This window comes from Hydractinia symbiolongicarpus, chromosome 3 (assembly GCF_029227915.1).
Source record: "Hydractinia symbiolongicarpus strain clone_291-10 chromosome 3, HSymV2.1, whole genome shotgun sequence".
NCBI lineage: Eukaryota > Metazoa > Cnidaria > Hydrozoa > Anthoathecata > Hydractiniidae > Hydractinia > Hydractinia symbiolongicarpus.
The window spans coordinates 30,894,924-30,950,283 of NC_079877.1; the positions used below are offsets into that span (position 1 = coordinate 30,894,924).

At 35.3% G+C, this 55,360-nt stretch overlaps 2 protein-coding genes across 2 annotated transcripts; one reads left to right on the top strand and one right to left on the bottom strand.

The window, feature by feature from the left end:
• Positions 1–6,443: 6,443 nt before the first annotated feature.
• LOC130636766 (collagen alpha-2(IV) chain-like) lies at positions 6,444–29,056 on the bottom strand. Its single transcript, XM_057446609.1, has 47 exons — positions 28,783–29,056; positions 23,280–23,849; positions 22,703–22,849; positions 21,801–22,361; positions 21,579–21,731; positions 21,168–21,493; positions 20,819–21,062; positions 20,654–20,700; positions 20,537–20,584; positions 20,408–20,452; positions 20,243–20,332; positions 20,116–20,160; positions 19,971–20,033; positions 19,751–19,831; positions 19,613–19,663; positions 19,454–19,489; positions 19,318–19,353; positions 19,016–19,078; positions 18,709–18,747; positions 18,424–18,570; positions 17,828–17,890; positions 17,645–17,743; positions 17,506–17,565; positions 17,240–17,426; positions 16,805–16,981; positions 16,415–16,719; positions 15,886–16,092; positions 15,523–15,718; positions 15,200–15,385; positions 14,840–15,007; positions 13,896–14,708; positions 13,619–13,768; positions 13,117–13,454; positions 12,730–12,973; positions 12,105–12,311; positions 11,465–11,814; positions 11,043–11,286; positions 10,751–10,939; positions 10,465–10,581; positions 10,221–10,376; positions 9,978–10,142; positions 9,654–9,893; positions 9,334–9,558; positions 8,391–8,561; positions 7,820–8,162; positions 7,370–7,625; positions 6,444–7,281 (listed from the first exon to the last, which is right to left on the bottom strand). Exons 1-47 carry the CDS (start codon positions 28,856–28,858, stop codon positions 6,934–6,936), a joined length of 9,072 nt encoding a protein of 3,023 aa, XP_057302592.1. The 5' UTR covers positions 28,859–29,056; the 3' UTR covers positions 6,444–6,933.
• An 855-nt stretch (positions 29,057–29,911) lies between these two features.
• LOC130636768 (collagen alpha-1(I) chain-like) lies at positions 29,912–42,640 on the top strand. Its single transcript, XM_057446611.1, has 24 exons — positions 29,912–30,141; positions 30,399–30,471; positions 33,889–33,945; positions 34,022–34,066; positions 34,284–34,373; positions 34,469–34,513; positions 34,641–34,703; positions 34,814–34,867; positions 34,991–35,089; positions 35,244–35,306; positions 35,384–35,683; positions 35,779–36,603; positions 36,690–36,890; positions 37,092–37,482; positions 37,559–37,795; positions 37,918–38,286; positions 38,374–38,922; positions 39,008–39,193; positions 39,715–40,272; positions 40,359–40,511; positions 40,729–40,877; positions 41,191–41,456; positions 41,548–41,662; positions 41,857–42,640. Exons 1-24 carry the CDS (start codon positions 30,137–30,139, stop codon positions 42,133–42,135), a joined length of 5,172 nt encoding a protein of 1,723 aa, XP_057302594.1. The 5' UTR covers positions 29,912–30,136; the 3' UTR covers positions 42,136–42,640.
• Positions 42,641–55,360: the final 12,720 nt, after the last annotated feature.

Consider the following 55,360-nt stretch of genomic DNA (forward strand, 5'->3'; position numbering starts at 1 on the left):
ATACATAAACCTGAAGAACTACATCAGTGGCAGATCACGTTAAGAAAGTATGAAACTGTGTGTAAAAATTTGCGGGATAGAACAAAGTTTTAATATTTGCAGAAACATGAAGAAACGACAACAATTACAATTATTGCCAGTAATTAAAACTGCTTCTTTATACATTGACACTTTAAAAAGTCAACATATAAAGAGCTATAACTCAGGGACAGCTATAATTTTTGTAATTTCAATTAACCATTGAACACTGGGTGATAGCGCGTAAGACGACAAAAAGGGCACAGAGAAATAAAGCAAATTTTTGACGATAGAATGTATTATCATGCAGGAAAGGGGACGATGGAGAATATTACCAAGACACTTCTAGAATTTCATAAATTTTTTACACTTGAAATCATTTCATCGTTTTGCTTTTGGTCTGAATCGAAACAAGTAGTCACAAGAAAGCTTTTGACCAAATGTCGTTTGATTAAACAAACTTTGAAGACTATCGTGTTCTAATCGGGTGAATGCGGGAAAGATGTCTCACATGTTGTTGCAGTAACACCCGAGATTTTTATTCTCAAGAAGTTGTGTCTCAGCTTCCGTATGCATAATATAATTGAAGTGCTTAGAATCAACAAATGCTTTATATTAAAAACGTTAGTAGGGTGGAAAAGAAGAATTGCAGTATGCCAACCTACTCGCTAAATCACTATTCCCAATTTGAATCAAATAAATTTTCAATGCTTCTTCAGTTTGCAAAGCAAAGGCTGGCACATGATACAGTGTACACACAAAGGTATTCAACAAGATAACAACTGTGAAAAATCTCCAATGTCTGCTCCAAATATTTGGAATTGACATGCCAAAGAAACTTTTTAGGTATAAAATCACCATCGTGTTTAATATAAACTCCAACAAGATGGAAAAAGACACTTTTTTCGCAAAGTCCATTACATGATCCACGAATTGAAATTCTTTGCCATCTTTAAATGGTATTCTTTTTTGAAAAGCGTAAAACATAATGAATGCATTTGCCACAGTAATTGCCCATATTTCCACTATCATGCTGACGATGATTAAGTTTGTTCTGTTTATTTTCCATCTATTCGCCATTGCCAAACATCTTCTCCTTCTCCATTTTAGTTTTTTTAAAAAACAATGAACCACACTTTGCATATGCTGCGAAAGTATTCGTTCCAAAAAACTTATCACTGCGTGAATTAAGCTTAGTAAAAAATACTTTTGCAAATTTTCAATGTAGGTTTGATACGCACGATAGAGTAAAACACACACTACTGACAGACTTGTCGTCAAAGTAAAAACTCTGTCTGTCTCCACAAAATCTGCATTTGACCCAATAATAATATTGCATATAATGGTACATACATAACCAATAAGCGGAATGAATGAAGCTGTTAGGAACTTGAAGAGTGGTGAAAGATTAATATATATCGGGGTAAGTAAATAGAAGTTAATGCAACCAAATAAAATCACTGTTACATACTGCGCAAACAACACCACGCATATTTTTAATATCCCTTTCTTGCGACGTTTAACTTTTGAAGCAATAATCCAAGTTGTATGGAACAGCATTATTGCAAAACAAACGTGTAACGGGGCCTTAAACCATTTGTGACTACCATAAAAATGCGAGATGTGTGAAACCAGGTTGTAAATTACAATAAAACAACTGGCAATAACATTGTTTGAAATTAAAACTCTCATCTCGCTCAAGGGAAACTTTGTTATCAAGCATAAAGCGAATGGAAGTGAAATGTGAATTATAAAATCTTTTATACAGTTGCTGTAAAGTCTTACAAGTTCGTATTTTGGGTATATCTCTTGCCATTGCGATGTGTCGCAGAGTTCTAAAAACATAACACCAAAGTAGGCTACACCAGTGGATACTGCTGCTACAAACACACTGATTACAGTAATGTAACAGTTTGTTAAACAAATCTCCATCCATTCCTGAACTGTAGACACCATATTTCTAAAGATCTATAACATTTAAATGCTTAGTACGGAAACGTCGTAATTTTTTAGGCAAAATGACTTTTGCATTTGTAGTCAAGCCTAATTTTATAACATTCTCTTTGTGTGTGTATAATTTTTGTTTTAACTAATACATACTTCGCCACATAGAAGCTTTCACATTTGACAACATGAATTAAACAGAAAGTATATGAAGAAAAATTAGACTGTGCGGTCATGCCTTCTTACACTGCTAAGCTGTTAATGGAAAATATTCTCATAAAGAAAGTTATTATGGCCAATTTAAATTCGTGTAAAAGTATTGAATACATAAATAACTTTTAGTTTAGTTGATACAAGCTGATATTATTCTCTCCATAAACCAAAAGCGGGTTCTGTTTGTGCAATATAGGGAGCCTAAGAATAAAAAAAAAGATTGAATATACAAAGTACATAACAAGACTTTTTCCTGGCAATTTTTGTTTGTTCTTTTAGATTAGCGTCCACGTAATTTCCTCATGGTTCAATATTATCACTCTAAACGTATTACGTCCCCATTCCCTAGACAGGAAACACTAATAACATATTATATACTAGCCCGAAGACCTGGCGTCAAAACGCCCGGTTAAGTCACGTTGAACGCCCGGTGGAGCGCTTAATAAGAGCCGTGAACTGTGCTACACATCCAGATAGGGCGCTTTAGTACAGGTATATGTCGTAAATTGAGTGAAGCGCACACAACATTATAATGTTGCAGGTGTAGTATATTTTTTTATAAAATACTTTCCCGCAACTTTAGCAAAAGTAAAAACAAAGTTTATAAGCTGTTGCTACCCCGTTATCGGCCAACATTTTTTATTTCGCGGAAAAAGTTTTCGTGATGGTTCAAAAATTAATCGTGAAATTGGGCTGACCGCTTAGTACTGGTAAACCGTGTTGCACATCGGTATATGCGTAATAGTATCGAAAGAAACTTTTTCGCAACTTCGGTTTAAAAGAGAAAAAGGTCGAAAGAAGACTAACAAGCTCACTTCCAAACCAAAATGGCTTTCGTAAGCGTAGCCCGATCCGTAGCATGTTTCTTCCGTCGGCATGTTGAAGCCGCGAAGAACTTGGATTGGTTATTACCAAAAATCGAGTCCGTGATCGGTCAAAACAAAGCCGGTTAAAAATGGGTTCTGCCGACATTCGAAATTAAGCTGCGTCGCCACTTTTAAACAGAAAATTATGCCAAGTTTTTGTTTCATTAAATTTAATAAAGTTATAAGACTTTGGTTGCTCAATTTCTTTTATAGATTTTAGCAGCTTATTAGAAAGCAACATATTTTCTGAATAAAAATAAAAAGAGTGGCACTTTATGAAAGTGGAGTGAGCTTTTAGTTGATTGTGAATTCGTGAATAACTAATTTGATAGTAGAAGTTATTTAGGCTTAGATTTGTCGTGGCGTTAAATTATAGAATAAATCTATGTTTGAGAATGGAATTGAATGATAATATGATGTGTAATTTCATTAGTTTAGCACGAACTTATTACAAATTTTATAAAAACTAAGTAATGAGAAAATTTAAGCGAAAATTTAAGCTATAGGAAATACTACTAAAATTCGAATAGCAAAGATCCAATTTAATGCATGACCTAGTTAGGGAAAATATTGCATAAGGTGTGTAAATATAAAATATTTACCGATTTGGCTTAAATGATATTTATTTAAGTGACAAAAGCACACCATTATCACTTTCAGTATGCTTTTTTGTTTACTATGCCAAATTTTGACAAAAACAGTGACGGACGTCAGTTAAGTCAAAATGTAATACCTTATTGAACATTGACGAATTACTTTGCCCGACATTTTTTGTGCGATAAAACAAGTCAGTGTTGTTGATTGTCGGCTTTTGGTTGTTTTTTATTCCGTAATGTTTGATGAGAGAAAAAGTTCATCCGTTGCAAACCTGAAACTGTGCGACATGAGTGAGCCCGAGAAAATGATGGGGCGTGGACATGTACTTGGAATTTAAAAGCGATATTTATACCATACGACATTTTTTGACTGTATCTTCGTGACGAGTATAGATGATCTAGTTGCTAGCTACAATCTCGCTTGTTTTTTTTCTATTTTTTTTTGTTTTTAATATCTCATCAATTTCAACACCCACCTTATAGTGAACGACAATTAGCTTGTAAAAATATAAAACCTTTTTGAAAAAATGATATTAATTTTAAAATAAAAATTGCACAAGTCAAAATAACTTTTACAGAATCGTTAAACCAGACCATAACTATGTTCTCCCTGAACAAGTTTACTTACATCGGCATCATTTTGGATCTTCAATATTATATCAGATTTCGCGATTTTGGCACAACTTTTAAGGAAAAAGAACTTAGGTATTTTTAAAAACAATAAAAAATTTGTTTATTATATAAAAAATAATGCTTTGAGAAGTTTGTTTGAAGTGTAAGGCTGCTCCTGTACTAAGTTGGTAATTAAAACTGCATTGTGGCGGTTTTAAGGTACGTCAAACTAATCGTATGGACTTACTTCATTTTTCGCCGATATTCCTATTATTCAAAATGCAGTATAATTGTTCTTCCGCTCAAACGCAAAAACCTTCCGGGGTGCTTTATTAAAATGCGCTCTATTGATTCTTTGTAGACTCGACAATTACAAATAGATCTGTCAAAACCTCGACATTGTTTGTCTTGTGATATTATGGTAAAAAAATTAGTGGCCTACGTTATGCTATATTGTTTGTTTAAAGTTTCTGCATCGTTATCTTTCAGATAGAAAGCACAGGGTTCGTATTGGCGTGTTTACAAGTAATTAGTTGAGCATATTTAATAGGTTTTGTCCAATATATTTAAAAATAAACTTCTATTCTCCAATCATAAATTCAAAATTGTTCTTTTAAGATTAAGGAGTAACGAAATGGCTGTAAATCCAGGTTAATTTTAAGTGATGTTTTTTTAAATGATGGAGAGTAAAATTATATTTTTAGATCAATGTTTTTATTTCTTTCCCTGACTGTTAAGACTGTTGGGTGTTATTTTTGATGAAGAAAATATTTTCCAACCGTATACACACGATGTTTGTAATAGGGCAAATAGCAAGGTTAAAGTGCTTTTACGAAATGAATATTTCGGTCCGCCATAAGCACGAGCAATATCTCCAAATAATTGGCTAAGAGAAGAGACATAAACACAATATCTCATATTTTACATGTAGATATGACCGTGCACAACTTCCAGGTGGATGGTTAGAGTAAAACCAACAAATATTTCACGAAAAATATATGGATTTCGAAGATAATTTCAAATTTTATCAGAAAACTTTTGAAAACAGAGTTCTCATATATATACACAAATTTTTAAATTTCGTCTGTCTGTCTGTGACATAAAATCGTTATTTTATTGTCTACAATTTTTTACGGCTATTAAACGCCTTTATAAAAAGGTTCTGTATTTTATAAAACTAAATTTTCAAAAGAAACAGTCTACACTAACTTAATTTATTAGTCACGGTGAATAAACTTTAATTGTTTTTTTCTTTGGTCTTTTAATTGTTGTCTATTTCATCAAAAAACTTTAAATTATTCCCGCCTTTGATTTACATTTCCAACAAAACCAGACGAGAATATCAGAAGACTATGTGATATTGTACTCTGTATTGTGCGACAACTACTACTTAGCTAAAACTGAATTATTTTTTTTTTCAGCGTTTTATGAAGAACTTTATCGTTGGTAAAGTAATACCTTTTATCAGAAAAATCTCCGTCTCCTAACAACTGAAGTCGTTAAAAAGGCTCAATCTGGAATTGATGAAAGAATTATTTCATAAATAAGAAGATTCCATGCGCCCTTCGCTTTCGTAGTTTTTTTATCTGATATCGGGCAAAATATTTGATATTCAAAGCCTATCTAATGCTGATAAATTGACAATGTATGATTTGGCGTCACTAGTTCTTTAAATATTATGGTCTTAAAAACTTTTTTAAACGAGGAAAAAATTCTTTGAGTCTCCCTGCAAAGGTTTATGTCATGAACAACCAAAATTAAAAAAATCTTTAAGTTTTTTTTCAGGGGAATTTACAGATAACTTTCGACACACGAAAGTTTTTGGCTACTAATTTTTTTCTTAATAATTTTTTTCTGTCGAATATGCAACCCTACCATTAATTGCTCGAACCCTAAAACATTAAAAGTTTCAAGTACTACTCCCTTCCCCCACCCTCCTTCACGCTTCCCCTTAACTATCGTCATGGTATTGATAAATCAATAGTGAGTAGACAGCCGATTTTCTGGGTTTAATTGAATTTGAATATGTTTAGAAAAATCTAATTCATCGAAATTTAAGTATTTTGTCCTACAATTCTATTTTATCAGGAACACATTATTTTCCGTAAGATTTGTAGAAAAACATGGTCTATCAAAAGTTTATACAGCGAAATCGTTGACACGAAAACAGCAAAAATTGCGAATTTGTTGCCACAAGAACAAGATCTTTGACGTTCAAAACTATAGGAGACACAATAAATTTGATAAACAATATATAATAAGTTTGCATTTCTAATAAAACAGTTTAATACAAAAAATATTTTTGTCAAAAAATATAGTGCATTTTCAACCAGTATAAAAATATTAAAACAAACTTGAAACATAGTCATAGACAACCTGTTTGCATAAAAAGTTTAAATTATTTTGCAAGTTCGATAGTTTGAATGGTGTGATTTGGAGTGAATTATACTTTCAAATTTTCAGAAAAATATATGAAGAAAAAGTATCATTTACATGCAAGTAATAATGTTCGGTAACAGCTTTGAATTGAAAACAAACCTATCTCATAAGCTTTACAGCGTATAAGCTTTTCGTCTTTTTTGAACATCTTGATGACCGGCAAAAATGTCTTATTTTGTTGATATACTCACTCATGTGTTTTTAAATAGCTTCTTACAAATGTTTTTATAATTCCTGGATACAATTTAGTTGACAAACCATGATCTTATATTACGTGCTACGCGCCTCAACAATGTGTTTTCATTTGAATTCCCACCGTTATCTGTTCGTCTTGCTCGCACGCATACTTTGCACCTAGATACGCGTGATTCCAGCGTATGGTTTTTACTTTTATATAGAAGTTGTTCAGGTTGCGTTTTGAACTGTTCGTCTTTTTTAACAGTGGTCAACCAGAAGCTGAATTTGTCATTGTGAAAGAAACAAGAACCTCCGGCTCCATTACACTCTACGAACGGTTTGGGAATAAATTCTTTTAGACAGGAGCCGGACGACGACAACGACTGACCAGACCCTGTATTGCCAGCACCAGCAATCTGGAGAAAAAAATCAAATCAATAATATAGAGCAATCCGGTAGAGGGAATATATCTAACAGCAAAAATAGTGCATCGTTTATACCCACCATAAGAAAACTGTATCCATCCCATAATGCATCCCAGCCGAAAGGGCAATTTGGCTTTGTTGTATCTTGACTGTGGACAGCTATCACTGTTGATGGAGCTTCACAAACGCTGCAACGACTTATATACGGCTCAATAGCTTTTCCAGAAATTAACTTCATTCCTGCAGGTTTTGTTACAGTTGCCAGCCAGTATATGAAGTCGTTTCTCGATGCATATTGGCATTTTACCAAATCACAGAAAATAAACGGCAATGTGCTAAAAACAAAAATAAAGTTAATCAGATGCAGCATGATTGAGGTTTTTCTAACGTATTTCACTGAAAACATAAAAAGCAATACACAAGTGTTTGTGCGTGGTTTTATCTAACAAAAAAATTGTTACAGCAGTTAAAAAGAAAAAAAGAAATAAAAATATTTTTTGTTGGCTGTGTACTTTAGTTTCTGACTTACCTCATTGATTTTACACACGATCCAGTATTTCCAAGATCTTGGCCATTCGAGTGCAAATTACCAACAGTAGAAACAAGAGAGTACCCGTCCCATAATTTGTTGTAGCCTCGTGGACACGTTGGTATGACATCTTTTTGAGAGTGAGTCACGATAACGTTGCCCTCCGCAACTCCGAAAGGACCTGGTGTGCCTGGATTTCCAGGATCTCCTTGAGGTCCTTTGTTTCCCTGTAAACCCTCTGGACCTTGAGTACCTGCTTTTCCTTGATCACCAACTAATCCAGGGAAACCTTGCTTTCCTCTGTCACCTTGAACACCTCTTCGTCCAGGTTCACCAATTGTACCTAAATGAGTAAGGATTCCATTTAGGCGATATAGTTAACATGAAGTAAAAAGATGGAAAATCTTTATGCAGTTGCTTCGAGCTTTAGAGCAATGGAAATAACACAATAGATTGATATTCATCAAGAGTACATGTCATGCAAAAGAATTTTATCTGATTCAATTTCATCGTTATTTTTTTAGATTCTATTTTTTTTTTTTTTTTCGTTAAAATATAAAATCAAACGTGCCTTTAGTTCCTGGTCTGCCTCTTAATCCTGGTATGCCAGTTTTACCCAAATCTCCAACTTCACCGACATCACCTTTCTCGGAACCTCTTATTTGTATTCCTTCAGGACCAGCTGGACCAGGTGGACCTTGTGGTCCTGGATCTCCATCTCTTCCAAATCTTCCACGAGGACCTAAAAAGTTCGTGATGGTTATACAAAGTGAAAAATTATGAAGCAGAAATTGAAATAACAGGATTGCTAAAAAATAATTTTCAGCTAATAAAACAATATTCCTTCTCATCTTTTAATTCTGGGTCAGACGTATTGGAAGTTAGTAACAGCTAAATGTATAATTTCACCCTTAATGTTGCTAAAATATTGCTAAGCGTAATATTCGAAGTACTAGTACTACGTAGGGGTGTGTCATCTTGGTTACCATTAAAAGCTATATCTCAAAATCTCCTGACTTTTGATCACTCAAGATTGGTTTTTCTGAAAGTAGACTGAATTTCCTATAAGACCAAGTGGTTTCAGGGCCGCCCTGCACAGCCAAACTTGTGGGTTCTCTTTTTCCTAAATTGACAGCTTTCCTGTCGTGAAAGGGTTGCTTTTTTTTACATTTGTTTCACTTGCTATTTTGCGATTTAATTACTTAGATAGTAGCAAAAAAGACTTTTTACTTTTTTAAAAGTGTGTAGGTTGCTTGTTAGATTATTCAAGCTTGACCCTCTGTTGTTTAAATCTTTACATTTTTAGCTGCTTAACAGCTGCTTTAACTTTGGCTCGAAAATTTTAGGTATTTCCTGTCTACTCTTTTACTTACATTGCGAATCCCTATAAAAGAGAACGCCGTGTAAATATTTACTTTCAGGTTAGAGCATTAAGAGATTGGGTCTACTGTTATTATTATTTGTATAAATGAATTTACACTTTATTCTTACGCTTAAATCTACAATATGCATACCTGCCATACCAACTCCTCCATCGGGCCCAGGTATTCCAGGCTTTCCTTTCTTTCCTTGATCACCTTGTAATCCAAGCGGACCCTTTTCACCTCGTTCACCTCTTGGTCCAATTACAACCCCGGGTTCCCCTACTTCTCCTTGATCTCCGTAATCCCCGTCAATACCTTTTTCTCCCGGATACCCTTTGGGAGCTCTTGATGGATCACCTCCAGTTTGCTGTGGACCTGAAATTAACGACATGCAATATTTTATATTAAAATTAGCTTGGGTAAAATAAAGAAATATGGCTACATATCATTTTTAATTGCAGAAATTCTACCTGGATCTCCTGCCTCGCCTTGCTCTCCTTTTTTACCAGGCATTCCAATATAACCGCTGCTACCCAAAGGACCTACTGGACCAGGGCCACCATCTCGTCCACGCTGTCCTTTTTCACCTTTATCTCCTTTCTTCCCTGTTCCATCCTTACCAGTATCGCCGACCTCTCCCTTCTCTCCCTTAGCGCCATCAGACCCGTCTTCACCAATATCACCTGTTATTCCCTTTCTACCTTTTACTCCTAAAAAACAATAAAATATCTCAGTTAATTTCACGCTCTTAAAACAAATGCACATGCAACTTCAACTTTTACGGCTAAGCCTACCTTTGTTTCCTCTTGGCCCCTGTGGTCCTGGTGGACCATGACTTCCAAAATCACCGGGTTCTCCGCGTGGTCCTGGCTCTCCTTTGACACCAAGTTCTCCTGGAGCCACCAAGAGTGTTCCTGGTTCCCCCACTGGTCCTGGTTTTCCAGTGCTTCCTTGAGGACCTGAATAGAAGGAAAGATATTTAAAAGATGTTATACTGTGCTTCAGATAATAAGTTCTCTTGCGCCAAGAGGTCTAACCTTTGTCTCCTATGTAATCTTTTTTCTCGCTGCCTGGAGGTAAACTTGCTGGATCACCAACATTTCCTTTTAGTCCAACTTCTCCTTTTGGTCCCCGTTTCCCAGGTCTGCCATCCCCTTCTGTGTTACCCATTTGTCCTTTCGCACCAGGAGGACCTATAATATTACCAATACAAACGTGCATATTTTTTCCAAAACAATACCTTTTTGGTATTGATACGAAAAAAAAATTAAAATAACTTACCAGTAGGGCCTTCAACACCCATAAAACCAATATCACCTCTTTCACCTTTAGGGCCGGCTGGTCCATCGTATCCTACTGGCCCTCGAACTCCCTGATTTCCAATTTTACCAGCAGGGCCTAAAAAATGAAAAGATGAATAAGCATAATTTGAAAACAATACCAATGACAACATACTGTCTGGAATTTAATAACCAGTATTGGAGTAGATATTTTAACTCTTGCACTTGTTTTGCTAACTGAATTCCAGAGAAATTGTATTCATAGATGAATAATCATAAATCATTACCTCTGTATCCCTTTGCTCCCAATTCTCCTTGACGACCAACTCCTCCTATTTCACCGATATCGCCACGAGGGCCGTAACCGATTTCTCCTGGTAACCCCTTTGTACCTTTTGGTCCATCAGAACCAACTTTACCAACAGAACCTGGATCACCATCTACACCTGGTCTACCTTCTGCACCTCGTGGACCTCCTGCATAAAAAACAGTTAATATAATGGAAATATAATGTTAAAATAATGTATAATGTCTATTTTCTTCTCATAATAACATATGAAATTATTATATTAGGCGCACCTTCGCATTTTAAAGCTCTGGATATATCTCCACTTAAATCTGCTACTAAGGATGACAGATCAGAAGCTAAAAAGATATGTTCTGGCTTTGAAATAAACGATTCCAGTTCAACTCGATTGATTTCTTGACCAATTCCAACGGAAAAGATGTCAATTCCTTCTGTTGCAAGCTCTTTCGCGACAAGATGTGGTGCCCTCGTATTTTTAACATATGTCTGTTGACCGTCGGTTAGCAAAATCAACACCTTACATAAAACAAAAAAGTGTTGGTGTAAATAATACTGATGTGTTTATCACTTACGAGAAGAAAATATATGGTATTCTCCCGTTACTTTTTTTCATTATTTTTTCTTATTGCATACCAAAAACGAAAATTTTTTGTTTATACAGAAAAAGGTTAATATACGCGGAAAAGACTTGTACCTTTTTAGAGTTTCCACGACCACCACCTGTTACGGAGAACATTTCCTTTGCTTTTTCCAAGCCAAGGTCAATTCTAGTTTGCTTCCGATCATATGCAAGGTCATCAATTGCGCGTTTTAAGTCCTCTGTATTATCGTGGGCGTCAAATCTGATACGCAATGTAGCTTCATCGCTGTACACCACGACACCAACATGTATACCTTTTGCGGAAATTCCACCAACTTTATCGATGACAGATTTGATAAACTCTTTCTCCTCTTTGTAGCCATTGGCAGTAAGAGAGGCTGATGCATCCAACATAAAACCAAGATCTGTGGCTACAGCCAGACCATTACCATCATCTGTGCAACCTGAAACAATGGGGGAGGATGTACATATAAATGTGCTTCTATCATAGACATTAGCTTTAAGAAATGTAATAGAATAAAGTTAGCCCAAAATACAAATTCAAAGCTAAAATTTATCATGTCAACAAACCAATCGAAATTGTAGAATTGTCTTATTGCGGCATGCTCTTAGATGGAATTTTTAAAGGCATACATGCAAACAAATGTTTGTGATGATGAATGTGGGGAAATTGTAAATAACGTAAGCGATTGAACTTTTTATCCTCTTATAAAGTTTCTCCTTTTATACGTACCGGGTAGTCCACGAGGTCCTGGATCACCATCGTCACCAGGCACACCTTTTCCTCCGGAACCAGACATTTCTCCACGCTGTCCTTTTACTCCTTTAGACCCTTGTTTTCCTGAATCACCACGGGGTCCCTGAGGACCAACTGGACCTGTCTGTCCTGGGAAGCCATCCTCTCCTGCTCTTCCAGAACGGCCTGGCAAACCTTGGTCACCTTAAAAATAAAGAAAACAGATTCAGTAAAAGATAATCAATTCAAACAATGAAAAGAGAATATATAAGTTTAAGGGATAAAATAAAACATTATGGAATGCACTTTTTATAAGAAACTAAAACAATGAAGGGGTAATTAATCAAATATTAATTATGAAGTTTGTGAGAGTCTTTTTTGCGTATTTTGACATACAAGTAACGATCAGTTACAATGTGCTGTAAATTCGACCTTATATCTAAGAAAAAAATCTCAAGCGCTTTGGAAGTATCTTTTTTTGTCTAAATAAGCTACAGTAATCAAAGCTTTATAAAAAGTTTGGAGTTCTCAGTACTCATATAGGTAAGAAGATGAAAGAAAGCAGCATATATTTTTCTCAGCTCATTTTGCTTTTGTTTGAATGCGCAAAATATATTATTACCTTTGCATCCTCCACGGCCAATCAAACCAATTTGAAGATCAATCTTGCGTATCAGTTCGTCAAAATTGTCTGCCACCACAACATTATCACCAGCTACAACGGATAACTCTGTTTGAGCTATTTCTCGTCCAATGCCGATAGCGTACCGCAGAACTGACGCTTCAACTAGTGGTTTTACAGCTTCTTGTAGAGAAACTTGATCCTTTGCGTATGACTGTATACCGTCGGTCATTAACACCAAAGCCTAAATAAAACAAAATCATTCGAGTTAAATCAAAACTGGCTACCGTCCCCTTTTAAAACTATAGCGAAGTTTAAATCTAACTTTGTTAATCAAGTATCTAACTTTTTGTTTTTTTTATGCTCCAATAACTTGTCTCTTTTTACCTTTCTTACGCCAGCTCGAGCTCCATTTGTTTCAGTAAGTGCTTCTTTATGGGCCAATATTAACGCTTTGTCAATACGAGTAGCGTCGCCAGAAGCGTATGACAAGGTGCGGATTGCATCAGTAAGTGCAGTCAGTTGGTTATGATCTGAAAGCTTAATGTTAAGCCTGGCATCTGTGTCGTATGTGACCACACTCACCCGAGTTAATTGATTGTTTACGTCAAACTTTTGAACAATGTTATCAATGAAGACTTTCATTTTGGAGAAATTTTCTGATCCTACGCTACTAGATGTATCAATTAAGAACACGATGTCAGTGGTCAAAGCGTCATCACAAACTAAATAAATAGAAACAAGAAATAGATAGAAAAATATTCAAAACTTATGCTAGGTTTCATTTTACACGGTTCTGTATGATTATTTCCTTTTTATTGGCTAAGCAGTGCGCCATTTTAATATGGTAGAAGAACTTGCCAATCTCCGTGTTTAGTTAAGCACATACTTATTCTTGAAGCGTCAGGCCCTGGCTGTCCACGGTTTCCTGGTTGTCCTTTCTGACCTTGAGGTCCAGGTAGTGAATCTCCCTTTTCTCCTTTGATTCCCTTTTCTCCTTTCTCTCCTAGGACATCTGCACCATTCTTCCCATCAGCACCTTAACAGCAAAGTTACAATTATTTACGAATTTCAAAAGATGTGTGCCATTTACGACACTAAAACAATTTATACTCAAGTTAATTTTGTAAATGAAGATAGAGATACAACCACTATTGTAGCATTACCTATAGGTCCCGGTACTCCCATGAGTCCATCGTCACCAGGTATGCCACGGGAACCTATTCCTTCTTCTCCTTTAAATCCCTTTACTCCCTTAGGTCCATCCTCTCCTTGTGGACTAAGTCCTCGACTTCCTTTAGCACCGTTGTCTCCAGGATCACCCTTTGCACCATCATAACCATCTTTTCCAGGCTCGCCGACAGTAATGCAACCAGCTTCAAATGAATCTTGCAGGTTACCAATGGCATTAACCAGCTCATTATAACTTTCGATCTCCAAATAGTAACTTGGGTCTGAGACAAGTTCTTTTAAAAATTCTTTGTTTTTCTCCACACCTACACCTATAGCAAACACATTAACGCCGGAATCCCTTAACGTTTTCGCATAACTAACAGATGTATTAATCAGTTTGCCAGCAAGGGTTTCAGCTACAATGTGTCCATCACCAAGTATAACCAAGGCCTTAGCTGTGTCTTTTCTAGCACCATGCTCTTGTGTGAACAAATTGTTACTGGCCATTTCCAACGCCAAATCTAATCGGGAGAAATCAGCTTGATCGTGTTTAATACCATCTACAGCATTGGATAGGTCTTTCTCGGTTTCAAACTCATTAAAGTTAAGCTCAATTTCAGCTTTCTGACTATATTTAATAATTCCAGCCTGTGTTTTTTCTGGTCCAACAGGAAATTGCCCCAGAATATTTTTAATAAACTGCTTCTGTTTATCAAAATCACTTGGCGTTACACTTCTTGATGAATCAAGTACAAACCCGATATCTGTTGGATCTCCGAATCGGAAACAACCACTTGGTGGTGGAGCTAAAAAAAGGGTTTTGTCTGATTTATTTTTTGGTTAATATTGCTTCGATATTGTAGATAGAAATATCATGTAATCAATGTATATGTTCAGCATTTTTTTTAAAAAAGTGTAACTTAAAAATAGCCTTTACCGTCTTCTCCACGCTTTCCATCCGGACCACGAGGCCCTTTGTTTCCTTTGTCACCTTTTTCAGTTACACCTGGAGGTCCAGGATCACCATTTTCACCAGGAGCACCTGTTTGTCCGTTTAAACCAGGGAAACCATTTAATCCTGGATCACCATCTGGACCAGCCCGTCCTAAGAGAATACGTGTTGTTAGGGCAAACTTTGTTTTACCTTTTGATGAAACATAAACCTTGCTGTACGACAAAACATTTTAATGTATCTGTACTGGTAATTGCAAGAGGTCCGAATAATTATATAATTATAATTGTTGAAATTCAGATTACATACGCTGCAGTAGATCATAAAAACCAATAAAAAACTAACCTGGTTCTCCTATGTCACCCTGTACTCCACCGAAGCCTTTAGGTCCTCTTGGTCCACGCTCTCCTCTTGGACCACGTGGTCCCTCGGATCCTTCAGGTCCTACAGAACCTGCGTCACCACTTTCACCTTTATCACCTTTATCACCTCGATCACCCGCCATCTTGTTTTTCATCTCTTTCATCTCCTCTGAAAATGTTAATTGTTTATTAGCTTTATTTTTGTGAAATGTTTATAGCTTCAGATAAATTAATCGAACATCTTATTATGTCTTTGTCTTCTCAACAATTAACACAATAAAATAATAAAAAATTAAAGCTGCAAACCTTCTGTAGGAGGACTGCCATTTTCACCCACAGGACCAGGATCACCAACTTCACCAGGAGGACCTTGATCCCCTTGACGTCCTAAATCTCCTATCTCACCTCTAGGCCCTCTTATACTTTCCCCTGGTTCTCCAACTGCGCCAATTCTCCCTGGGATACCGTTTTTGCCTGGAGTGCCAGTACCTCCAACTTCACCCTTAAAACAATAATGAACTTTGAGAAAAACAGAAGTTTCAGTACAACAGTACAATTAACAATGTAGATAATCACAACATGCTTGAACACACTTTGATAAAAAAAATCTTCAAATAATAATAAAAATAATAATAGTTGTTCGATGATAAATTGTGGAATCTTATATACCTTAGCACCTTCCTTTCCACGCTTTCCGGCTGCTCCGTCACTTCCTTTCATTCCCTTTTCACCGCTGCTTCCCTTTCTACCACGTTCACCATTTTTGCCAGGGTCACCAGGACTACCCTTTGCTCCTTTTTGCGCCTCTCCAATATTAGGTGCGTCATCACCAATTTCGCCTATCGAACCTCTTGGACCATCATTTCCTTTAGGTCCCTAAAATGTATAGCTTAAATCTATCAAATATTGCTCGCAAAAAGTATGTGAGCCAAAAACATTGAATGCGGGTAGTTGATGGGTGAATTCCCGTAGATTTCCCACGGGCTGGCAACTAGTGGAAAAAGTAACGATGGTACTGACATTGCAAACTGCGCCCTTCACCTTTTTATGTCTGTTAACATTTAGTTCAAACGAGTAAGGTTTAATGGGAGTGATAGAATAAAGAAACGATATTTTTTGTTTAAATATAGGCTTTATGTTACCACGACTTAAATTTAAAATTCAGCAGTTCGTAAAAACTTTGTTATTTTCCACTTACAGTTGGCCCAACTTCACCAGTTCCACCTCTTGGCCCTCTTTTCCCTTGTGGACCTGGTTCACCCACGTCACCTCGAACACCTTGTTCTCCTCGTTTACCAGGCATACCCGGCTTACCAATCTCTCCTGATCGACCTTGATCTCCTTCTGGACAAGCAGGACATGGACCACCTAAGTAACCTTTGGGACCATCCAATCCGTCTTTTCCTACATCCCCAGGAGGACCAGTGTTTCCTGGAGGACCCTTTACACCCTTGGCACCTTTCGGACAAGCACTTTCGATACATTTGACAATCACATCCTCTCCTACGCATATAAAAACGCTTAATTAAGACATATTAATACATACACAAAAAGAAAAATGAGGAAAGAATTAGGACTTTTTCCCTACCTGGTGGACCTGGTCCTCCTGTATTGCCGACTGGACCAACTGGTCCTTTGGGACCTGGTGGACCATCCATACCGGGTTTACCAGGAATAATTTTTCCGTTTTTACCAGAAAGACCTCTTGATCCATCTTCACCTTTTCTACCCTTCTGACCAGCAAGGCCTTCCATACCAGGAACTCCTAAAAAAAACGATAATGATGTTGAAGTGAATCAACATAACGTGAGCGCCACTTCAGAAAAGCATTTTCATTTAAAAGATAAATACATGCTAAATGATTTTCTTTCCGAGTAAATCACAGTCTAAACAACATTTTTCTATTATACCTCTTTGCTTTACGAATGTTATTTAATAGGCACTAACACATTGTAAACACAACCGTACCATATACAAATGTTAAACAACAAAAACACATTTCTTCACTCAAAATAATTATTACCTGACATTCCATTTTCTCCTCGTCGACCACGAGGGCCAACTGCACCTGGATCACCAGCAGGACCGATAATATAACCCCCTTGTTTTCCCTTTGGACCTTCTGGACCAACATCACCAATTGGACCTTCCCTGCCAGGCAAGCCTTTTTCTCCAATACCACCTGGAACACCTTTTTTGCCAGGAATCGACTAAAAAAAGTAAAGTTTAGCAATTTAAAGTAATTCTGCGGTTACCTTTGTTTGATTAGAAGATTAGAAAAGAACTTACTGCTCCATCTTCTCCCGGATTTCCATCAACACCATTAAAACCTGTTGGCCCAACTTCTCCCTAAATAAGACAATCACAGTATGAATAATTCTTTCACAAAACTGATTGTTTAATAGCATACAGATGAAGAATGTCTTACTTTGTCTCCTGCATCTCCTTTTTGCCCAGGATTTCCTTTGTCTCCAATTTCACCTTTAAGTCCTTTAAGACCTCTTACTCCAACCGGCCCTTTGTCGCCCTAAACAAAAATTTTGAAAAATTTTAATAAAACTTTGAAACAAGTTGCTTTCTAGTTGTTCATTAAGATGTACTTAACACGCACTGTCTCTCCGGGCGGACCAGTTAAACCTTTTGGGCCTACACCACCACGAGCACCAGGCCTTCCCTAAAATGAAAACACAATTTGGATATAAGTTGCAATTATTAAACCCTTATTCGTTAAGCTTTTACAACAAGCATTTATACTTATACGAGCAAAACTTCCGTCGATTTTGTCTCTTTGAAGTTTAATTCTATGTGAATGCTTTTACAACTCTGGAGATACCTTAAATTCCTTAAAATGTGAGTGCTATTGAAAATACTTCTCGTTAAAATGTAATCGACCTTAAAGGGTTGCTGTCAAAATAAAGCCTCCCAAATTTGTAAAGATTCACAACCTTAGAGCTGCTAAAAAATGAAAATTGAATCTTTCGGCAGAAGGCATTCAAATTGTAAATTATACTTAATTTAACCGTCCTCTTTATCAAATGACACTTTTTGCCAGGTTAAAAGAAACATTGACTGATTCGTTACATTCAACCTAGATTTACTAATTATTAACAAAACATCGTTTCTGTATTACTGCATGATAACTTTCAATCCAATACAGTGTAAAAACAAATACAATCAAATGCAGCGAGGTACCAAATTTGTAGATACCTTAGCTCCCTTCTCAGTGGAGTCGACACCTGGAAGACCATCTTCTCCAACATCGCCTTTTTCGCCGTTACTACCAGGAGGACCTCGTGGCCCTTCTCCTTTTAGACCACCTGTACTATAATTGGGTCCAGGATCTCCTGATGTTCCCTAATGCAAAAAATGAAAATAAAAAAATTATAAAAAAAGTTCTCAATTAAGAAAAAAGATGTAAAACTTTAATTTGATTTATTGATGTTAAGTTCTTAGTTTTTTCATATATAAAATAAATAAGTGAAAAACACCTACTCTTTCTCCTCTATCTCCCTTGATGTATTTGATTATAACCTAAAGGATAATAGAAAAAGTATACAAGCTTGGTTTTCAATAAAGTCCGTTTTTGTTATGAAACATTTTTTGCACAACTGTTGTAATTGAAAAATTATATCTTTACAACATTTTGTTGTGGAATGACAGATTGTGTCGTTTTGTTATGTGACATAAGTTTCCAATAAAGTAGTAACTGTTTACAGCTGTTGCTCAACAGTCTTGATGTTATTGAAAACCATTGAAAAGGAGAGATGAAGAACGCATATCAAAAAAGAAAGTATATTACTGGTTCTCCTTTTTCACCACGTTCTCCAAAAAATCCATCATCGCCATCGACTCCTTTGCTTCCCTGTAAATAAACAAATAATAAAAACCATAGCTACAAAATCAGTTGTCTTTCTTTAATTTTAAAATAGTGAAATAGAGATACAAAACGTTTGCACACAAACGCCCATCCGTAAATATATTTGATTATGTTGTACAAAATATTTTAATACATATGTACATACATATACATAACACCGTTCATCCTAAGTTATTATTAACTATCAAAAAAACTGCTGTATTCTTTCATTTTTGGATACTTACTTCTTCGCCACGGTTTCCATCAGCTCCTTTCTCACCCTAACAAAAAATATCGTATTTACAACGAACTATTATAACTATGATGAAAAAAATCTTGCATAAATTCCCTGTGATCAATTTGTTCATGTTACGCCCTCACCTTAATTCCGTTTTTTCCTGCTACTCCTGAATCTCCCTAAAATACAAGAATAGAGATTGTTGTAACAGTTAACCCATTGAGTCTACTTTATTTTTCTTTACAAATTTAACTATTAGATGAAGTAAATTCTTGATGCAGAATAATGGGATATAAGCTCACCTTTTCACCAGGAAAAACTTCTAGGTCTGGGTTAAATGGCACGGCTTTCCCCTACGATGCAGAAATTATAGATTAAAAAACTTCATATAATTATAAAATGGAACTATAGTCATTAGCCAGTGTCAATTTGTGTACTACCTTTGGACCTTTAGCTCCTCTGTAACCTTTATGTCCAGGTGGTCCATTAAAACCAGCTAAACCGGCTTCACCAGCGCTCCCCTAAAGTAAAAATACGTTTAATATAAGAAAGGTGATTGGTTAAAATCATGAGTGAGAAAGACATTACTGATAAAGAATTATTTATCAATAAGAATTCGTACTATTTTTAAGGCAAAACAAAAAAACTAAATATGCTTACAGATTGTCCTGGTAACCCACAGTCACCATCACTTCCTCTCCGCCCAGCAACGCCAGGAACACCCTAAATATATATGAACTTAATCTTTCGAAGGTAACAGACAACAAGAAGATGATGCTAAAAGTCATAATCAGGAGGTACTTACAGGTATTCCATCGTAACCAGGGAAACCGGGAAGACCAATCAAACCCTACAATAAAATGTGAACATGAACAATTTGAGTCACATTAAATAACTAGTGATGATATTGAAAAAAATAGGTATTGACTTACAGGTTCCCCTCGAACTCCCTTGCCTCCCATCATTCCATTAGGACCTTTGATACCTTTCTCACCTTGAAGACCTTTTGGACCAATCAATCCCTAAAAAAAATGTTAAATGTCATCCCTCGGTGTAACAAACGCTATTTGATTACCATATTTAAATACTGCTCTTACCCGGACTCCGGGTTCTCCGGCTGGGCCAACGACTCCTGGACGCCCCTATGGTAAAGCAAAAAATGTAAAATCATTGTACAACTTAAATTTTGTTTAGTTACCAGCCCTTATAGAAATTAGGTAACTTACTCTTGCACCCTTTGGACCTTTGTGGCATGTTTTTGGTTTGCACCCTCCCTATAGATAAGAATATATAAAAAAAAATCGAAAAAAAAAAAAGAAAAAAATTATTTTGCGTAAACTTACTGCGTCTGGACCACCGATTGGACCAGTTGGTGGTAATGATGTTCCAGCTGTAAAGATATGATAATTTGATTAAATTCTTCTTTTTATTAAAAACAGTGCGATTCAGTTACACACTGTCAATCACAACAACTTCTTTGTTATTAAAATGTAAGGAGGATAGTGTACCTTCACCGCATGCAAAATCAGCAAGATCTTGACCGTATTGCAACATTCCTGCTGCATTTTTAGTTAACCAAACACGATCTTCAATGCCTTTATCATCACTAGTTAGTGCTTGCAGAACATCACCATCAACATCACCAATGCCAATGACAATAACATCAACACCACGTGCACGTAAGGTAGCAATTCTTTTAGACATTTCGTCAGAAGGAGAAGGAGAGGATGGTCCAGTTATCAAAACCAACATCTATGGCAACAAAAATATGTGTGTAAAGTTATTTATATCGTACTTTATATAAAAGAGTTCGACAAGCTGATTATAGGATTTAAGGGTCGGTTATCAAAAAATTACCTTTGGCACGTCATTTCGAGTTCCACCAACAGCGCAAAATATAGCATCACACGATAATCCCAACACATCAGATATTTTTCCCTTTCCTTGCTCGAATTTCACTCCCTCAACACGCTGTTTCATGTTTTCATTCCAATTTTGCGCTGTGTTGAAATCAAACACAACCTTTGCTTCTCGTCCAAACGTCATCAGTGCCACATGTGTTTTTTCATCACTAACTTCAAAGTGATCAATCGATGATCTTAAGAAATCTTTTGTACGACTGAAATCTTCTTCTTTCATATTCTGATGAACAGCAAAAGCAATATCGATTTTGCGTTTGCAGACTAAAAGATAACAGGTATCTCATATAAATACCGAAAGTTAATGTTTGTAACATTTTTTTTTTACTTTCTATCTTATTATTCTTACCGTACTCTGGTTGCACACAGACTCTCTTGCATCCTTTCTTGCAACATTTAGCATTTCCAAAACAATCAAAATCATTAGCACATTCATGCTGAACTCCCACACAAGTTTCAGCAACAACTGGCTCTCTTTCTGCAATACATTTACCAGGTTTTTCTAAACAAAATCATTAAATATTATTATAATGTTTAGATCTGAAACTACTTGTTTTTTTGTTCAACTTACCGTTACATGTTTCTTTTGCAATTGAATAAAGTTCAGGGATAATGTCATTGAAGGTTTCGCCATCGAAAATTGCACTTTCTGATGATGCTATTTTGTTCATTTGATACTTATTGACTTCAGCTCCAACTCCAATAGCAACAACCTTTACTCCATATGACTTTAATGGTTCAGCTACCTCCACCAGATCCTTCATGTGATTTGACACAGAACCATCGAAGAAGACAATTAACACCATTGGCCTTCTTGTTCGGATTTTTCCTTGTACGCTAAACAAATCTGATTTCGCAAGTTGTAAAGCTCTGTCCACACGTGTTGTGGATTTAAAGTGCCTTAAATCTTTGATTGCCTGTTTAATTTTACCAGCGGTGTCATAACGCACGAAATTAAATCCAACTTCGGCAGTTTCGCTGTAAATTAAGGAGGAGAATCGAGCTTCTTGTTGAGAAACTGCAAATGAATCAACAATGTCTATAGCGAACTTTTTCATCTCCTTGTAGGCTTTGTCTCCAACACTTTGTGAGGAGTCCAATGCAAACGCAACATCAATTGATGTTAAACAATCTAGAAAGAAACAAAGACTTTTTCAATAAATGCACTTTTTATAAGAATGTAGTTAAAGACTCAAAACTCTTGAAATTTATAAATAAGAATAAAAATCTCAATTCTTTCCTAAGATATTGAGACAATGGTTCTTTCTAGCAGTTCCACTCTACGGGATAATCAACGTCAGTGCCCATAAAGCTCCCCACGCTTACATCAGCAACAATTAGAATATTGTGGGAGGTTAGGGTCTAATCAAATAACCTAAGATCCTATACAATTGTGTCAATATTGATTCAAGCCAAAACAGCACACAAAAAACATGATAGTGGTATTGGAAGAGAAAATAATTGTATACGTACTTAATAATGGCGAAGTACAATTCTTGACACATCCATCAGAACAGCATTTTTTAACACCAGGACAATCTTGATCCCCAAGACAGACATCGCGTTGATTGTTGCTACATTTGAAAGGTGGAAGAGGTTTCGCACATTTTCCTTTTTTTACTAAATATAAAAACAAAACAATAAAGTCATTACTTTAATTTTATTTTATTTATTTATTTATTTATTTTATTCTTTTTTGAGAGGGGGAGGGGAGCGCAAGGTTCGATTTATTCAGATATAGTAGATAGTAGAAGCAAATATGATAAAAAAAAACCGAAAATATGATGACGTTGACAAAAATGTGGTATCAGCAATGTTTGGCATCAAACTGTTTGGGTTATCCTGCCTAGTATTTTTGACAAGTACCTAAATCATAGTATGTTAGTATTCTTTCTTCTCTAAAATCTATGGATGTGGTAGACTTACCACCTTATTTATTTTATAAAGGAGAGCTACAATAGCCTTTCAGAGAAATGAGGGAATAGGGTCTATAAGTATGCACAAAGCGTCACTCAAAAAATCAAATTTTTCCAGAAGAGAAATAACAAACCTTCACAGCTTTTATTTTGCAAGTTTACAATCAAACTTTTCAATTCTGAGAAGGAGTTGACTTCAAACATGTGATCATCTGATGGCTCAGAAGCAATTATCTGCAATTCAGTTCTGTTGATGTTATCTGTCACACCAATGGTATAGATGTTCACTCCTCTTTCTTTCAACGGCTTAACTGCAGTTTCAACAGAGTCTTGGCATAACGTGCACTTCCCATCAGTCAACAAAATGAGGACTTGTGGAACACCTTGTCTTACTCCTCCAGATATTGAAAACATTTCATTATTTGCAACACGCAAAGCATCATCTGTTGCAGTGCGATAACCTGGGTAATCGAGATTATCTACTTTCTCCAAAAGTTCATTTTTATCGAATGTGTCGGTGAGTCCAATTTGAACTTCTCCGATTTCACTGAATGTTAAAACACCAACATGGGTTTTGTCAACGCCAACGTGAAATCCATTTATTAATTCTTTAGTAAATTTTTTTATTTCGTTGTAGCCTTCGACTTCAACGCTACCAGAGGCATCTAAGGCAAACACCAAATCTATGGGTTGTCTGCAAGTTTCTAAACATCAATGAAAACAAAATTAGGATGAAGAGATTTCACACCAGGAAGGTTGTGGACAGCATACTGATAGTATATAACAGAAAGAATTCATCTAATAATATTGTTGTTATGATTAACTTAAAATTTGCACGAGTTTAGGCACCAAATAGGAATAATTGTGTTTACAAAAAAGGTTTGCCATTAAAATGTGATATGGCATTTCAGTGAAAGACAGTTTGAAGTGAAATTAAGACTTCTTTATTTTTTGATATGGTTTATGTCTGAAAATAAAAAGTTGTATTATACGGCATATCTGATTTACACTTTTTTATGCAGGAACAAACTATTTATTACTCAAGTCGATGCAAGGTCAAGAATCCGACCTCCCTATAGACTTTCCAAAATAGATAGCACAGTTATCCTGGTCATAATATATTCGAAAACCACGGAACAAATAAGGTTAATAATTATTTTCCAAAAATTTTTAAAAGCATATTTTTTTAGAATGATAGTGTTGATTCACTTTAAAATCAATTTGTTGATTTTACTGCATAGATAGATGTGCATATTTTCCATAGTTACCCAAATATAAAAGGATGGTTTAGACCCTGGGCCTTCTGGCGTATTAAATGCTTATGTTGAGCTACGCAGACCCAGTTGGGGCTTGCGCTCTACCAGACAACTCCCTGAATCATCCAGCGACGCACATAGTGTGCCATTCCTCATCTCCTTGGCTGGGGTTAACCCGGGATTATGATATCATTCAAAAACAATTTAACTATTAAGATCAATTTTAGGCCTAAAATAAAGAACGTTCCACAAAAATTTTCGAGGCTTTTATATTATAGAAAAAAACGTATTCTAAAAACCGACCTACATGTGTCATTTTCGCCTATGCTACTTTTCGTGCAACAGATCTGAAGTGATATGTCGCGCATATTAATTTTTTTCACCAAGAACGAGTATTCGCTAGTACTTTTTTTCGCATATGCTTCAAAAATAAACATGTGAAAAATTGGTGCGAAAATGTTTTAATTGGTCCAATTTTTAATTATTTAAAATTAACCATAAAAGATTTAAAAAATTTACTTTCAAAATATTTATAAGAAAAAGCAAAACATTAAATTTCTTTCAATGTTTATATTAGTTAGTTAAAAAAATAATTAGAAACACGAAGTTTAAATTTTGGATAGTAACTTTTAATTCTGAACGTCTGTTGAAAAAAACTTGTCTCCAAGATAAGATTGAAAAGGGAAATTCCGATGTGAGACCCAAAAATTTTTTAGAAATATTTCTTCCAGCTTTAGAAACATCTAAAAAGTGTTTCTTGTGAATAATATGTGAAAATAGAAATTAAAAATAACAACAAATATTTACCTCAAATTTATTATCGTATAAATAAATATTTATGGAGTCATCACAATGTAATTCAATACGTTCAGACGTTTCTGATTTTTCACTGCGTAGTTGAGAAAAGCCAAAAAAGGCTCTTGCGGTTACTTAGGGTGGAGTTACACTATGAAAGTTAAACAAACTTGTCTGACTCCTTAGCTAAGTCATCAATATCTTACATAAGAAATTGATCCACTTGAGGTAATTTTTCATGCTTTCTCATTGGAAGAAAAAAATGTAAACACAAGTTTATTTCATCAAAAAAAGATTTAGAAAGTTCTAGACTAATTTTGGACATGACTCTTTTGGGCTTAAAGTTAGAAACTTTTGAAGATCAGTTTATTTTCCATAAGAAAAAAAATATATGTCTGCTATTTGTTATCAATATATATAGCATTTATATAATATATATATACAAATTCAAAAACTTCAACAAAATTTCTTCTTTTTTTTTTGACCATTTTTTTTACTTCCGTTTAAAATTTATTTAATGCTTTTTTACTTTTGTGTTTTTAAATAAACAAAAAAAATTAGCTCTTAAAAAAGAATGTTTGCTTTGCAGATAATTTCCCGTTTTATTGAGTGATAATCCGTTTCACAATGTCCGGTATTTTTTTTAAAAAAATTCATCTATAATACTTGTGACGGATCTTAATGAATTTATAGGAAACAGCTCCCTGAAGAAAATGTTCTTTCAATGCTCCTTAAGTTGAAAATATTTTTTTCACTGTTGTTTATATTTGTCAAAACGTGTTCGGCAACATATTTTTCTTGTAAATTTTTCAAACAAAATATATCAACATATGATATCCCTCATCTATGAATTTGATTTTCACATAAATAAAAGATTCACGTATGTTTGTTTATCTCCGCCATAGAACAGAGATTCTCTATAAAAAACATTCCTAGCAACAGCAACGGGGAACAAAAGTCACGAAGTTGACAAGAATTCCAACAGTCATGCACTGCAAAATCCACAGGTGTGAGCAAATAACTGCAAACTCAGGTTTTTAGTAACAAAAACATCAAACCCTGGTGTTTAGAAACAAAAAACATAAAACCCCGATGTTTAGGAACAAATCACAGTAAATTACAGACAGTTAGGAATGAATCACAACAAACCCTGCTGGGAGTAGGGCGAATAACACTGGTTAGGATATACTCTGACCTTGAATAAGTAGGGACGGCTAATTTATTCTTAAATAATTAGGGACGGCTAATTTATTCTTGAATAAGTAGGGACAGCTAATTTATTTGAATTAAGTAGGGGCGGCTAATTTATTTGCATTAAGTAGGGGCGGCTAATTTATTTGCATTAAGTAGGGACGGCTAATTTATTTGCATTAAGTAGGGACGGCTAATTTATTTGAATTAAGTAGGGGCGGCTGATTTATCTGAATTAAGTAGGGACGGCTAATTTATTCTTAAATAATTAGGGACGGCTAATTTATTTGAATTAAGTAGGGACGGCTAATTTATGTGAATTAAGTAGGGGCGGCTGATGTATTCTTAAATAATTAGGGACGGCTAATTTATTTGAATTAAGTAGGGGCGGCTGATGTATTCTTAAATAATTAGGGACGGCTAATTTATTTGAATTAAGTAGGGGCGGCTAATTTATTCTTGAATAAGTAGGGGCGGCTAATTTATTTGCATTAAGTAGGGACGGCTAATTTATTTGAATTAAGTAGGGGCGGCTGATTTATCTGAATTAAGTAGGGACGGCTAATTTATTCTTAAATAATTAGGGACGGCTAATTTATTTGCATTAAGTAGGGGCGGCTGATTTATTTGAATTAAGTAGGGGCGGCTGATTTATCTGAATTAAGTAGCGGCGGCTGATTTATCTGAATTAAGTAGGGACGGCTAATTTATTTGAATTAAGTAGGGGCGGCTGATTTATCTGAATTAAGTAGCGGCGGCTGATTTATCTGAATTAAGTAGGGACGGCTAATTTATTCTTAAATAATTAGGGACGGCTAATTTATTTTTGAATTATTGTTTGTCGCGCTTTTGTTTTAAAAATATTAGAATTAGATTCTCAGTTTAATGAGAATTTTTAACACAAGAAGAACCGACATTTTATATTTAATGTCCTACCCTAAAAAGACAACATTTTCTTTGCATGTCGGATGTTACGTATCAATTAGGAATTACGCTTGTGTCTAGTTGCTCGTTTTTCTTTCTCACTTTGTTTCTTTATATAAACAAAGAAAAAAATTCCATCATAACTTTCTCCGAGAGGAACCATTTGTTTGTATATCATATATCCAATAGAAAACAGACAGTACTTCATGTGCGCTGTCATGAATGTTTTTATGAGCTAATGTCACTGTCGTCCACAGTTAGTTTATAAAAGGAAGAATGTTTTCAAATACCTATCCGAGAAGTGTAGATTTTGTTTGGTAATAATAAACAAAAGTATTTATGTTGTGATAATAGTCTTGACACGATCAGTGACATGTCGCGCCAAATATTTGCGGATTGGAAATAAATTCTTACTCAACACAGTAAAAGGGAAACCCCTTGTCAATGCGGAGGAAACCCTTTTTTGTCGAGTGTTTTATTTTTACGTTGTAAAGTCATTAGATAAATAAAAATTATGAATGACAAAAATTGAAAAAAATGAAATGTTTTAGATGTAACTCATAATTTACGTAATAATATATTTCATTGTTAGTTTTTTTAGGGTTGAACTTTTAAAAAAATCTGTGGGCCTTCTTATTTTTTTGCATTTTTTATCCTAAAAATGTTGCATAAAAAGGTGATATGTAGCCGAATTGTCAGTTCTTTCAATTTTTAGTCAATTTTGCAAGATAAAAAATCCTGTGAAGTCTACAATTGTGTCAACTAATTATGCGTTGAATTTACCTTGTTTACAAAAAAAAGAAAAATTATCTAAAATGTTTCAGTTGGCTGCAAAAAAAAGTTGAAAAAAGAAGAACATTATATTTAAGCTTTTTCTTCAAAATTTAACGAAAATTTTTGTCTTTCTAGCTTGCTTTTAAACTAACTTTTGTTACATCCACTAATATTTATATGTATGAGAAGATGTTTTTTGATATAAAAGTTAAAATTTCTTTTTCCTACATAAAAGCTAAGATTAAGGATATTTCAAAGAATAATTTTTTGTTTGTTTTACTTATGTTGTTTTCTAAGTTTCGTGAAGTAAAATTTTCCATAAAATTATAAATTAAAGCTAAAGTATATTTAGTGCGCGCTTTTTTTTAACTACAGATATTATTAAGCTGAACAACAGTAAAATTTTAATTCGAATTATAGACGGGGGTAATATTATTTCAGTTATAACTGCACCAAAGAACATTAAATTGAACGTTTTATGTATTAAATTTCAGCATAGACACAAATATAAATATTTTTTCCCCTCCTCAAAGCAAACGAATTTAATAAAGTAAAGGTTTTTAAAAAAGCTAAAAAAAAAAACTGAAGAAAAAGGATGACTAAACTATAGTAAAAAAGAAACATCTTTTAGCTGTATTTTGAAAAAAAAGTAGGATAGACCGTACACATCTCTATAAAAAACAAAAAGAAGACCTACCTGTTTTTTGAGTATGTACCAAAGCGATTCCAATACAGAACAACAAAGCCAGTATGTTAGCTCGCAGCTTAACCATCTCTGCGAAAATTTCTTCTTCGTCCAATGACTAAACTTCCAGTGAAGTAAGATTAAGCGAAAAAAGAATTATCTATCTTAACTGTATCGTCATTGCTTGAAACTAGAAAATTTTTTTGTTGATACGTAAAGATCGGAACGCTTCACTCTTTGTGTGCCGTTTCAATCGTCAATGATGATGTTTCTTTCTTTTTTTCGCTAGCACGGCACGACGGAAAACACAGTTTTGTAATTCAAACAATCTTTTGTTTGTAAGTTCCAATCATAACAAAAGCCGGGCGAGGATAGGCGATACGCTGGAACAATACAAGATGACATATTACAATAAGTCATTGTACTTTTGTTGTTTTTTTTAGTTCTCGGTCATCTTCGGTCGTGTTCGCGTTTCGTTGTTTCGATGATTTTTTACGATAGATCTAAAATTGATTTAAAGTTGCGAATTATTTTTTTATAAGCTGCAATGTGATAACTAATTTATGATCCACATGATTCTTAGGTTAAACAAAAATAACAGACATCAATCCTTTAACGTTTTGTAAAATTATCAAACAACGAAGCTGTCTAAATTCGTTGCTATTTATCCAGGTATCGCCTTTTTTGTGAACCTTGGGATTTTATTAAAACTTTGTTGCAAGAAAATAAAAATAAGTTTTGAAAAATAATTAGATTTTTTTGACTCGGTACTTATAATTTTTTATTTAAATTTAGAATGGTTGTGGACCAGAAATCCTTTTCCTTTTTAGCTACCTAAATATTCGTAAAACAATATTAAAGTTCTACATTTCAAGTTTTTTAACCATTCAAATGCGATGTCATACTTATTTATTAAAAAATATCGAATTAATCGAAACAGCCAGGTATGGAACTTTTAATAAAAGCTACAACTAAAATTTACGATCACTAAAATATGTCGCAACATCCGCCATGTTTAATAACAAAGCGCGAAACAAATTTCGTCGTTGCGCCTTTTAAAAAAATAAGTTTATTGTTTTAGTGATAATGTTTTTATACGGTAATTATGATTGACAGCCGGAAAATAAAAGGTGCATTGTTGAGGAAAACCCCAAAGCTGGATGACTGTTTGACAGAACTAACGTCGTTTTAGTTGACTATTGGACTACGAACGACACTTTAAAGTAGTCGCTGCTTTACACGCAACGCGAAATTTTGGTTATATCAAACAACATAGAAGTCGAAACAAAAAGAAGATATCCAAAAGTCGTTCCTTGCACTTATGCTGCTTTAAAGTGTTGATAAAGTTGTAGGAATTTTTACAATTATGAAGTAAGTTAAATTAGTTCGTCGAGTTTGTCTAGTTATGTATGATTCTACTAACGACGTATTTTCTTAGGTTTCTTAGGTTTTGTTTCGAGCATTTTCTTACCTGAAAATCAAGATTGAAGGAAGCATTACTTTTCATTGTTAAAATCGGAGTTCTTTTGCTTTTTAACGAAACTTCTAATTATTGGCTTCCTTTTATTTTTTTGTTTCTTGTATCTATATTAGCTAAAATATATTTATACATATTTTATGTATTTTAGTTTGTTCACCAGATCCTTAATCTGGATAGCAATAGTTTTAACAACAAATTCATACCTTGCTTCAAGTCAAAAAGTAAGTTTGTTTTACTAAGTTTTATTTTGTAAAAAAAATTACCCCCGGTTTTTGAGAGCAAAATTTTTGTTGATCAATTTCACTTCTTTTTTTAAGTCTGTCTTGTTGCTTAAAAAATAGAATGAGTTGGTTATTTTAAATTTTTAAGAAGTTCGTGTAAGAATTATCGTTAAATTATAATTTATCGACACATTAATTTTCAGGTTTATTATAATTTTTTTACAGTACCAATTGTTTAGGAATAAAAAATTTAGCAAGTTTAAAAAGATTGACAAAAACAGCTAACCAACAAAACAATTACTTTTGTATAAAAGTGAGACATAAAAACTATCAGGAACAAAGACAATTTATTCTGGCTGTTTTTTTCACTAAAATATCTTTCTATCGCCGCCATAGAAATCATTTATTTATATGATAAACACAACGCAAAGTGAAATATTTTTGTCACCTCATTAGTGGTAAAAAACAACTTGATCTTTAGTGTAACAGGCTTTTCATTGTAAACTTGAATTTTTGGCTTGACAAAGAAATTTACGTTATGAAGTAATGGACAGAGACGAAATTAGAACCAATTTAGAGTTTAAAAATATTAAACTTTGGTTTAAAATTATTTAATGTTGTCATAAAATTGTTTAAATTATTTCCTGATATTGCTTTATAAATGATAAATATATATAAAATAAATATTCACTACTCTATGTTAAATGGACAAGCGAGCAAAAAAATTTGAGTCATGTCTAAAAATAATATTTACATCATAATAAAAGGATAAAAACCGCATTCACTGAATATTGTTGTTGACTTTATATACTATATCTTGTCGTCGCTTAGCTTCAAAGGAAGTGAGTTATTTTATGAAGTTTATTTACATTACTCAGCAGACCACAATGTGAGAAACAGTTTAAAAAAAAGAAAACATACCTTTTGTCAACAGTGAAAATGTTTAAGGTTCCGGACGTCGGATATGAGGGGTCGAGATTTGATTCCAATACCCATTCTTGAAATGAATGAATATTCGCGGTTTTATTTTTTTTTTTTTAAATTTGGAACTTCTCAAAGTGTACTTTTAAAAACAAGCACAACTACTTAATTCTTTTAATAATGTCAACTCCTAGAGTTGCATTATCGATAAAAATTATTTTGCGGAAATTATTTATTTTTTTATTGAAAATTTGACATTTTCTTGTGCGTGAATTTATTTATAAGCAAAAATTCTTGACGATAATTTTTCCAGAATTTCTGAAAAGTTAGAGAATACAAGGGATGGATTTTTTCAGATGAAATTTTTAGTTTTTTGTACACTTGGGCCCAAAAAAGAGTTAAAAAAAAATTAGTTGAAGTAGTGACGTACAAAGTAGAAGTTGTTAAAAATACTTCTGTTCAAACGACAACTTTTACCGACGTTTATTTGCGGACGTTTTTATTGATAACATATTTCTTTCATTTCTTTCCCAGTGTGGTGCAACCCATTATCTCTTCAATTTCGCCTTCGTGCAACACGAAGAAATTGACCTGACAATCTCAATATTATCATAACAGAGACAAAATATTATGGAAGAACCTTAAAAGTTCAAAATGAACAGTAATGACGTCATTAAACTCACTTAGCCAAGGTGTTATCCACAAAAATAAACAAATTTGCTCGAAATTATGTATAACTTTATATCAAGGAAGGAAATTTTTTTCAACATTCAAAACATACTTTGTACGAAAATAATATTTTTAAATAGCAGCAATTCATTTAAATCGTCCAGTGACATCACGCGGAGTCTAGGAATAAAGTTGTCTTGTTTTTTAGGCGGGAAAAGATTAAAAGTATCAAAAATATAACCCGCATTTACAAGAAACTGTGCCAAAGTATGGAAAATGGATTATATATAGAAATTGATAAATATATGTTTTGATTTAAGTCATTAATAAATTACTGTAATAAAAAATCATAGTGAATTATGTTTAGAAAAAAATAGAGAATGCATTAATTCTTAAAAGATAAAGTATTAAGAACTAAGCTTCAAATTTATGGTAAAAAATAAAACAAACGTGATACTGAGCAATTTCTCAGCTTATAAATAAACTCTGAATCATTCTATGAGTATGCTTAGAACGAGAAGAATTCTTTAAAATTTTCGTTGATATTCGGATGAAATTTTCAAAATACGTCTGCCACTACATAAACAACTTGTCAACAATTTGTTGTGATTTTATTTCCGTATAAATATAATCAGGTCTGAACGTCCTTGTCACGCCTTATTCCGCCATTTTTGCGGTATTATTACCACAATGTCACTTTTTTTCTTTTTTTTCTTTCTTTTTCTTTTTCTTTTCCTTTCTGAATTATACCCGGTGCAGAACATTAAGCAATACCAACACAATTTTAACCCCACGACATTTTTGATATATAGTCAGTGGGATCAAACAAAGGACTTGTTCTTTTTTCGGTTATTGTTCGTTTTTTTTTTAGTTCTGCAAAACGACCGTTTTTTATTTCTACAGATATTGAGCTTACTTTTCATTGTACAATATCTTAATGTCTTTTATCTTTCGAAACCAAAAACTTTAAAAAAATGCAAACAAGCTAAACTTCTTAAACATATTTAAAAAATAAATTTATGAAGTATCTAGTTTCGGACCACTTTGTAAAATTTTTACAAAAACTTTACAGCAAGGCGACTTTCCATAACACGCTTTTTTATCAGAATAACAAATGTCTAAAATTTATTAACGGAAAAGATCGCTCTTAGGAACGACGTTGAGGCTGAAGCAGCATCAACATTGCTGGGGATTTCCCCTTAATATTGATAATATTTATTTTCAGGGGTGGCCAATAGAACGTAAGAAAAGCCAGTTGTGTAACAGCTGTTAAATAAATAGCATTCGCCTTTACCTTTTGCGGGACGCGTATGTTGATCTTAGAAGAAAGAGATATGTGTTTACGGACTTTGTTCACTTAGTCTTGTCAAAATGTTTTTTAAAAACAAAACGGCAACGCGCTTTTTTTAAATCAGCGATAAACGTGTCTCCTTTGCACATTTCCATTGCATACAATACTATTTGCGCACGAAGTCACGGCTCTAAATTCAAATACAGATTGCTGAGAGCGAGTTTACAAAACGCTTCATGTTTCTTTAAGCTTTAAAAAACAATAAAAAAAACACACATGCTTTTATTTCATTGTCGAAATTCAATAACCCTATTCTGATGGGCAGAAAGTTGTGCTGAAAAATCCCTTCCGCCCCCCCCCCCCCCAATTTTTAAGGCTTATAATTTGGGTACTTGCCATCAGTTTTAGTTATCTTTGGGACAGTAGAAAAAATGTTGAATGACGTCACCAGTCATCGGTTAACGTATGTTTAGCAGGGCAAACTCATGTTTCTTTGCAATGTCTATTTCTAAAATTGTAATTTTTTTATATTGTAGTGTGGAGGAACTTGCACACAATGCAGTAACATATGTGTTGGTAAAAAAGGAGATAGGGTGAGAATTTTTTTCTCTTTTCTGCGTCACGTTTTTTCTTATATTTGCACATCTCTTAATTCTTCTTTAATTCTAGGGCAGTGGAGGCTTGCCGGGATACAGAGGACCTCCAGGATTACCGGTAGGTATAAAACACCTTAATTTAGTAGCGCGTTACCTAATTGTTATGGAGTTCGCTTTGTCCGTTGTTGTATATCTAAAAACACACTAATAACAGTGTTTCCAACACTGAAGTGGCCATTCTGTTTAAATGGTCCAAAATTAAAAGCGTTTAAGAAGTGTGATATGGTTTGTGTGGAACACATTTAGTCGATTTGACACCTTGAATTTTTTTAAAGGGATTTCCGGGTCCTGAAGGTCCCATTGGTGCACCTGGTGATAAAGGAGACTCCGGACAACCTGGAATGGTTGGTGATGCAGGATCAAGAGTAAGAATGTCGCTTTGTTTTTTGTTTGTTTTCTTCTTTCATCTCTTCATTTGTTCGTTCGTTTGTTTAACCATAGCATGCTTATTTTTATGTAGGGAAAAGTTGGACCACCTGGTCTACCTGGAAATCCTGGAAGACATGTTAGTGACATACTAAAATACATCCTTTTATATTTCATGTATCTTTCAGTGCACTGCATTGTCATATTTCTGATGTTAATTATCAAATAAAAACAAAGTTAAGGAAGATATTTAATATTTGTTCTAGGGTCATCCTGGTAACGATGGTAGACAGGGAGAACCTGGATTGCCTGGATGTAATGGCACTAAAGTAGGTATTTTATTGATGTCAAAAACGTAAACCATACTTGCATGTATAATTTTGTGTTGTTTTGAAAGTTATAAGTTATTCTTCTAACGATCTCTTTTTTATCTTCTTAGGGAGATAGAGGACCGAGTGGACCACGAGGACGGGATGGCACAAGAGGAGATCGAGTATGTAACTTTTCAAGTTTCCTTAACATAAGTCTTTGAATGTCTGTTTAACATTTGGGATATGACTAAGACGTTAAAACATAAACACGAAGTTTCTTAGCTAAATTTAAATATGTATTTTAGGGTTTGACTGGAGACGTTGGTCCTGCTGGTGAACCTGGTGATTCAACAGCCACCCGTTTAAAAGGACAAAAAGGTGAACCTGGAAGGGATGGAGATCAGGTAACGATGTTATAAAAAAATTTTGATTTTGCCTATTTATCAATAATATTTTTTGCAATTAATAATTTACAACCTTTTTCTCATTTTGAATTTAATGTCTCTAAGCAATCTCTCCTGTTGTGTGCCTCAGTAACTGTACTAAAATTATCTACAGGGTTTTACTGGAGACCAAGGAAATACTGGCGAAAAGGGGAACACAGGGGCAAAAGGAAACAGAGTAAGTTGTCCTTCTGTTTTAAAATTCTAACCTTGTTGTTATTTCTCGTGTAATTTTTATCTTATTTTCAATTTTAGGGTAGGACAGGTGGTAGAGGACTCAAAGGCGAACCAGGCTTTCTGAGAAACCTTACTTACCTTGGTGTTAAAGGAGATCGTGGACCAAAAGGTATACCTGGTCCACCCGGTATAGCATGCCAAACACAAGTTACTGGGAATTTGACAACGGTTGATGCACCAAAGGGAGCTAATGGAACCAAAGGTCAAAAAGGAGAGCCTGGATCACAAGGTCCCGCTGGAAAGTCTGGAGAACAGGGAGATGACGGCGAACAGGGTGCTACTGGTGACAGAGGAGAAAGGGGTGCAATTGGACCTAAGGTGATTTTTTATTATGTTTCTTGAATATAGGCTTTTTAAAAGAAATGTATAGGCAGTTAGGAAAGTTAAATATATTTAAATTCGTCCTTTCGTAGGGATCCAAAGGCATGATCGGAAACACAGGCAGAAGTGGAGAACAAGGACAGAGGGGAGAAATTGGTCCAGTTGGAAGTCGTGGTGAAAAAGGTGATACAGGTCCGAAAGGTGACCGTGGAATTACAGGGAATGCTGGAAGAGACGGAGAACCAGGAAGGCCAGCAACAGGTACACCTGGAGCACAAGGCGATGAAGGTCCGCGCGGTCCTGCTGGAAGTGATGGAATACAGGGACCTGTAGGACCAGCTGGTCCTCCCGGAAAAATGGGAGAAACAGGACCTCTTGGTCCTAAAGGTAATGACGGTGAACCAGGCCCTGCTGGTCCAACAGGCGAAAATGGAAACCCGGGTGAGCCAGGAATGAAAGGTCCTACTGGTCCGCAAGGACCACAAGGAGAAAAAGGAAACACAGGCATACCTGGAAACCCTGGTCTAAGCATGAGTGGAACACCGGGAATGGATGGTGATACTGGGCCACGTGGACCCCCAGGAGAACAAGGACCAACTGGTTTTCCAGGACCTGCCGGTAAGCCAGGACAAGTTACTACAGAAAAAGGTGAAAAAATATTTCCAGGTGCCCCCGGAGAAAGAGGCCCACCAGGACTAAAAGGGGTTGAAGGTGAACAAGGTAAAACTGGTAGGCGGGGAGAAAAAGGAGCACCATGCACATCGTGCCCTCCTGGACCACAGGGAGAAAGAGGTTTGCCTGGTCAAGCAGGTATTGATGGTGCACCAGGCGAAAGAGGTTTAAAAGGCGAAAAAGGAGGAATTGGTGCTGAAGGAAGTGTTGGTAACCCTGGTCCGCGCGGTGAAACTGGACCGCAGGTAACTTTTTTCGGCAATTTCTGGCTTTACTTATTGTCATTAACCCAGATATTAAAAATAGCAACCTGTTTTTTTACTCCATATAGGGAAACCCAGGTGAACAAGGACGTCAAGGAGCGAATGGTGCGAAAGGTGCTGCAGGGAAAGATATAGTTATTAACGGGGAAAGAGGAGATCGGGGTGAGCCTGGCCAACCGGGAAGTACTGGTCCTGTTGGCTTTCCCGGAGCTATAGGTCCGCGTGGTGATCCAGGCAGCCCTGGACCACCAGGAGAGAATGGAATTCAAGTAAAGAAAATTATATTGTTAACAATACTAATTTTTTTAAGAAACGAATTTAATTTATTAACGGACCCGTGTTTGATTTTTGCTATGACTTTTGTAGCAATAATTTTCGTTAAAACACAATGTTTCATTAAAAGTTTAGAAATAAGTTAAACCATGGCAACTTTGTACTTTAATAATAATTGATTTTTTATGAAAATGTAGGGAGAAACTGGTGGTAATGGAGCGCCTGGTCGAAATGGTATTGATGGAGAAAATGGTGCAAACGGAGAAAAAGGTGAACCTGGAGTAGGCGAAAGAGGATTCAGAGGAGAACGTGGAGCTACTGGACCAAGAGGGCTAACAGGTCCAAGAGGACCAATCGGACAACCGGGGAAGAAAGGTGAACCATTTCCAACCATCTTAAAGGGCCCACCAGGTTTGCCAGGTCAGAAAGGAAATACTGGGCAAGCAGGTCCTGCAGGAGCAGTTGGTCCCGCAGGTCCACCAGGTGTTCAAGGAGAAGACGGTCAAAGAGGAGAACCTGGAAATGGAGAAAAAGGAAATAAAGGAAACCAAGGTCTACGTGGACAACCAGGACAAGTAGGAGAAAGAGGTATTTATAATTTACCAAGCGCTCTTGTTAATTTTCTATTTCTCGTGTTTTATTCTAACCGTGTTTGATTATATAGGAAGAGACGGAGCTAATGGCATACGTGGAGAAAAGGGAGTACCTGGACAAGATGGTCCAGCAGGTCCAGCTGGTCCTATCAAGGGTGAGAAGGGTGATTCAGGAGATCCTGGTGAGCGAGGGAAAGACGGTCCTCCTGGAACTTCTGCAGCGCGGGGATTACCTGGAGCCCCTGGCCTAAATGGCACGAAGGGGGAAAAGGGTGACTCCGGATCGCGTGGAAGTTCAGGCGATCCAGGTACGTTTACCCAGAAAAATAATTAGATTAAAATTATTTTTTCAAAGTATAGAATACTAAGAATTAATAAAACATTTTTGTTACGCCAGAAACAATATTTTACCACACCAATTCAATTTTAGGAACTAGAGGTCCACCGGGTAACAGAGGTGAGAGAGGAGAAAAAGGAGATCGTGGAGAATCTCGTGCTGGAGAAAAAGGAGATCCTGGCAAGGAAGGAAAACGAGGAGAAAAGGGACGTGATGGACGTGATGGTCAGAATGGAGTTGGTATTCCTGGACCAAGAGGTGATCAAGGTGAGAGCGGTAACCCTGGAGTTGGAGTTAGAGGACCACCAGGAGAGCGAGGTGAAGATGGGCTACGTGGTGAACCGGGTAAATCAGGCTACAAAGGTGATATCGGACCCCCAGGGAAGGATGGGAAAGATGGAACACCAGGAAAAGATGGCGCAATAGGGGAGCCAGGAGAAACTGGAAAAAAAGGAGACACAGGTGGACACTTTATTTACTTTTGCTATCTACTTTTTATTGTCGGAATATGTTGTTTATCAGATTAACGACGCTTTCTATTAATTATAGGACCCGTCGGGCCGGAAGGAAGAGAAGGAGAAAGAGGAGAACCTGGATATGTTGGAGAAAAAGGAGCTAAGGGTAATTCTGGTCCACGGGGACCTCCCGGGGCAACAAGTAGTGTTCAGGGACCAAAAGGCAGCAGAGGAAGACCTGGTCAAATAGGTGAACCAGGAAGACAGGGAGAACCAGGTGGCCCTGGGCCACAAGGGGAAAAAGGAGATCCAGGTATTGGTACTGAAAAGGGAAACAAAGGTGACATCGGTCCCCCTGGACCCGCAGGGGAAAAAGGCGACAGGGGTGAACGGGGTTCTGAAGGGCGTCAAGGGGAAACAGGTAGGGAAGGAGCCAGAGGTGAGCCAGGACGAGAAGGACCACCAGGTGCTATAGGAGATCCAGGTTTACAAGGAAGAGATGGACCAGCTGGTCCGTCAGGCCCACCAGGAGAAAAAGGAAGCACAGGTTTTATTGGCAAGCCTGGAGACAAAGGGGAACCAGGCCCAAAAGGACCAAAAGGAGATCGTGGATTATATGAAAGAGGAGAAACTGGTCCAATCGGTAAGTATAACCGTTTGTCATTATAATATATTTTTGAGATGACAAATTAAAATAATATACAAAATACCATCTACTTCAATTTTAGGACCCCCTGGACCAACTGGACCCCAAGGACCGCCTGGAAAGGATTATGTTTTATCTGTTGATAAAATAGAAACAGATATTGAAAAGGGTAGCAAAGGACAGAGGGGAAAACAAGGCGAAAGGGGAGAGCGAGGTGAAAAAGGAGAAATAGGTGAACCAGGTGTTATAGGCAATGTTGGCGAAGACGGTAAGTTTGTACTCCAGAACGTTGTTGTATTGATTTATTGAAATAAATTTTAACCGAGAATGACAGCTGACTACACGGTGTTAATTTTTTAAGGAAAATAAGTTTAGGTAAAGTGAGACTCGTAATGACGAAAAGTTAAGAAGCAATTAAAAAACATTACAATCCTAATGGTATGAAACAAACAAAAATTATTGAGATTATTATAAAAACAAAATAAAAAAGAAAGAAATCTATTAAAAGAAAAAAGAGGGAGAAGATAACATATATGTAGCATAAGAAACAAAAGTTAAGGAAGAAAAGGCACAAGATGCTTAAGAACATTTAAGAAACTTTTCAGGCTCAGATAGATGATTTTTAAGAAACATTGAACCTGCCTTGCAAAACTAGTTTCTTAAAAGACCTGTATATTCTAAATATTGTTACTAATAAATGTCTACTAAACGTTTATTTTTAAAGTAGATCTGTTGCTAGACATAATACTTAAGTTCGAATTATATCATTTTATATTGTTTTGTGTGCAGGTCCAGCAGGTGATGTCGGAGATAAAGGAGATAAAGGAGAAAAAGGAAGAGATGGTACCCAGGGGACACCTGGTGTTAAAGGAAATAGTGGTGCTCCTGGTCGTGATGGTCCAATAGGTGAAAAGGGAGACGTAGGTACACCAGGCCAGGATGGTGCCACTGGCCCTCAAGGACAACAAGGTCCAGAGGGACCAACTGGTAAATCTGGAGAACCAGGAAGTAGGGGAGATAAAGGTGTGGCTGGGCCACCTGGTCCAGATTGTCCTGAAGTAAGAGGACCTTCTGGAGAACGTGGAGAGAAAGGAAATACGGGGAACAGAGGCAAAAAAGGAGAACCAGGACCACCAGGAGAATCAAACGAAATAGGTGCTAAAGGTGACCCTGGTGAGCCAGGAGAAAAGGGCGTTGAAGGAGCTGCAGGTCCCCAGGGTGAAGATGGACCCTCTGGTAGAGAAGGAGCCACTGGACCACCAGGACCAGAGGGTTTTAAAGGACAGAAGGGTGAACCCGGGAAATTAGGTCCAATCGGACCTAAAGGAAAGGATGCCGTAGGAACAGGTAAGAGAAGTAACCAGATAATTTGTTGCTTTTTATTTGACATTGGTATTGACCTCTAATCATTTTTAAAACAAAATTATGACCAGGTGAGAAAGGCGACAAAGGAGAAAAGGGTGCAACCGGTCCCGTTGGCGCCGATGGTCCAAGAGGAGAAGATGGTAGCCGAGGGCCTCAAGGGCCACCAGGACCACAAGGTGATAAAGGCGACAAAGGGGAAGATGGTCTGAGTGGTCAAAATGGTAAGAAAAGAACAACATTTGTTTAATAGGGGAACAATAACAAAATTAGGAGGCTCAAAGTCATCATCTTGGAACAACAAACTAACAATAACCTTTAAGCTTATTTTGTTCATAACTGTTTCAATTTGCAAAAATTATTTTCGTCGCTTTTTCTTCACCAAGATCATTTTTACTCACCAAAAAACCTACAGTTTATATGAAATACAAATTTTCGTAGGTCAAGATGGACCCGCAGGCCCACCAGGCCCACAAGGTGTGCAAGGAAAAGAAGGAGTAAAGGGAGATTTTGGACCACCAGGACCGGCAGGAAAGAGCGGATCAGCTGATTTTGGTCACTATCTTGTCAAACACAGTCAATCAACCACTGTAAGTGTCTCTTCGTACTAATTTTCGCGCGCAATATTTCTCCTGCATTTATAAAATTTAGTAAAGACATTATATGCAAAAGGTTTTGCGCGAAAAAAACAGTTTGCAAAAGGTTTGCATCCATATTTGTCAAAAATATTAAGTTTTACTCTTTGTTATTACTTGTAGGGAATTTGAACTTGTTCAATACTTAAACACACGAAATAGATTTTTTTTTTCAATCCGCGAAGATTAATAAGTACGAATAAGATACGCATCGACATAAACTCAGCGAATTAAAGACTGACATAAAACAATTTGATTTAAATTTAAGGTACCCGAGTGTCCGACAGGTATGGCTAAAATGTGGGAAGGGTACAGTTTCCTGTACTCACAAGGAAATGGAAGAAGTCATGGACAAGATCTTGGTCAACCTGGATCATGCTTATCTCGTTTCAGTACTATGCCATTTATGATTTGTGACTTGGAAAACAAATGTACAGTAGCCTCTCGTAATGATTACTCGTACTGGTTGAGCGCACGAGACGAAATGACTATGATGCCATTGAGAGATGCTGAAATTGAGAGGTTTATTTCAAGGTGAGAAGTTACACAAAAATACAAAATACCTCGGAGTATCCTCATTTTTAAGGATTTGTAAATAATACTTTACCCACCAATCTTAATATAGGTGCGTTGTGTGCGAAGCACCTGCTAATGTCATAGCTGTACACAGTCAAAGTTTGTCTATTCCAACTTGTCCAAATGGATGGAGAAGTGAATGGGTTGGGTACAGTTTATTGCAGGTAAGCTTTTTTATGCGCTACTAACCTTCATTTTAACAGTTAGCACAATAAACTGATAAGACGATATTCTTCGAACCTACCTTCTGGCTGTACCAATAAGATCGCCTTTTTAGAGTATTTTTGAAGTATATTTTTTTAAGGGGCCAGAAAGAGCCGCGACTCGTTTTTTTTAAACATTTTATTTTTATTTTTAGTATAACGCAGCTGGTGCACAAGGGTCTGGACAGATGCTACAATCCTCGGGTTCCTGCTTACCTAATATGCGGAACAATCCTTACATAGAATGTCATGGTCGTGGCACATGTTGGTACTATGCAACGCAAGTCACCTTTTGGCTGTCCACTATAAACGAGCAAAATCAATTTGAAACACCTGTTTCCGAAACACTGAAAGGTCAAGATAAGGTCAATCGAGCTAGCAGATGTTCTGTTTGCATTAAACAGACCAGCACAACATCCTCGAACGAACCTTAGATCTAACTAGAATTTATTGCACAAAAAGCAAGGCGCGAAGGTATCTATTGTATAGTGAAAAACAACAATCAGTAAATTGTGTATATTATACAGAATAGTTCTTGCAAAATAATTTATATTTTGCCGAACTATATCAGCAAATTTGTAGCTGGTCAGCGGTTATATGTATTAAAACAATTTTACCACAGAGAATGTTAATTTAAGATAGCAAACTTTTTGTTTGTTTGTTTGTTTGTTTGTTCAGTTTTTTACACAAATTGTTTCACTCGAGCTTTAGTAGTTTTCCTCTCAAACTTTTAAATTCCGACATAAATTGCCGGTTTGTCTCGCTCACTTAAACTCTATATAAAAAGACACACACATAAAATGTGATAGCTTTTTTCGATATTTAGGAATGCATTTTGATAGTTTTGTGAAAGCCATGGTGAATTGATTTTATTCCAGAATAATATCTGAACATATTTAACTCTTTACATATTATTGTCAAAAAAATATTTTTTTAAAAGATTCGTTTTTCCTTGCCCTCACAATTGTCCACAGAACCTAATAGTATAGGCGATTGGGAGGTTTCTTAATATATTTCTATTCGAAATAAAATCTTGCAAATTGTTGCAGTGCAAATCTTGGAACTACGTTGTTTCCTTTATTAGCTAAAGAGTAACGTAAATATCCAGGACGGTAAAAAAGGGACTATTATACAGTGGAATCTCTCTAAAGCAGACATGGTCTGAAGCGGACATCTCTATATAACGGACACTATTCCTTGGAACGGACTGATTTCAGGTCAAACTCTCACAAGGAAATCTCTATATGACGGACAGTTATAAGGCGAAAACTTTATAAAACGGACACTTTTCTTCGCACCAAATGACAATTTCCCTTGAAAAAGCTCTGTGTCAAGCGGACACAAGAAAAAAATCTATTATTGACGAGGAAAGACAAGAATACTGTCATCAGTTACAACAAAAAGTGCAGGACCTCCAAATATAAAAAAGAAAACAAACTTCAATCCGAGATTTCTTTGAGTACATTATAAAATACAACGTATTTGTTAAGTTCATATTTGTTTTTTGTTTGTATAACAGTAGAGTGTATGAATAATAAGTTCACATTCAACAAATGATATGTCTCATTTTCTTGATTTAAAAGAAATAGAACAAAAAAACGTATATAAACAAAAATCATGTTTTCGGCAAAATTTTACTCTGAAAGTGATTTTTGGATACGATTTCTATAAAGCGGACACCTCTATAAGACGGATAATTATTTTGCACAAATGGTCTAAAGTTCGTAGCATTTGCAATACAAAACCTTCTCACACACGCGCTCTTCTTGTTTGACTTAATGACAAAAAAAAATTATCGTTTTCTTTCACTCACCAAATGTGATTAAGACCAGGCTGTAGCGCAGCTCATATTATAAACATTTTAAAGGAAACTGAAGAAACTGAATGAACCCGTTTCTTAAATAAAGATAAAGTTATTTGGATGCTTTTTGAAAGTCAGGTAACATGGATCGCGTTAATTTTTTTTTGTAGAAAATGTTATTGTTTTGGTTGGGGGCTGTTCAATAATTAAGTCACGCTAAATTTGCCTTCTTAGAATCCCTCCTCCCTCCCTTCGGCGTTCTCCGTCAGGTTATCATATAAGACCTCCTTTGCGACACGTTTCTTTCATACGTTTAACAAATTAACAAATATGTAAATGACAAATAAATATCATATCAAAAAAAGATAATCACTCGCTTGTCTAAATTAATTCGAAGTCATCTAACACTTGGGAACAATCTCTAAAACATCGGATGCATTGTCGTCAAAAATCAACGTCACCAAAAAACATCGGATGCATTGTTGTCAAATTCGACGCCACCAACTGCACGCCATTCAAACTGTTGAAATGCAATTGCACATGGCAATACTTATTGGTGGCGGTCGCACTTTTCTTGTTATAAAGCTTTTGGCAACCGTACGCGATTTTTTTTGTTCGGCAGTATGATAAATGGTTTTGCATTGATTTGATACTTCAAAATATAGACCGCAGTGTCCGCAAACACGGCTTGTGAGATTATCCTTGGTTAAATCAACCTCGTCCCCAGAGTCTTGTGGCCCCTGAGCACATATTACGGAGTAGCCAACCTATTTCCCCCTATCAACCGCTATCAACTTCATCAACAAGGCAAAATGCCTTGGAAACGAGGTTGTGGCTGAGTACCCTTTGGAAAGTAGAACCACGGGGGGACAGCAGGTGGTAAGAATCTATCTTTCATTATTTTTTAACTGATTTCATTATTTTTAAAATGATTAAACTGGAGAACAACATGCTTCGTCGATGCATTTCACGATTTGCAAAAAATATTACGACTCTCGGACATGATGTTCTATCCATTCCTCTGACCTTGTCATTGTAATTCCCAATAGATCATCCTTTATAAATTCAGCAACAACTGCACGACAATCAATGTACTTATCGAGAATTTTTATACCGTGACGTTACGGATTTAAACTAGGTACTACCCACCCCTCTTATTTACCGTTACGCTGCGTCATGAAAAACGGAAGACCCACGTACCCCCTAGCGTGACGTAATTAATGAACAACCCCTGATGAAGTTTGTGTGCTATACCCTCCTTGCTCAGCCATCTCATCTACGATTAGACTGCACTGACCTAGCACGGCTTTAATGAAACGGTAGTACCAACGCTTATGTGTTAGCATAAACCGCCTTAAGGTGATGCTGTTTTTGTACTCAGTGGAAATGTTTATGTTGGTATTACGGGTCCAATCTTTTTTCTTACATTTAGCAGGAGGTGGACGAACTAGACAGCTAACCTGATTTTAAATTCTCGTTTCACTTCTTCTTGGCTTTGTGCTTATTGTATATTTACAGTCGACTATCAAATTCAAAGTCACCGGCATGTTTCCTTAAGAAACTCTCATAAATAAACTTCCAAAATTCGACACTACTAATTCGATAAACTCTTTTATTCGATCTAGATTTACTCTCTAATTCGATTTCTTGCTGTAAAGTGGCCCTAACCACAGTTTTGAATCATATTTCAAATTTTCATTCATTTGAATGTTTTGAAAGTGCATTTTGATAGCAAATTTTGTAAAAACAAAGGCATTCGAACTTATAGTCCAGGAGCTCATAACAGAACTTTAAGTCCCATTTTCGACAAATGGCTTGACCCTCTAAATAGGTTGGTAGTATCATGGACAACAAAAGTCACATGGTCAGCTGACCCAATTTGGGGGCGTTTGGGTCCCAGGCCCCTAAAATTACCCTAATTCGAGACTCCTATTTGGTCCCATAATTCTCGGGGCTTAAAAGTTAGTAACGTGTGTCACTATATGAGAGAATCTGAAAAATGATAAAGCTTACCGAAAAATTGGACCTTAAGACTGGGTCAGACCCCCTCAAAGACCATATTTAGGACCTTAATCTGTCCTCATAAGCTACAAATTTTGCACAAACATTCTCTAACATAGTGTAATATCAGTGGTCATAAAGCTGACCAAACATTTGGGACTCTTGGCCTAGTCAGACCGCGTCTCGCCCCAAATTCCTATTTTAAACAACTTTTAGAGGGTAAAAAAACCCAATGACTACAAAGCCCAAACTCAATACTTGTGTTCTATACTAACTATGTAATACATAAATGGTCGAGCTTACCAAAAAATACGGTCCTATCAGCAGATCAGACAAAGATCTGATCAGGGACTCAAATTAGACCTCATGAGGTACAAACTTAAAATTTTGTAAGACTATTGTAATTTGGCAAAAAGCAAACTAAAAATTACGGTCTCTTGATCAGGTCAGACAATAGCTAGCGATATCAAATAAATGTTCAGATAGCATCTAATAAAATATAAATATGTACAATTGGTTATAGCAGCATGATTGGTGTTGTTCTGCATCAGTATCTAAAGATGAGAAATTTCATTCAGTCATAAGATCTAGTTTAAACTAAAATACAACATTAAAAAATATTAAAAAGGTTACTCAGTTCTAGAAAATATGACATTGAATCCTATTCTGTAAATTTTTTGTCAAATCACACGAAAAATCTAACCTTAAATTATCATTAGACGCCTTCGTAACTAGTTTCGTCATCACTGTCTGAATTGTCATCACTTGATAGTTCATCAAACCCTTCAAAATCTTAAGGAGAATGAAATACTTTTAATATTTAAGTAGCGGAAATAAAGAATTCCTTCCGAGTATTAATTAAAAAACTAAGTGACTAGATTGTAAAACTTAATATCCAAAATTTTTCCTTCTACTTCTCTGGAGAATCCATTATAATTTTCATTGCTGGTGACATCTACTGCTTTTGGAAACATTTTGCCTTCGTATCACTTAATAATATAGCTGCCATCTTTCAGCAGCCAACCCATGTCTTCAGGAAGGTGATTTGGAGGCTCAGACGTTAATAATGACATCCATAACTATGAATCATACTTTGTTCGATAAATCTTTTGACGCAACACTCGTAAACAAGGTGGTAGAGAACTTCCATCAAACTTTTTAACACAGGAAATTGCTTCCTCCTTTTGGTTTATACTTTTCCAAAAACATTACCAACCTAGCTTCATCTACAGATGATAGATTCCTTTTTCCATACATGCTGCATACAAATTTTGTCGCATTCTGCTGACCTTTAAATCTTGAGACATGTCTACCTGTTTTGTCATCCACAAATTTTCAAACACGTATGACACAATATTTGTTCGAATAGAATGACTTTGTGCTCATCGTTGACGAGCAGAAATAGAATTTGTTAAAGCTGATATACCTTTTCACTGACATGCAGCATCTGCATTTATCGTCTGCTCTAATGTCAAGTCGATTGGTAATCTTGAGAATGACTTTTGAGTTCTTCGCATCGAAAATAATCCCCTTTGAAATTCAGTGTAAACCTCGGGATGAGAGTCCTTTAGTTTAAGAAGATTATCATGATAACGGACAATCCAACGAGCGTAATTTGGATGGTTCATGCTAAAGAAATAGTTTGCGACTTTAGGCAAGCAGCACACATACAGATCAAATTTTCCATCTCAAGCTTCTACTGAAGTCATGGTAAAGTCGAATCATCTCGACGTACCCATCCAATATTGCGCTGTTGCACCATGATTTTCTTTCGCTGTATCTTGCCTGAATTGACTGTATTCACGCAAGACATTGTTGACTTCTTTGGATACTTCATGTCCTTCATGCATGTTCAATCGTTCTTGGGATTTTATAAACTTGATTTTTTCTTGGATATTTTCTTTTAATTGAGTTTCCTCTCTTTCTTGAAGAAAATATTGAAAATGAAGAATCTCCATTGCAAGTGCAAGTATTTGGTGACATCTTTTACTTCTCTTGCAACACTCTTGTAACACTTTTTCAATCACACCAGCTTCATTTAGGATATGCGGCCCATCAGATTCAGCGATGTACTTGCCAAATGTATCTGTACATGGAATGCACCTAGAGCGACAAATATATTGTCAAACTTTGAAGATTTTTCTGCTTGAAGTTGCATAGCTACTTTGACAATCGCAAGATCATATGTTACTGAAATGTTTTTTTTACCACATTCATTCGCAATCACCTGTGCACGCCTCAACATTGGTGTAGAATCGGGTGAAAAATAAAAATCCATCATCCACAAGGTATCGTACATGCGGTGCGCTATCCCAACAGTATCATGCAAGGTATCCGTTCCACCTAAAGTTTTAACAAATCTTTTTTATTGTTGGGGAAATTTTTTCTCTGTGTTTCAGACAATGCTATAAATCTTTTGTAGCAATTTAAATGGAATCCTTGAATTTTATTCACAAAGTCAGGAAGTTGCGTATCCTTGTACTTTAGATTTCCATATTTACGTCTAACTAAAATAGATTTGCACTTTCACAGGGTTTCCATATTGAAGATATTTATTTTGCCAACTTTGTATCCATCACCAACATGCAGCACACAGCATCGTTCTAAAAATTACAAAATTGACGGTTTTCATTGTCGCGAAAAAAAAGTTTTTACGGAAATTTAGGTGTTCCAATTAAGCAGTGGTTTCAAAAACATTAAATATATTCTATAAATACAATACGCCATGTCACTTAAATTTGATATACAAAACCACGAAACGGTAATATGAAGATATATTGTAATTCTTCTGTAAATAGCGTAAAAATTCAGTTAATATAATTAGAACGTAAAAATGTACAAGGAGTTAATATTTACAAGGTTTCAACATAATCTAACAAGTGTGTAAATCAAAGAAGGTCTCATTTACAGTAAAGCATATTCAACTTACCATCACTGTCAATATTTCCATTTGCATTTAAATCATCATCTACAGTAGCTACAACATTTGCAAAATATCACAATAATAACTTGTTATTGGTTATCTTAAATTGATATATTCTAATTAATTATGTTTTCCTCCTACCATCGCTTTCATTGATCTTATTGAATAATTCTTTGTTCGATAATTCTACGAAATGAGAAATTCAATCAATGAAGTAAAAATTGACAAAATATATGTTTAAAAAAATTTAGTTCAACAACAGGGTATTAATACTTTTTTGACTTATCATCCGAAACTAACTACAACATGAAGTAACTAAAAACTTGAAATAATTACATATATATCTTTACTTGTTATATCTTCTATCTATCACATTTTATATACAGTTTCTAATTTTCTATATTTGATAGTCTAATATGCAAATATCCCGCTAATTTGTTCACGTTTTTGCTTCATTTGCTTCAAAATAACTGCTTCTCTTAACGTTTTTCTTTCACTGTCTGGTTTGTTATGTCTGTTTCCTGTTGTATTTGGACGAAAACGTTCTATTCTATTTAAAAAAATTCTAAAAATAAGTTAAGGCCCTGAACACATTGAAAATAAGACAAATGTTTTTCTATTGCTTCTCCTCCGCATTAAAAATAGAGATATGGTGCGAGATGCGGTCTGACTAGGCCAAGAGACCCAAATTTTTGGTCAGCTTTATGACCACTGATATTACACTATGTTAGAGAATGTTTGTGCAAAATTTGGAATTTGTAGCTTATGGGGACAAATTAAGGTCCTAAATATGGTTGAGGGGGGTCTGACCAAGACCCAATTTTTTGGTAAGCTTTATGATTTTTCAGATTCTCTCATATTATGACACATGTTAAGCCCCGAGAATTATTGGACTAAATAGGGGCCTGGGACCCAAACGCTCCCAAATTGGGTCAGCTGACCATGTGATTTTTGTTGTCCATGTTACTACCAACCTATTTAGAGGATCAAACCTTTTGTCGAAAATGGGACCTAAAGTTCTGTTAAGAGCTTCTGGACTATTAAGAAAATGGCTGCTATACCGAAAAAAATGAGTACAGAAAGAAGTTAGTTTAGAGTTAAAATACAAAGCCTTGTTTCATTGTTTGAAGTTCCACAAAACAATGTGCGCTTTTACTAAAAGTAGGAACCAGCAGTAACCAGAAGTATTTCGAAGTAACCACCAGAGAACCACCAGTATTTTCAAAAATTAATCTTCGCGGAATGCATTTTATTGGACCTCGTGAAAACAACTTAAAAGTAGCTAATTAGCAAGAACAACATAAAGTATCAGAAAAAAGGCCTTGAAACTAGGTGCCCTTTTATTTATCATATTTGGTAGTTTAAAGTCATGAAGTGTTGTGCGTAAAAATCACAACACCTTTGCCCCGCTGTTGCTGCCTTATCTGGAGTAAATTAATAATAACTGCTCGTTCTCTGGTGGTTACTTCAAAATACTTGTGGTTCTCTGGTGGTTACTTCGAAATACTTCTGGTTACTGCTGGTTCCTACTTTTAGTATCTACGAACAACGTGTCCATTGGAAAAAACAAATCTCAAATTGTTGAGGCTTTTTCAAAAATGCAGTGCGAAGTGTCTGGGAATGTTGTGAACTCCGGTGATGACGAATCAGATCACGATGAACCTAACGAATTATCACTCGCAAGCCATCATACAAAGATGTGTTAAATGTCATTGTAATGTCATCGTAATGGTTGCATTAAAAGATGTAAATAGGGTCGTTGATTTAGAAAATATGCTGAATAAAAATCAAACGAGTCAAATATTAATGACTATTTCCAGAAATCTTAAAGGATCATTGGGAAAGTTCTTTAATATTCGTGCACTGTCCATAATAAAAATGCATGTTTCAACCTCGTTCCCAGGTCATCTTTTATCTTTTCTAACATCGGACAGCGAAGGCGCTGGGAACGAGGTTGGTATGTCTTATTCCTTTTTTGTGAGTTTGCAAGATTTCCTGTGCAATATTTGATTCTCTCTCTAAATCGATAACCCCTGGAAAATCGCCTTAGGAGAGAGTCGACTGTAATGTATTTAAATTTCCCTCGGAACAGCCTCATATTTTATCAGGTCATAAAGAAACGAGTATATCTTAGGCATTATGACATGATAATATTTCTATTATTTCATAACAATGGCTGAATAGACAAGTAGTATTATTTTTAAAGTTTTATCACATCTTATGGGTAATTTATTTTCATTTTGAGCTTATCTATAGGCAGAGGAAACAATTTCACAAAAGATACAATCATGGTACAGTGTCAGAGAACAAAAATATTTGCTATGTTTTTGTTTATTATGCGAGTCATTATCAGCATTATTAACTTGGTCGCCTGTGGAATACAAAATCATTTATAGTGAGAGGGGGAAGAGCAATGGTGTAGTAGCTAAACGAGTGGCTACCACAATTGGCCTTGTGTGACGTAGCAAATTTTGAAAAAAAAAATGTTTAAAACATCTAAATTTAAAACAGTGTCTCATTGTTCCTTGTGAAAATAAAATAAAAGATTTACGGGCGGTGGAAATACCTTAGTATTCTATTTCCAGCGAAGTCTTTCCTCGTTTTCTTTTGATGCCTCTTTCTAAAACCGTACTGGACTGTAGAAAAGTCCGGAAGCCGACTTATTCTTATCTGTTCTTATGTGATCCAAAACTAAGCAAAAGAAGCAGAAGAATTTACTAAAAAATGATGAAACACCTCTTTTCAACCTCGGGCTTCTTTCTTGCCGTCCCTTATATCAAAAAGAGAAATAAAGCCCTGGGATCAAAGTTGTTTTGTTTTATTATTTAATTAAAATACTAAATTGCGCAACTTCGTTCCCACCTTTTGTTAAGGAAGTTGATCTTACGAATACGGGGATCTTCGTATTTATAGATCAATTCCCTCGTATCAACATTTTAGCATTTTAAAATAAGCACTTTAAAAATCGTTAGTGTCCTCTCCACAGAGGTTTCAAAAAAAAACTTGCTTTTTTATTCAATAAACTTTTAAAAAAACTTCTTCGATTTGCGTGTTTATATCATGATGTCAAAATTTAGTTTGAATAATTAACAACAAGACAAAGAAATAGGAACGCATATTATATTGTATTCCATATTTGGTATTCATTAATAATTTATGTTATAACTACTTTTAGTAAAAAGTGTCGAAATACGTCATTGCATAAATTACGACAAAATATAAACAAACTTTTTGTCGTCGTGTAATCTTATAAAAGGAAATAGAAAACTTCGATTCTTTTTATAGTTAAAAATGTTGGCTCCAAAACTATTTTAAAGAGACGCAGATAACATCAAAATAACTAGTCTAGCCAAATTTTTGTCTCGAAAAACTATAAATGGAATGGTATAAAATGATGTAAGTACAGAAACTTAATAGGAAAAAATATTGTTCTCTTGTCTCTTGTGTACGTCATTTCAAAACTTAAAAGAAAAATTCATTCATTTAAAGAAACAAGTTCTAAAAGTTTCTTAATTTTGGTCTAAACTTTCTTATTTACTCGAACTTTTTCTCCGCGATATTCAACATTTTTGGTGATTCCAAATTTGAACAAAAGCGCTTGCTTCATTTTCAAAAATATTTTGTAGTAGTTTTGTAGTAATCATTTCTTTTGTTTTTACTTGAATAATGAAAACATTCAATTTTTAAAGGCGTTTGAAAAAAATTTGTTTAGCTTTATTTAAATAAAGTTTTCCTTTCAAAATGTTTCCTCAAATAAGAAGTCAAATTTGGAAAACATTTTCTTATTTGAAAAATATAATAACGTAGTAGTAAACGTTTTTTAATTTTTCGAGATTCTACATGTAGATTTCTTATAAACTGGTTTCTTATAAAAAAACAAAGTGTATGTTTTTTGAGTACAGCCTCGATAAGCCAGGACTTATTCCAAGAATATTACGTTCTCGTCTAAAACATTTCAAAGCGCCGGTCATTAAGAATCCTGCGTGACGAGGTTGGAAGAATCAAACACACTTTTGAAACGCCAACAAGTTTGTTGTTTTCTTGTAAGAAACTTTGCAGTAAAGAATAAGTGTTTTCGTTAGTTTTCGCGGAAAAAAAACTTTCCTTCAGGTTCACAAAATTAAATTCCCGCGAACATTTTTTAACTGTTAAGAAAATTAATTCAGTTTATTGTAATTGTCGTGTGACTTAGAGAAAAAGTTCCAAAGGTGAAAATATATTCGACATGTTTGAATGTTTTTAAAAATGACATCGAAAACCCATAGATCCTATGATTAGACCTTTGACCATTGAACCCTTGACCATACAGGCGAAAGCGAACACGTTTTACCCTGCTTAATCAACAATCGTTTAATTTGTGTCACCCTGCGTAAAAGAATATTATAATAATAATAAGAATTTACATAAGGTCAAACATCCACGCAAATAAAAGATCTTTCCGACAAACACTCGTTTACGAATGTATTCTGTTACTTTTTCTTTCTTCTGTCCTCCAAAATGCAATAGACATGGGGAATTATCCTTTATATATCTTTAACTTTTCCAGAATCAATTTTTGAGATTTTACCAGATTTGTAATGAACCAAAAAATTCTTTAAGTATAAGAAAAAAGTAATAATAATTTCAGGCTGAACATAAATGAACACTTCAGGAGGCCGAAGTTGAATTTGTTGAGGTATATTTTTTAAGAAGTTTCACTCGATCATATTTCTAGAAGTCTGTTTATTGTTTAATTGGATTTGCTTCGTACACCAAACTTATCTAGCTCGAGTTCTATCTCCGTTTATTTTAATTTTGGGTTCCAGGACTTTTTGTTTCTTTTTGTACCTTATCGGGGAAAAAAAGTTGGAGAAAAGTGACTAAATTTTTCCAAGTGTCCTAATTTTTCCCCTACCAAAACTTCCACCGATTATTTTTTCCTGACTAGTATTTTTTTACCCGATTTTTTTATACTTGACTAAGAATTCACCCCGACTTTTTTCTTTTAACTTTTTTTCCACCAGCTTAATAAATCGCAAGAAAGATTACAAAAAAAGATCGAGGGCATGAAAAAAATAATGGAAACAAAAAGAAACAACATTTTGTGTGTAAACAAAACATGAAACAATCATACAAGTATAACATCAGTTATTCTTGTAGTTGTTTTTGTATGAAAAACATACGTACATAAATAAAAAAATTGATTCGAATTCCCTTGCGAGGTTATCTACAGGAATATCAAAAATTAGTCAGGGAAAAGTGAGTTATGTGTCATTAATTTTTCCTTGACGAAATTTTTCCCCCCTGATAAGGTATATCTGACGTCAAACTTGTCAAAAAGCAACCTCGTCCTCAGGACTTGTTAGGCTTTTTATTTTTGAACGGCCCTCTAAATATAAAAATTCTGCAAGTTCTGGGGACGAGATTGGCCAATAAGCGCAGTGCCGATAAGAGACAAAAAAAGCCTCTTGAGGTAAAGTTATAGGTCTTTATACAGTGGTATTTTTATGACCATGCAAAAATCATTCCGAACACAGAAATTGTAGAATCCTAAAAATTATATGTAACTCAAATAAAAACATGATTCTAATAAAAATATATGTATAAGTGGTTGACATGAAATAGTGGTGAATAAAAGAAAAAGTGCTTGATCTTATTTTGTCATAAATCTGAAACGACACAATATTTTGTGCTCTTTTAAATAACTTTACTCATTTAGTTATTAGTATATTTCTTTATTATGCAATTTATAAATTAATCATATTTCAATATATGTAAACAAGTCAAAAGTCAATCTGTTCTAAACTAGATGTCTCTTTTTGCTTGTAACATTGATAGGATAATTAAAACATTTATCTTGCAGTGTTTTCTTAATTTTTTGTCCTTTGCTCTGAATATTTTTTTTTAAAGCTGAAACGACTGGTTAAACGAGTCTTCAATAGATAAGTTACATCTTCGATATGGTGTTTTTCGAACAGCAAACATTCGAGTCACACATGCGACAATCACCGGCCTTGGTTAAAATCACTTCGGTGCTTGGCCATGGCGAGTTGGGTCTGATGCAATGTTCGAAACATAGGGATCTGACTTCGTATCATCAAGTTTTGCCGGCAAATAACACAACACGGGTCTAAAGAATTCTTATGTCTCTTCAAACCCAACTGCAGTATCATTGCTTCAAGTTTATCGTCTGCAACGGAGTCTAATTCGTACGCGGGCGAGTTTGTTTGAATCATCATCGACATAACAGTTTCTTTCACAAAATGGTAGGTCAAGTTACGATACAACAGTTTAGTTTATGATAATGACAAGGCTTTGTTGAAACTTAAGTTGTCTGATGTCTATCTCTTTTCACTTCCTTTCGCTTCCACTTCAGAATGAACTCTGTAAAAAATATTAAAAAATAATAAATATAAGTAAAATAACATTACGCAAGTTATTTTCTGAATACATTGAATTAATTATCCTGACGTCACTTTTATATTTCGTCATTACACAAAATTGCATAATTAAGGATATATAAAGAGAATTAAAAAGAACGTTGGCAACTTATATTTTTTTAAGAAAAAAGGATTAATTTTTTTAATGAGAGGTAAGCACAAAGCGACGTCACAACATAAACACGTGGGCATCTGAACTTCGCTTTTCATTTTTTTAAGAGATCTTATGTCTAGGTGGTAGTGGAGTGCTGATGTGTAGCTAAGTGGAAGGGGCGGTCTTTTCGTGAGCACGCGCGTTGTTAACCACCCACTTGTGACACAAGCCACTTAACACAATAAGGCAAGTCTTTTATCTGATTTTCCTTCTTTTGAGCAGCCGCAAAAAAAGCTAAATTCTTTTACATAAATTGCCAAAATTTCGTTTCCATTCCATCTAAGTGTGCACTTTTTAAGAATGTGTAATGTTGAGAACAATTGCACAGGAAAGTGTTTGAGTGTGTAAAAACCGACGCTGG

What these genes read in the sequence shown, in the direction of transcription:
- LOC130636766 (XM_057446609.1), bottom strand. Translation starts at nt 28,858, where the DNA reads ATGGTTAAGCTGCGAGCTAACATACTGGCTTTGTTGTTCTGTATTGGA. An exon ending in TGGCCGTGGAGGATGCAAAG is followed by an intron (nt 12,312 to 12,729) that starts GTAATAATATAT and finishes TTTATTTTTAAG; the next exon opens with GTGACCAAGGTTTGCCAGGC. An exon ending in AGGACCTCGTGGACTACCCG is followed by an intron (nt 11,815 to 12,104) that starts GTACGTATAAAA and finishes CCATTGTTTCAG; the next exon opens with GTTGCACAGATGATGGTAAT.
- LOC130636768 (XM_057446611.1), top strand. An exon ending in ATGGCACAAGAGGAGATCGA is followed by an intron (nt 34,868 to 34,990) that starts GTATGTAACTTT and finishes TATGTATTTTAG; the next exon opens with GGTTTGACTGGAGACGTTGG. An exon ending in TGGAAGTTCAGGCGATCCAG is followed by an intron (nt 37,796 to 37,917) that starts GTACGTTTACCC and finishes ATTCAATTTTAG; the next exon opens with GAACTAGAGGTCCACCGGGT.